This window comes from Bidens hawaiensis, unplaced genomic scaffold (genome assembly GCF_021521415.1).
Source record: "Bidens hawaiensis isolate Kalapana, Puna unplaced genomic scaffold, B.hawaiensis_p1.1 tig00046752_1, whole genome shotgun sequence".
Lineage (NCBI taxonomy): Eukaryota > Viridiplantae > Streptophyta > Magnoliopsida > Asterales > Asteraceae > Bidens > Bidens hawaiensis.
Window position 1 is genome coordinate 58977 of NW_027498344.1, and position 72089 is coordinate 131065.

At 38.1% G+C, this 72089-nt stretch overlaps 2 protein-coding genes and 1 pseudogene across 3 annotated transcripts; 2 read left to right on the top strand and 1 right to left on the bottom strand.

Annotated features, from left to right (window-relative positions):
* Positions 1 to 5004: 5004 nt before the first annotated feature.
* Positions 5005 to 13452, bottom strand: LOC143596602 (glucose-6-phosphate isomerase 1, chloroplastic-like; annotated as a pseudogene). The gene is made up of 14 exons (XR_013146739.1): positions 12746 to 13452; positions 9970 to 10092; positions 9700 to 9798; positions 9343 to 9426; positions 8817 to 8960; positions 8660 to 8725; positions 8496 to 8564; positions 8283 to 8390; positions 7066 to 7118; positions 6851 to 6991; positions 6617 to 6773; positions 5597 to 5675; positions 5449 to 5515; positions 5005 to 5371 (listed from the first exon to the last, which is right to left on the bottom strand). The product of XR_013146739.1 is annotated as a glucose-6-phosphate isomerase 1, chloroplastic-like (transcript).
* A 17012-nt stretch (positions 13453 to 30464) lies between these two features.
* LOC143596599 (uncharacterized) lies at positions 30465 to 34787 on the top strand. Its single transcript, XM_077075334.1, has 5 exons — positions 30465 to 30543; positions 30603 to 30680; positions 30833 to 30899; positions 34357 to 34430; positions 34511 to 34787. Exons 1-5 carry the CDS (start codon positions 30469 to 30471, stop codon positions 34580 to 34582), a joined length of 366 nt encoding a protein of 121 aa, XP_076931449.1. The 5' UTR covers positions 30465 to 30468; the 3' UTR covers positions 34583 to 34787.
* A 30097-nt stretch (positions 34788 to 64884) lies between these two features.
* On the top strand, positions 64885 to 67208 carry LOC143596600 (cyclin-D4-1-like). The gene is made up of 6 exons (XM_077075336.1): positions 64885 to 65358; positions 65435 to 65521; positions 65601 to 65696; positions 65777 to 65978; positions 66052 to 66155; positions 66997 to 67208. The coding sequence occupies exons 1-6, from the start codon at positions 65098 to 65100 to the stop codon at positions 67195 to 67197; spliced, it is 951 nt and encodes a 316-aa protein (XP_076931451.1). The 5' UTR covers positions 64885 to 65097; the 3' UTR covers positions 67198 to 67208.
* Positions 67209 to 72089: the final 4881 nt, after the last annotated feature.

Sequence of the window (72089 nt, forward strand, 5' to 3'; positions counted from 1 at the left end):
ATGAAATATTGTACATCACTTGTCGTCCCGTACTCAATATCAGCGTGATCCACCATTCTAAGACTTCGCCCTTGAACATTTGGGCAGAATACTAAATCTTTTCTTGTTTCAAACACTTGCTTATAATCACGATTGACACCATTTCCTCGAGCCATCTAACAGTTGCAATGGTGCCCTTCTCACCATAAAATTCTTTGGGTCTGAAATACTTGAAGTCTTTTAACGAGCAACTATCGATTTTCATTTTCTTAAATTTTTGGTTAACTTCAGCATCGGCATTTTACTCTTGAACACTTTCTTCTACGTGAGATGGTTTAGGACAAGATTTAACATATTTACGGGAAGATTCAACGGATTGAGACTTCCTAGATTGTGTTCTAGCCATAGATTCATTTCTTACAGCTTCTTTTATCATTTGCTGAATATGACTCATGTATTTGTCGGGAATTTTCTCTTCATGTTTTCTCTCTCGTGATCTTTCCCTTTTTATTTTCTTTTATCGGCTTCTTTTTGAGAAGCTTTAACATTGTTACTTTGTTGCGACATTTTTCTTTTCTTTTTCAACGTTTTCTTTTTAACTGAAGTTTAGCAAATTTCTTTTTCTTAAAACACGAATTTTATTTATTTCATAAATATATATATATATATCATAAAATGATATATATATATATATATATATTTACAACATCTATATATATATGCACCTATCCTTATTCATACATATTACACATAACACCAAAGTTACATTTAAACACAAACAACTCTTCAACACACCACACTCGCCTCCTGATGTGTTGTAAAACACACTTACTTTACTTATGATTTTTTCATGTTTTTATGCTTAATTGTTTATTTTATGAAAGTATTGGGGGTTAAGTGCAATAATTTACAAAGTTTAAATGGTAATTGTAGGTTTATGAAAGATGGTGAAAAAAGAGTTAAGTTGGAACACTCTAGGGGCCTTTTTGGTCAAGTTTTAAAACTACAACTCAAGGCCCGACCCAAGCCCACAAGTTAGAAGCCTTACATGATATTATATTAAGTTAATTAACTTAATTTTCTGCCACAATCCAGCCACAAAAACCGAAATCAAAGAACCCTAACTCCTAGTACCTAGTCCGATCGGCAGCAAGAGGAAAAAGAAAGAAAATTTTGTGGTGGCTAGGTGGCGGCTAGGGAAGGAGAAAAGAAGGCTTGGGTGACTTGGGACAGCAGCTATACTCGTTTTCATCATTTATATCAGCCATATACTCTAAGTAAAACTCTCATAAACTTTACTTTTTGTTCAAGAACCCTAACTAGTTGAATTGATCTTTTTCTTTGGATTGTTTTGCAAGTAATTGATTGTTTGACTTTGATTTAGTTATTCTTGGATTTTGAATGAGTTTGATTATGTTTATGTTGATGTTTATGATGATTTACTTGAATGTTAATGGTTGTCCAAACTTAATGAGTAGCTAATCCTGTTTGTTCTACCTAGGTTTGATGAATATTGTTAGGTTTTGACTAGTAATATGGATTGTTAATGATCATGGCTTAAATTGTTAATGTAAAGTTTGATTTACAAAACCAGCATTGGTCAGCCCCCGTCGCGTATCGCGACGTAGGCTTATGGGATGAGAGCTGATTATGGGATGAGAGAAATGAGATGCCCTTAGCCGCTATTTATAGACAAAACCAGCAGAGTCATCGCGATACGCGATAGCCATTGGTCAGCCCCCGTCGCGTATCGCGACGTAGGCTTGCGTCGTCACCAATAGACCTGCCATGTGGCGCCACGTGGCGGACGTGGCGACACATTATGCCACCGTGTGACACGTGGCCACACGTGTCACTCCTGTCAGACCACGTCATCGCATATGCGATGACGTTGGTTCATCAGTGATCGCGTGTCGCTATGTACCATTTTTCTTGGGTTCATAATCATGCCTATCGCGATACACAATGGGCTTGTCTTCTGCTTCGTCGTGTATCGCGACGGGAAAGGGAATTAGAATATTTCATTTTTGGTCCTTTAACTTTTGTAAGTTGGTATTTTAAATTCGAAATTTTCACGATGTTACATGCTGCCCCTAAACCCCGCTGCCAGGGGCGCTGCCCCCGGACCCCTGTAGCTATGGATTTCACTAACACAGAAGTATGATAAAGTTAGAGTTAGTTAATTAACACTTAAACTTATTACACAGTTAGTCGTACACAGCTAAGGAAGGGTGTTACCATTAACTCAGAGAAGAACAGGACCCAGGTGAGTTTCTAGCCCCATTTTCTTGTTATGTTTTCGGAGCTGTGTGCATACTCAACGTAAATAGTTAATACACTTAACTTAAGTGGTAAGTGTATGATATGTGAATGTGTATGAATGATATATGTATGAGGTTAAAAGTATGTATGAAAGTATATAATGAAATGTGTATGTAAAGAAACGTATGTATGGTTGTATGGAAAGAAGGGACCAGACCCTAATAATATCTGAGATAGAAATGACCATACCCTAATCATATCTGTGATAGAAGAGACCATACCCTAATAATTTCTGAGATAGAAAAGAATGAGACCAGGCCATACTAATATCTGAGATGGTAAAGATAGCATGCATGCAGTATGAAAGTATGAAAGTGTGATGGTATGAGAGAATGTAGGTATGACTGTATGTATGAATGCATGGATGAATGTATGAATGTACGAAAGAAAGGTAATAGGTAAGTATCTAATATGTGTCTTCGGATGCGTATATGAAAGTAAGGGTATAAATGTATGTTGCCTGACTAACTAGAACTCACTCAGCGTGGCTGACTTTTAGTATGCACGCAGGTGAATAGGTTGAGGCAGCTCGCTTGAATAAGGACACATGGCATTGGACTGAAGATACTGGCATCTTGAGAAGAATGTTATGGTGTCATATTGATTATGTTATATGTTAAAAGACAAATTTGAATGATGTTAAGACAATATTTAAAATGCTATGTAATATATCGTTGACTTATTATATTCCGTGAAAAGTTTTAAGTAACTCTGATATTTGGAACTGTGTTTATAAGTAAATCCAACACCAAAGTAGGGCGCTGGGACCGGGGCCTTACAAGTTGGTATCAAAGCATAAATTCGGGAGAAATAAGCATCCTACATGCTTAGACTCGAACAGAGAATGGGACTTAAGTAAGAAAAGAAAGAAGATGTCATTTCAAGAAAGCAATGTGTCACTCAAGCAAGTTGGGTAAAGGTAAAGTACATGATTAATTTCATGTGTAATGTAAGAATGCATAAGTAAGATAGCTTAATAGCTAGAGATAGGAGTATATGATTACATGAACGGTTTGATTGTCTAACTGTTTAAAAGTAGAACTAGCACAAGTGGATTCACGACGTGGCGGCGACAGAGGGCATGTGTTTTTAGGGGTTTGAAGATGATGTCCAGAAGTGGCGACGACGACGAAGGAGGCGCGGCATGGACGGCGGCGACGGAGGAGACGTGGAGGTGTTTCTTGATCGAGTGTAAAGATCTTTGGAAAAGTGTGTGTTTTTAGGGTTTGAAGAGTGTAAAGATCTTTGGAAAATGCAGTGGCGGATCCAGAAACTTTAGCCAGTGAGTGCAAAAAAGGTTCAACATAGAACTCGCCTATTCAAACTAAAACAAGTCAAACCAAAATTTTCGGTTTGTCGAGTAAAAAATTTACATTAAACAAACTACGTATAGAAATGTAAACAATAAATTTCATTAAAGATTGTCATGCTTGCAGTACACACATATAATGTACATATGTGTAAACCCTCGGGTGAGCAAATGTGAAATTTCATTATTTTTGACGTTATTTTACTAATCTCGTGAAAATGACGTTAAAAGTAGCGGAAAGTTAATCAGGCATCATGTGGTGGCGTTGGTAGCCGAAAGACAAGGGTACATACACCAATCGGCGGTGTCCCGATGGTTGAGTGTTATGTGCCTTATGTCCAAGGCTTGAAGCAAAACTACTATCGAGTCGGGGGTCTCACCGGAATCAGCCTCTCTATTCCTAAAGGGTAGAGATAAGGCTGTCTACATCTTACCCTCCTCTTACCCTACCATAGCTTTGCTATTGGTGGGATATACTGAGTGCGATAATGATGAAATATCATTAGTGATAAACAAAATACATATTACAATTGACCTCTACGTGATTTCATCTTTTGAAGACGACCAATTACAACTTCATTCGTAACACTTAAAAGTGTTTCTTTTTCAACACTACAAATTACAAAAGCATTCAAAAAACCTTTTGGATGGGTCACTAAATTGTTTTTGGATGGGTCACTAAACTTTTTTTGGATGGGTCATTTGAGTCTTTAGACCAATATATATTATAAATTTATAAAATAAGCTATGGACTTGAGTGGGTGCAAACGCTCCCCCTGACTGAACTCTGAATCCGCCCCTGGAAAAGTGTGTGTTTTAGGGGTTTGATGGTGATGTCTAGAGAGAAAAGAAAAGACAATGTGAAGATGTTGATATTAGCTCTCCTTTTAATATCCCTTTCCCAAAATAGGATATTGTAAATGCATATTTATAGGGGATTGATGAGAAAGAATAATCAGGCTATGAATTACGCTGTGTTCCCGAGTCTCATTTAATGAGGAGAGGGGAAGGAAAGGGAATTATGACAGGAAAGAAAGGTAGGAGAAGGAAAATATGTGATTTTATTTTGTGTTCCCGAGTGACATGTAATGGAGATTTGAAAAGTGAGGGTGGAATAATAGATAGTGATACTACCCGATAACGATATAATGAGTAGCAGAGGATGTTGACTTAAAACAATCCAAAACCGGGTTTCAGTTTCTAATTAAGTTCATATTTGCTCTAATCGTGAGCCAAGGTAAACGAACCTTTTTGGTAGTAGAGGAGGTTTGCCATGGTCTGGAGTCGATATGATGTGGGTCTACACCAACTCCAAATAGGTCGCTCTTATGTAAACTCACCTTGAAATCAGAAAGAAAGAAAGAAAACGAAAGCAACGAAGAATACGAGGCCGATAATAAAACTTTGAATTCACCCAATCTCGAAATCCAAACTGATTGAAAATCTGCTACAACAGGCAAGAAGCACATAACACAATCAAACACATGTCTAAATCATTCATTGATTGTGTTTAAAGGTATCCAAAACAAAACCATTCACAAATTTTATGTCCCAAAAACACCCGTCTTGAAATTATAAAAAAAAAAGAATCCAATATCACATTATAATTTTGAGCAAACAGCGCGCTTAATTGTACAGAGCATCAACATTACACTCCCCGAGGAAAACTTTGACACTTCTAGGCGAACCACAATCCCCTTCAGCAATGATAGCTCGATCATTAGCAGCCATGTGTGCAATTATCTTGTAGATCATTTCAATCTGCCAAACAATACGTTAACTTTGCCCAAACTATTATAGATAAATATATTTTCTGTTATAAAAAAGAAAATACATACATCTTCAGGGGCGTGACATCGATCAGCTACTTCCTCGATTGATAATGGTTCTACAGGGTCCTTACAACTGGCAAATAATAATAATAATAAAGGCAATGCCGTTAGTTGTTTGTGTCATTATTAAATTATTGAAGGGCATTTAACATACCTGGCCTCGTTGAGAACAGCAAGTACCCTCTTTTGTAGAGCCAAGACTTCTCCTGCAGCTTTCTTCCCGGCTTCAACTCCTGATGTAATTTATAAAAAGCATTTGTGACCCATTTGACTTGCATTTATTAAATTTACAAATATCATGGTTTTCTTTTCATACTTGACACAAGTTATTTTTAACTTATACTAGCGTTTGTTACCTAAAAGGTTGGTAGAGTGTGTAGGTTTGCAAACTGCAGCAAATTTAATTGATCATCCAATACTCAAACTATATTACCTAACTACCCTCATTTTATTAACATAAGTCAAAGCTTTTTATTCACATATCATAATACCTCTTTCAGATTTTCTATTAATTTCTAAAATAATTACAACTCACGAGCTCTTTTAGATCTAATTAGAAGTGCATGAAACAAAATTAACCAAACCGTAACCGGCTTGAATATAAAACTGACGCTTTAGTTTCATGTTTCTAAAACCAATTTCTCGGTTCGGTTTTGCTATCAATCAAAAACCAAAAAAAACAACAATTTGAAGTAATGTATAAGAAATTAATAAAATGGTGTAGCCCAAGATTTTAACATCCAACTAATTTAACATAAAAATTTTTAATTTCAGGCCCAAATTCATTAATTTTGGACATTCATTTCAGCCCAAAATTTTCAAGCCAAATGGTAAAACCAAAAAAAGCAAAATTTAAGTGAAAATCTACTAATCATTAATTAAAAAAAATATATAAGTTTCAGGCCCAAATTCATTATTTTTTAACATCTTTTCCGGCCCAAAATTTTCAAGCCTAAACATAAAACCAAACCCATTGTAAAAACCAAAAACAAAAGCCGAACGGGTTTCAAAAACCCAAAAACCGAATTTTCGGTTTTGAATCATTTGAGCCAGAAACCGACCCATGCACACCAATAATTCAATTTCACATAATCACTTTCTAAGTACGCACACAAACACTCTTATTAGTGAACTTTCTTCAAAATAGTAAGTAGAAAAAGGAAAGAATAGATACCCGGTTGATGGTAAGCGTTCACGTTAATAAGTGATGCATAAATACCAACTGCTCGTTCATATAGAGCAATTAGAGCCCCAACCGAACGAGGGTTAACTTCTTGAACCGTCACCGTAACAGATTCCCTCCCATTTGCATATAGAGCTGACCGTGTTCCCTGCAAACCAGTAGAGTCTATAAAGAACCTCAAAACTACAAAAAAAGATTCTTATATCAAACGAGTAAATCAGATACCTGTAACATTCCAAATAAAAGTAGTCACCACATGTGACCCCGGGTTCAAGCTCCCAATCGTGACCTGGGGGTCGGTCACGTAAAACTTCAATGAATGTAGCAAAGAAATTGGGTACACCCTCTCTTAGCTGTTGAATGTAACTGCAGCAAAAACAATTTTCACTTGGTCAAACATCAGCTGTGTTAATGGCGGGACCCACGTTCTTGAAACTTACGCGTGCTTATCCGTGCTCCCTTTGTTTCCATAGACGGTAAGCCCTTGATTTACCTATTTAAAATGTAAGATAAACACCCTATTTAAAATGTAAGATAAACGTCAAACTTTCTGCAAATTAGCTATTATTATTTCCGTTTTTTTGGTATCATTTTGATTAGAGTTCTTATGAGTATGAAAATTGTTTTGAGGTTACACTTAGGTATTCTTAGGGGTGTACACAAGCCAAGCTACTCAAGATCGGCTTGCTAAAAGTTCGAATCCAACCGAGTTTGCTCGAGCACGAGCCTAAAATAAAATTTGTTTGATAAATGAGCCCGAGATCATACTTCACTTATCGAGCTCGAGCCTAAAAAGAGACAATTATTTCTATAATATTTTTAATATATATAAAATGTAAAATTTAATAATACTTTATATTATACATATATTTATTGTAAAAATACCTAACTAATATGTATATTACGGTCTACACATAAATTATAATTTATATCAACATAAAAACAATAACCATCTCATCATCATCATCATCATCATCATCGTACTCAGTATATCCCACCAATAGCAAAGCTATGGTAGGGTCTGAGGAGGGTAAGATGTAGACAGCCTTACCACTACCCCATAGGGATAGAGAGGCTGCTTCCGGTGAGACCCCCGGCTCGATAGTAGTTTTGCATCAAGCCTTGGACATAAGACACATAACATCAACCATCGGGACAATGACCGATTAGTGCATGTACCCTTGTCTTTCGGCTATCAACCCCACCACATGATGCCTGATTAACCTTCCGCCACTTTTAATGTTATTTTCACAAGAATAGTAAAATAACGTCAAAATTAGTGCAACTTCACTTTTGCCCACCCGAGGGTTAACACATATATACATTATATGCGCGCACCGCAAGCAGGGCGTAAAAACAATAACCATCTATTTAAATTAATTAATAATAATGTAGATTATAATACTATATAAAAATTATAAATAGAATTTACATATAAATAGCTATCGATTGTATAAATTAATTAATAAATAATAAATGAGCTTGAGCTTAAAAAAGCCCGGGTTCAGTTCAGTTCAGTTCAGTTCGGTTTGTTTACACCCTTAGGCATGCTTCTCTAACATATTTAGACTCTGTAGATATATAATTGGACATGCACATACAATAGACGAACCCGGGGGCATAAGCTTAATCATATAGCATATAAGAAAACATATACCCGATTGCCATCAAGGTCAAATTCCTTCCCAAGGGACTCCATGACCAATTGCTGTAAATATCTACTAAATAACAGAAGGCTGTCCTTGTAAGGAAGTACCACCATATCCTATTAAATCAACTAAAAAATATTATTTTTTGGAAGAAAAATAACAAATTAAATCTCAAACGCAAATCTGGAAAAAAGATTTGCTTTTTTTGTAGCAGTAATTACCTTTGATCCTACACCGCCAGAAGCCCAGTACCAGCATAACGCTAGCAATGCTGCAGGATTGTTCTTGACCTAAAAACATAATATTATCTTGCACGATTAAACATATTTCTTGTCTGACATGCAAAAAACACAAGGGCAAATTATTAATATAACAATTATTGTACCACTGGAGTCCGGTTTGCCTCATCCATTAGTGATGCACCAGTAAGCATCTCTTTAATGTCAATTCCCTGAATAACAAATTATTAAAACTATCTGAATGTGTCTTTAAGCATAACTCTCTCTTTTTTTATTGGCAAAAATGAATAATAATTATGAAACCTGAAGTGCAGCAGCCAGTAAACCGACAGCAGACATTTCAGAAGTTCTTCCACCGACCCAATCAAACATGGGAAATCTAGCTAACCACCCCTCGATCCTCGCGGTGTTGTCCAATAATGAATTTTCTTGTGTAATTGCAACACCCTGCATGTGTATTAACATAAGTAATAATATTAAGAAAGCATTTTTTTTAAACCATGAAGCTATCATTGAAACCAAGTTAATAATATATAGTGTTAATTACACTAATGGCCCTTGTGGTTTACCCATACTGCATGCTAAGTCCCTGCTTATTTAAAAGTTATACTAGTAGTCCGGAGTCCCTACTGTTCACTCAAACGTAACATAAATGGTGAATGGATGAAAGTTAACTTTTCTGTTAAGTTTGAGTAAAAAGACTATTAGACCCTTTTACTAAACTGCCCAAAACCGATACAGCCTAATAACTTTCACAAAATAACCTTAGTTGACCATCTACCCTCTAAAAATAATATAAAAGCAGAAAAAAAAACCTGAGACAAAACACCTGTTTTGAAAAGTTGAGTCCCGCTTCACGAAACGCCTTTTGTACTTCCAACAAACCGTTCCTGGTTTCTGGAGTGCCTCCACTCTGAGTCAAGTTTCAGAATCAACAATACGTTCCAGGTTAAAATTAGCCATTTTAGAGGGTCACTGGGTCAAACAGTACAAATCAGGTTGACCCATAACAAACAATATTATTACATTAATAATATGTAACCAAAAAATGATTTAGGAGGATTTGGGCATTAGAAAAATAGACTTTGGACAACTTTCAACCCGTTTGACCCATTCTCTTTTTTAAGTTTACCCACTTTACCCATTCATACATAAATGAGTCAAAATCGGTGTTCTCTTAACAAACCTTTGAAACCACTATAACAAGTGTAGAAGCTAATTCCGGGCCAAGTTGAGCAATTTGATGATCAATTCCCGCAGGGTCTGTATTGTCAATGAATCGTATCTGGTAATCAATGAACATACAAAATATGTAACTACAACAAGACAGAGAGATTTGTGCAAAACATTAGCAAGCGTGAGTTGTGTTATCCTAAATGTAGAGGATGAAAATGAATAACGATCCAACAAAGTGCCCTAAAATTTAGAGGACCATCAAATTGGCATATTTGATTACCTTAAGAGGAGGATTATCGGGTGCTAACGCCTCTGCAACAAACTGTGGTCCAAGAGCCGAACCTCCAATTCCAACTGAGAGAATTTGTGTGAAACGGCCTTCTGGAAAAGAAGGCGGTTTTATCTGAAAACATCAAGTTTAAAACTTGTATGAAAATGTGAAAAAGGAATGCAAATGAGAAACTAAAAGATTGTATAGCACTAAAAGGCGTAACCTTTAACACTTGTACAAGATTCAGCTGTAAATTCAAGAATCTTTAAAGACATGTGGTGTTAGTTTGTCAAGCTTTGATAAAAAAAAGTAGGCATGTAAACAAACTGAACGTACATTGAACAGAGAGTTCGTTTATTTAATAAAGGAACAACAAATATTGTTAATTTAGTTAAACGAAGGAACATGAACACATGTCTCGTTCATTCATTTATTTATGTGAACATTCATTCATTTAAATTCATGTCCGTTCGTTTACGTTCATTTATGTTCATTGGTTTTCATTTGTCAAATTCATTTAAAATTTATTGGCCCATTACAACCTAGTCTAATTTTAATAACTTTTTAGGCCCAACATATTGTTCTTCACATTACTTTTCAATTAATTTTAGCTCACTTATGTTTGTTTATCTGTGTTCAGCTATTTTCGTTCGTTTACATTTGTGAACCATTCATTTATACTGTTAAGGAATAAGCATAAACAAACAGAAACATGTTCATTTTCTTGACGAACAAAAACAAACAAGAAAACCCCATATGTTTAATTTTTCGTGTTTGATCGCTTGTTCGGTTAATGTTACACGAATGAACACCAACATGTTCTGTTCATGTTCGTTTGTTCCATTTACAAACCTTAAAAAAAGCATAAGATATAATAAATTAATATTCTAATATGAGTAATTTAAAAACTTTAAATGGAGGCAAAATCTTTAATAATTTGACCCATTTTCCGAATGAACTATGGTTTCGATAATCGTTAAAACTCGGGTGCTCCGTTTATTCAGAAATTATAGAAAAGAATAAAAAAAGACCATGTTGACTATTCACATGAGTCATCTTTTGACCATAACAGTTATTAATAGAAAGTTACATTGCAGATCAGAACTATTTTACTCCTAATCCTATTTCCTACTCTCCAAAACCTCAACTAACTTTGACTTTCAATGTCAAACTTCTATTTCCCATATTAAAAGTAGTTTCTTTGATATCTAAAGTCAAAGTAGGACAACTTAAATAGAATAAAGGGGGTATGAAAATTAATATAGAGCCATTATTTGCTTGTAAATCTATAGAACTAAAAATGAAGCATTTCAAAAAGGGCATGCAAATGAGAAACTAAAAGATCATTGTATAACATAAAAAGGTGTGACCTCTAACACATGTGCAAGAATCAGTTGTAAAATCAAGCATCTTTAAAGACATGTGTAGTATTAGTTTGTCAAGCTTTTAACACAAAAGCATCATCATCATCATCATCATCATCGTACTCAATATATCCCACCAATAGCAATGCTATGGTAGGGTCTGAGGAGGGTAAGATGTAGACAGCCTTACCTCTATCCCATAGGGATAGAGAGGCTGCTTCCAATGAGACCCCCGGCTCGATAGTAGTTTTGCATCAAGCCTTGGACATAAGGCACATAGCACTCAATCATCAGGGACACCGGCTGATTGGTGCATGTGCCCTTGTCTTTCGGCTATCAACGCCACCACATGATGCCTGATTAACCTTCCGCCACTTTTAACGTTATTTTCACGAGATTAGTAAAATAACGTCAAAATTAGTGCACTTTTACTTTTGCCCACCCGAGGGTTCACACATATATACATTATATGCGCGCACCGCAAGCAGGGCGTATTAACACAAAAGCATAAGATTCAATTAATTAATATTCTAAAATGGTTAATTTGAAAACTTTAAAGAGAGACAAAATCATAAAATTTTGACCCATTTTTCGGATGAACTATGAATACAATACAATCTTCAAAACTCAGGTACTAGTTTATTCAAACTTTATAAATAAAAACAAAATAAATAAATCATTTGGATTATTCAAATAAGTCATTTTTTACCATAATAGTCATTAGTAGAAAGTTACACCACAGATCAGAACTATTTTATACCTAATCCTATTTCATATTCTCCAAAACCTCTATTACTTTGCCTTTAAATGCCAAACTTCTATTACCCATATTACTACTATGCATTGTTTAATACATTGAATGCAAACTTTGTCATGTAACATTGAACATATATGTACTTTTTAATATAGTTAAAACTTTTTCTTAATACTCAAATACATCCATGAGACAAAAGAAAATTAAAAATACTTTGTTTGATATCTAAAGTCAAAATAGAACAGCTTAAGTAAAATAAAGGAATTACAAAATTTAATATAGCACCATTATTTGCTTGTAAATCTATAGAACTAAGGCTACTTGTTGTGGGGCGGCAAAGCTAAGGTGGCCGGGCCTTAACACCAGCTACACCGCTCTGGGCCGTTAAGGGGCGCCAGGTAACAAGGCTTTTAACAAAGAACCAATCACATCTTTTCACTTTGATTTAATGTCTAGTTAAACCCTTAACGCGCGAGTTAACAGGTGGGTTAGTTAAAGTCCCAGTGCCTACTTGGCAGTGACTTGATGCTTTAACCACGGATGAAGCATTTCATCATTAAGGTCAAAAAGCATTCATCTTTATCTTAACTATTTACACTAAGTACCAAACACTAATCATCATAACGTAAAACAAAGACCAATAAAGGAAACAAATAAACTAACTAACCTTACCGCCTACGATTTCATCCGCAAACGCACAAATAGCTTCAAGTGTATTCTCAATCTGCAGCCTCAGAAACGAATTAGGCGCCAGCTTGGGGTTCCTAAGCCAGTAATGTCCCACCATCCTGCCTTCATCCGGGTTCGAAATGGCCCCCTTTTCAAGCTCCTCCATGGCCTTAAACGCCTTGGCAAACCTGGGCTCCATCTCCTTGACAAAGTCATCGGTAAAGCCGATCCGACTGACATCCAGATACAGCCCCAGTTCCTTATGCTGGTACAGCCACTCAGTGTACCTCTCCCACAGCGCTTTCGGGTCGGTTTCTAAGCCTTTACTGGGTGCGGGATTGCCCGGAAAGGCGTGGGTGGTTGATGGGGTTGAGGGGGCATCACGGGCCACGGAATGGGTTAAGAATTTGTGGGTTTTGGTGGTGAGTGGAGATGGGAAGTGGGTTTTGGTGGGTTCGTCGAATCGTGGAGTGAATTGGGGTTTTGAGATGAGATTGGATGATGCTGCTGCTGCTGCACATAAGCCGGAGATTGAGGCCATTGGAGTCGATGGAATCGAGGGTGAGTGAGTTTAGAGAGAGAAGAAAGGGTGTTGTGCCATGACAAGGAAATCAAAGGAAATGAGGTGGGTTTTATTTTATGAGGAGGGGAGCTTTTTGGAGGGTTGTATAGTAGTAATGGTGTCATTTGAGAGAGTCTTGTTTGTTTTGTTGCTTGCTAACAAAAAGATCTACTCGGGGGATATTCTCTTTTCAAGGTGGGTTTGTGGTGTCGTCCGGCTCAAGCAGACGAGACTAGTTTCGTTGTGAACAATGGCAGACACAATGGGTTTCGGAACCCACTGTGGTTCGAATTTATTTTAGGAATAACAATTAAACTCGAACTCATAAGATATTTCCTATTGAGTTGGGGACGGCTTTGGGATTACTTTTGAAATTTTTCACGAACAATTACAAGATTTGTAATATGTCTGATTACCTTACTCATTTACCTGATAGCAAAGTCTCATTACCCAATTATATACATAAGTAACCTGATATAAAGTACAATTTAAAAATGATTATTTGATTTTTGATAAAATTGTTTTTAATTCTTCTCATCAGGACAAAGTTTGATGATCTGGTTGGAGTTATTGTTCCATGGGTTTTCAATAGCCTCAAACTCAGTCAAGGTAACAAAATGTGACCCAAGTCCTTGACAACAAAAACATCTCGAGGCTCAGGAAAAAGGGGGGGTTGGTTGTTTTGAATTTGGTTGGGTGTTTTGGGTAGGTTAGGAGTGAAGGGTTCGGGGGTAGGTGTATAAGTGGTTAGCTTCAAACATCCCTTTTTGACTTTTGTTTTAGTTCTACTTTGTGGGCCAACAAAGTGAATTAAGTTAGAGAGGAATGCAGGTGAAGCTCAACCAATGTGCAATCATTAGTTCAAGAACCCCTATAAAGTGAACTAGGGTTTGTGAATCATCTTCATTTAATCCACATTGCATGAGGAGGTATTCAAACCCCATAGAGTGTTCTTCAATTGTTCTTGACCCTTGTTTAACAAAGTAAAGTTTAGAGAAACTTTTTTAAATTTCACTTAAAAGAGGTTCTTCATTTTATGCTAACTTCTAACCTTGTCTTTCCTTTGTTGTTCCGGCTTAACCACCCATATACTAGCCTATCACCTAAGAGAATACGAAGCATACTTCCGTAACTTTAGTGAAATAATCTTAGCATTTATGTCCTCAAGGGTTTGCTTGTAATCAAATACATGCTCCACGGTGCGAAGACACTACACAAACTCGTCAGGATCAAGCTGATCATCATATTCATGGATGTCGACCTTGTTTTCGTTGTGATGATTACGTACTAGAGTGATGACCACAGGTTTTATAGTCTTCCAAATTGAAATTGTCATCAATTTTTTCCTCTTTTAGATGGTAGCAACGACGAGAATGAATGCTCTTACGCCCTGTTCTTGAGTTTTTTTAAATGAGGGAAAGGAAAGGAAAACTAAGGATAGTTAAAAAATGGGTGTGCTTGAGTTTTGTTTAGGATGGAAAGGAAAGGGGTAGGAGAAGTTATGAGGGATTAAATTAATGTATTTTTCCAATAAGTTATCCTCCCACTTTTGGGCTGATTACTAAGGATAAAAATGTTATCATTTCCTTTCCTCTAATTTCCTTCCAACTCAAGAACACACCTAATTAAAAAAAAATTCATTCTCTTCCCTTCCCTTTATTATCCTTCCCTCTCCTTTTCTTTTCTTTCCTTGGTTAAAAACTCAAGAACAAGGCGTTAGTGCCATTGTTGTTCAACCATCTTGGATAGTTCTGGAACTTTTTCCCGCGACATCATGATTTATTGCTCCAAGTATCTTTGGTCGGTTGCCATGTTTTTTGTAGGGCTTTTCTTTTGTATGAAAAATTATCTTTAGCTATGATACCATATGTTATGAGCAACACTGGATCAGGAACTATGGTCACGAAAAGAAAAAGCAACAAATAGTGGAGTTACAATATCATCACTATATGGCCAGTTGGAGATTATTCACTGATGGAGCTTCAAACAATGAAGGGTCCGGCGCAGGCCTCAAGCTGGTGGATCCAGAAAGTCATGAGTATACTTACGCAATCAGGTTGGATTTCAAGAGCACCAACAATGAAGCTGAGTATGAAGCCCTGCTGGCTGGTCTGCGCATCGCGCACAAGTTCGGAGTTAAAAAGCTAGAGGCCCATGTTGATTCATACTTGGTAGCAGCACAGGTCAATGGCCTTTATGATGCCAAGGAGAACACCATGCCTCTGTATCTAGAGCAGGCGAAAAAGCTCATCGAGCAATTTGACTTCTTCAGAATCATACATATACCGCGCAGTGAAAACAAGTCTGCTGACGCGCTGAGTAAGATGGCATCAACCAGCTTCGATCACTTTGGCAAAGATGTCAGGGTAGAAGTAATGAGCAACCCGTCGGTGGGAGCGAAGTCTGTCCTTGTAATTCATACAACCCCTTCATCATGGATAACTCCAATAATGGAATTCTTGAAGGAGGGAAAGGTACCGGACGATCGCGCACAGGCGAGGAAGATAAGACACAAGTCGCAGAACTATGAACTGCTTGATGGTACGTTATATCGACGCTCTTATCTTGGACCGCTCATGAAATGCCTAGATGCTGAGGAAGCGAGCTATGTGATCAGAGAGATACACGAAGGAATCTGTGGAATACATGCTGGCCCGCGCATGGTGGTTGCCAAGGCAATGAGCGCAGGTTACTATTGGCCAGGCATGTACTTGGACGCGTTAAAAGAGATCCAAAAATGCAAAGCGTGTCAGAGTTATGCGCCAAACACCATGCGGCCAAAGAACAACTTGATTCCGGTGACCTCCGCATGGCCTTTCCACAAATGGGCAATCGATATTGTGGGTCCCCTACCGCAAGCGCAAGGGCGAGTAAAATTTTTGGTAGTAGCAGTAGACTATTTCACAAAATGGGTTGAAGCCAAGCCACTAGCAAAAATCACAGCCGAGGCGATGAAGCAATTTATTTGGAGCCACATCATATGCCGTTTTGGCCTGCCCATGGAAATTGTGAGCGACAATGGCAAGCAATTCACCGACAGGAAGATATCCAGCTGGCTCAAGGAATTGCGCATCAACCAAATCTTCACTTCAGTATACCACCCTCAGGGGAATGGCCAAGTGGAGCGCGCGAACCAAAGCTTGCTAAATGGGCTGAAGAAAAGGTTGGAGGGAGAATCACATTCATGGGTCGAGGAGCTACCTAATGTCCTGTGGGCGCACAGGACATTAAGCAAAACCAGCAATGGCGAATCCCCGTTCAGCCTAACCTATGGAACGGAGGCCATGATTCCAGCAGAAATTGGATGCCCATCCCATAGAGTGCTAATGATGAGTAAGATTGATAACGAGCGCGAAAGAAGGTTGGATCTCAACTTACTTGAAGGGCGCAGAGAAGCGGCTATCATCAGTGAAGCCAAATACAAGAAAAAACTAGAAAAATATTACAATCAGCGCGTGAAAGAATGCCACTTCAAGAAGAATGATTTTGTCCTTCGAAACAATGAAGCTAGCCGCGCGATACCCCCGGGAAAGATGTCCCCCAATTGGGAGGGACCTTATCAAGTCTCGAAAGAATTGGGAAAAGGCGCATACGCTTTAAAAGATTTGAATGGAAAGAAGATCCCGCGCGCATGGAACGCAGCACAGCTTAGAAAATGTTTCATGTAAAAATTGTCAAGTTTGTAATCAAGGCTTTTTAAGCCATTATGAATAATGATACGCGCTATCTTCTCTTAATGTGTGTTCTATTACCTTTTGCATACATGTTTCACACTTCCCTTTATTAATTTTGAGCAATATGACAACATTGTATTGACATCAAAACAAAAATAAAACGAAGTAAAACATACATGCGCGAGCTTCAAGCTCAAACGCGTTAACGAGTTTTAACTCTAAACGTCAGGGCCTTAGCCCAATAATATGAGCCTTAGCTCAGGGCCTTAGCCCAATAATACGAGCCTTAGCTCAAATCACTCACAAGATCCATCCTACATGCTGCGCAGCTAGACCATAAAAATACCTAAGCACAACTAAGGCAAAGCACATGCCAAAACATAGTTGTTAAGGTCTCAGGTCGAGGTCGCGCATGGAATTGTAATGGATATCAGAGTAACACATACTGACACGTAAAGGCTAAAAAACTCATAATTCCCTATAATAAATGCGCGATAACGTCGCGCAAAAGAGGAATAATGAAACGCCAAGGCACGTGTCAACATAGTCAGGATATTGCAAAATCACTTAAAATATGACAAGGATTAAGTAAAATAATTTCCTTACAACCTTGTTTTTATTTCAACGTGCAAGCATATCTTATATTCAACAAGCAAACATGCAATATAAAGAGATGAATGGGGAATGCGCAAGATGCGAATAAGGAAAAAACAAAATTTCATTCCAAAACATAGAAGGTTACAAATTTACAAAATGATGAGATACAAACTGCAAATAAAAAAAAACATGAAGGGCTTCTCAAGTCTCTATGTCGACGTCAGCCTCTTCATCGCCCTCATCATTACCTCCCTCAGCATCTGGCGCAGCCCGCTCCTCGTCATCTCCAAACTTGCCATAGTCAAGCTGTTCGTCTTGAATGGAGTCGTCTTCTATCACAATAGTGTCAGGAGCGGGTCCTTTGGCCACGCCAGAGCCGCTAGCAGAGGCAGCATTGCCCGCGCCATCATCGCCGCCACCAGCCCCTTCACACTCGTCAAGTAATTTCTTTAGAGCGCCGAGATCGGGCTGATCAGCAAGCAAGGCTATCTGCAAAGCATAAGGAAAAGTGTGAGTACAAAAAGACTAGGAAAATAAGTCAAGGTAAACTCATTAAGGTTAAAATACCTGCTCAAGGATGGGAATGGGAGTATTCAAATACTTCTCCCCCACCTCGGCCATGTCCGCGCAGACAACGTCGAGCTGATAAGGGTAGTCGGATGGGTTCTTCTTCAGCATGCTATATTCACAGCCATCCTTAAACCCTTCAGCTCGACCCACCAAGCGCGAGGCAGCGTTGCAATCCATCACAAGGGTCTGAAACTCGTCTGAGTATTTCATCGCATAAGCGCAACGAGTCATACCCTGTGAGACTAGCCATTGGCGATCCTGCGCGAGGGAAGAAACAGACGTCTCAAGAGCAGGAATCTGAGAGTTTAACAACTCAACAGTTTCCTTGATCTGTTTCAGCTCCTCTCTGTCGGACGCTGCTGCCGCCAAGGCCTCTTTCCTTTCCGCTCGCGCAGCATCGAGCGCTTCTTGGCTAGACGCTGTCGTCGCTAGGGCTTCATCCTTCTCTGCCCGCGCGGCCTCAAGCTCTTTCTTCAGGTGTGCAACCTCACTCTCTAATGAAGATTTGTCAGTGATAGACTGCACAAGCGCTTGGTCACGCGCCTCTGCATCCAGCTCCAAGTCGCGCGCTCGCCGCGCATACTTGGCCGCGTCCGCCTCTGCTGCCTGCAGCTTCTCCCGCGCAGCCTGCAGCTCATGCCCGCGCTTCACGAAGGCAGCGTTGGCACTTGCTCGGTTCTCGCTGAGTTCTGCTTGGAGTTTCTCAGCTCTCTCTCGAGCGTCAGAAAGATTCCAAGCAGATACCTTAGCCTCTTGCTTGGCCTCCGCAAGAGCATCACGCACCTTTACATAATCATAGCGAAGCTCTTGGAAGGCAGCAAAGAACGCTGACCCAGCGAAAAGATGGTCGTTGAGCAAGTCCACGCGGGCGCGCTCCTCCTGAAACCTCCTTTCAGCTGGAGGCACGGAGTGAGCCCAGAAGTCTTCACACACCCCCATGGACTGAAATGAGCTATCCTCAGTAATATTCCATCTCGGGCGGTATATGTGATCGGCTTCCTGCAAACACAAAGCAACGTTCTAGTCATCTAAACACTAATATGGAAGTCCGCGCAGCGGAGCAAAACGAACTTATACCTGCGGGGAGCAAGCAGAAAAGTCAGCGCCAGCCCCATGAGAAGACTGCGCCACGAAATCTCATGGCGCTACAGGTCTTGCGCGGCCGCCATCGGAGTCTTCAAAATGGACCTCCTCATCTTCCTCTGTAACAGGCCTTTTCTCCTGCGACTTGGAAAAATCAAAACCAGTCTCGCGAGGAGGGCTGCGCGCAGGAGGAGGTGAGGGAGGTCTCGACGCCGCGAGATCAGCACGTAAAACAGCCTCCTGCTCCTAAGTAATCCCAATGAGGGGAGATTCAGTGCTTGCAGGAGCAGGAGCAGAACCAACGGCGCTGGCGCCGGCGCCAGCAGTGCCGCCAGCAGCTTGTGTGCCAGCTATAATGCCTATGAAAAAACCAACAAAGAGAAATGATTCAAGACTTGATCTAAAAAGAAAAAAGTCAGAAAATAAAAGCGCAATATATACCTTGGCGCACCGCCGTTCGCGAGTTAAACATCGCCATGAAGTCCATTTTCCCCCTTTTTGAGGGCAAAACAGGGGACTTCAAAGCAACCTTCGGCGCAGCCTCGGTACCTTGTTGCGCCTGAGGTTGATCCACCAAGGTCGCCGGCTCTACAAACATTTGAGTGAGCAAAGATTCATTAATAACTCTATCGGAATCACGCTCATAAAACCATAAAGTATAAACAAAGTATACCTGCTGAAGAGGAAACAGCAGGCGCAGCTCCGCTTCCCTTTTCCGCCGCGCGAAGAGAGGAGGTGGCGGCACCATACCTCGTGTGGACAGGAGGACTGCCCACACCTTGAGGCAAAGAAGACAAGGAAACCTTGGAGGTAAACCCCTTGGTTTTCTTAAGTCCCTTCGCCTGAGTAGGAGGATCCTGAGCAACAGGGGCATCATTTTTCTTCTGTTTTTTACTGGCCCCTGCGCCAGTTTTCCCTTTAGCTTTATGCTTGAGTTGTGGCACCTCAGCTTCCTCCTCCACCTCTTCTTCCGCGAGCTCCAGCTCATAGTTCTCGAGCGCATCTACAATACGTGCAACAGAAATGTTAACCAAATTTGGTATTCTAAAGGCATAAGCATAAGTACAAAGGCCTACCAGGCGCATCGCTGTCAAAGCAAAATCCCAAATCAACAGGGATGAACATATCAGCGAAGCGATCGGGGAAGCCAACTTCCCCAGCGCCCAGCGCGACAGAGCCACCCTCCATATGCTCATCATAGGCGGCGTGGACGTACTCCTTGCTTACTGCATAAAACAAGACAAATGATATCAGCAAAACGAATTATATTCGCGCAGAAATAATGCAATGAGCTAATAACTCACATAATCCATCAACTTGGATAACAGGCTCAGTCGCGCTGTCGGCCCACCTCCTGCTCATGCCAACCCACACCAGCGCCTCCTCGCAAATATTCTTGGCGGGGGATGGTTCAGCAGTCAACTTATTAACCCATGCGCCAGTTGGGTTCTTAAGAACATTCACATCCGCGGGCGCAGAAGTGATCGCGCGCATGGTCATGCGGATGGGAATCACACCAGCCTTAATATAGAAAAATTTCTCAGACCAGTCATGAAGGCTCTTGAAGGAAACAGTGCAGCACTTGACCTTCTGACTGCGAGGAACGAATGAGAACCAAGAATCTTGGATTTTTGGCTTATAAAAAAATTGAAAGCGCCGAGGGGTTGGCTCCTCGCGCTGAGCTTTGCACATGAACTCAAAATGAGTCATGCGCACAAGTCCAAAAGGATGGACTTGGGATATGTGAATCCCATGAAATTTAAGCAGCGCACCCATAAACCTTGTCATCGGGAGACGAATGTTGCAGTGAGTGAAAAAATGGCAATATAAGGAGATATAGCCGGTGGGCGGATCTGCCGCCGTTTGCCCGGCCGCCGGAAGCATACAGCCATACTCAGGGAGAAAACCCTGAGAGGCGATGAGACTGACAAAATCAGACTGTCTCAATTTACAGGGAATCTCATCCCACCTCTTTACTGTCTTGCCCTTCCCCACCTCCTCCGACGAGGCCTCAGCAGCCCGTTTTCCCTTGCCGGTCTTCTTCAAAGTGGACATGACTAATGATTTTACACGGCGTTTGCTTGGGGAGATTGTGGTGTCTGGGTTATCAGACATACAACTATGAAATCAAACAGAGGTTACTTCAAGAACGGAAATCGGAATAAAAATGGAAGGAAAGGAAAGCTCTGAAATAACAATGAAGATGAAGAATAATAACTCAAAAGACTTGCTTTTATAGGCCCAGGAGAGAGAGAAACAGGTAATGATCAGAGTTCACGCGCCCCCACTCGCAGGTGCAGGCCAACGCGAGCGCGACACGTGTTCCTGACTGTGTGAGGGGACATGAAAGGGAACGAAACAGGTACTGATCAGAGTTCACGCGCCCCCACTCGCAGGTGCAGGCCAACACGAGCGCGACACGTGTTTCTGACACTGTGTGAGGGGACATGAAAGGCAACTGTAGCACCTCGAGCACACGAAAAGTCTGACACGTCTCCATCTCTGAAGCATGTCAGCACCAACCAACCGCGTACATGGACGATTCATTTCAACCACAAAGATAGAATTTCGCGCAACGATGAGAAATAAAAAAGGAAAAGACAAAACCCTATTAAAAGAGAACTATTAAGTCTAATATTTATCTTACCTCGCTCTCGCGAGACAAGACACACATTAGACCGGGGGGCTTGAAGAGGTATGTACCCGCCTTAACATCGAGCGGGGCGGGTCAACCCACAAGATATAGACAAGAGGCTTGAAATCAAGATATCATGAAGGCACAATGCCAAAACCTATGCGCACGGCGCATATCACATATGCTCACGCATCACATATGCTCACGCATATCATATATGCTCACGCATCACATATGCTCACGCGTATCACATGCTCGCGCACCATATATGCTCACGCATATCACATCTGCGCATGGCGCATCTGCGCGTGGCGCATATCGCATGCTCACGCATCATATATGCTCACGCATATCACATCTGCGCGTGGCGCATATTACATATGCTTGCGCATATCACATCTGCGCATGAAACATCTGCGCGTGAGAATAAAGAGAAGACTTCGCGCATCCTCAGGATAGGCGCATATCACACGTGCACATAATCAACCTCGTCCTTATCCAAATCAGGATAAGGACAACCTTGATTGTGCTCGTCAGACAACCTTCCAGAAGGTATCCTTTAGGGAATAAGAATATGCTGATGTTGACAGCTGCCAATGAAAGGTGGACAACTCAGCAAAACCCATGTGCTACCACGTGATTGCACATGGGTCAGGTAAAATGCCTGGGTTAGAGAATAATCAATGAAAAAGCACCAGGTGTCCTAAGGACACGTGGCGCAAAGCAATAGGAGGAGGCCAAAAAGGCCCTAATGGGATCTGAGCCCAATCATTGGAAACCCTAACACTATAAATACCACACCACCTCCACAAGGGGAGGTAAGCAAGAAAATACATTCCAATTCCTTACTCACTCTCAGATTATAATTATCTTCTCCTACAATCTCTTATTCTCACACCGGAGGGTTACCCGAAAGAGGACCCCTCTGTCCCTTTCTGAGGGGTAAGTTCACGGTGCTGCTCGTTTTGTAGGTGGAAGAACTCATACTCCGAAGAACCATCGGTGAAATAGCATACTCATACCCGAGGAAAGTTGATCGTCTACCAGTGAGCCGATCCACGTTTCTTCATGGGCCAACAAAGTGAATTAAGTTAGAGAGGAATGCAGGTGAAGCTCAACCAATGTGCAATCATTAGTTCGAGAACCCCTATAAAGTGAACTAGGGTTTGTGAATCATCTTCATTTAATCCACATTGCATGAGGAGGTATTCAAACCCCATAGAGTGTTCTTCAATTGTTCTTGACCCTTGTTTAACAAAGTAAAGTTTAGAGAAACTTTTTTAAATTTCACTTAAAAGAGGTTCTTCATTTTATGCTAACTTCTAACCTTGTCTTTCCTTTGTTGTTCCGGCTTAACCACCCATATACTAGCCTATCACCTAAGAGAATACGAATCATACTTCCGTAACTTTAGTGAAATAATCTTAGCATTTATGTCCTCAAGGGTTTGCTTGTAATCAAATACATGCTCCACGGTGCGAAGACACTACACAAACTCGTCAGGATCAAGCTGATCATCATATTCATGGATGTCGACCTTGTTTTCTTTGTGATGATTACGTACTAGAGTGATGACCACAGGTTTTATAGTCTTCCAAATTGAAATTGTCATCAATTTTTTCCTCTTTTAGATGGTAGCAACGACGAGAATGAATGCTCTTACGCCCTGTTCTTGAGTTTTTTTAAATGAGGGAAAGGAAAGGAAAACTAAGGATAGTTAAAAAATGGGTGTGCTTGAGTTTTGTTTAGGATGGAAAGGAAAGGGGTAGGAGAAGTTATGAGGGATTAAATTAATGTATTTTTCCAATAAATTATCCTCCCACTTTTGGGCTGATTACTAAGGATAAAAATGTTATCATTTCCTTTCCTCTAATTTCCTTCCAACTCAAGAACACACCTAATTAAAAAAAAATTCATTCTCTTCCTTTCCCTTTATTATCCTTCCCTCTCCTTTTCTTTTCTTTCCTTGGTTAAAAAACTCAAGAACAAGGCGTTAGTGCCATTGTTGTTCAACCATCTTGGATAGTTCTGGAACTTTTTCCCGCGACATCATGATTTATTGCTCCAAGTATCTTTGGTCGGTTGCCATGTTTTTTGTAGGGCTTTTCTTTTGTATGAAAAATTATCTTTAGCTATGATACCATATGTTATGAGCAACACTGGATCAGGAACTATGGTCACGAAAAGAAAAAGCAACAAATAGTGGAGTTACAATATCATCACTATATGGCCAGTTGGGAGTTGCACCTCTAGTGATCAAGAACGTTATCCTTTGACCACTACTCGAATTGCCAATTACAAGTTAACCCGAATTCAAATAATGATTTAGACTAAAACTATGAGATAAAGTAATTTCCAACCAAAAACTAACTTCCGTGTCATCCATCGTTTGCTTTAAAATATATAAAAGATTCAGACTTTACCACCTGTAGCCCCACTAATAGCAACCACGGCCTAAACCAACAACGAGTAAACGAGGATTTGCACAAAACAATTAACAACGTGAAATAATAATGAACAAAATAGTGCACTAAATTAAGCGTGGGGGTGGGTCTTATAACAAACCAAAAATTAAATAAAAGGAAGAAGTAAGGAAATGGAAGAAGGAAAATTCCATCCTACATTGGTGGAGGAAAGGAAAGGAGAGGCTTCCACCTTAGTATAAATAGGAGTGTAAATATCTTGTCTCACATCGCTAGATTATAAAACTGGTGAGCTCTTTATAAGAAAGAAAATTTCTATGTTAATGTTCTTATAAGACATATCACACCCAGTGGTCCTAGCGAAGGGTGCGAAGCACCCGAACGCGCACGCGCACGGGCACAGGCGAAGTGTGATGGGCGCAATGTGGCGCTTTGATTGTTTGGGAATTAAGAAAAATAAATAAATAAATAAATATCCTTCCATCGCGATACGCGACGGGTTCAGATTACCCATCGCGTACCGCGACGTGGAGGTTACGCAGAGGACACGTAGCCCGCCACAATTTTCTAAACACGAAGTTTTGCCAAGCTTTAAATCAACCATTAACCAAACTCCATCAAGTCTGCACGGTAGAGACGGCAGATGGAAATTCCATTCATATTCATGAAGTACTTCAAGAAGAAAATATAAACTTACTATGCCAACAGTTTAAAGCAAATTTACTCCCAATGAATCTGGTTGGATTCGATGTTATATTATGAATGGACTGGTTAGCAGCCAATCATGCTCGAATCCTCTGTAATATGAATTCTGTTGAAATTTGCTCGCTAACAAGAGAAATTATTACAATCCAAGGAGATAAGATGCTCAAGCCTAGAAAGTTCATATCAATAATGAAAGCGGCAAGCTATCTAAGGAAACAAGTCGTAGTATATATGATTTCTGTAATCATTAGCGCCAAAGGAAAAGAGCTAAAAGAAATTCCGGTAGTATCGGAATATCCTGATGTCTTTCCAGAAGATTTACCTGGACAACCGCCTGATCGAGAAGTTGAATTTAGAATCCATATAATACCAGGAGTAGCACCCGTTGCTAAAGCACTATACCAATTAGCGCCAACAGAGATGTTAGAATTAAAGAAGCAATTAGATGAATTGCTAGAAAAAGGTTTCATACGACCTAGCTTATCACCCTGTGGAGCACCAGTACTGTTTGTCAAAAAGAAAGATGGGTCAATGCGTATGTGTATTGATTATAGAGAATTGAATAAAGTCACAATTAAGAATCGGTATCCTTTACCGAGAATTGATGATATATTTGATCAACTCCAAGGAGCTCGATATTTTTCTAAAATCGATTTACGCTCAGGATACCATCAATTAAAAGTGCAAGAAGAAGATGTTCCTAAAACAGCTTTTAGGACAAGATATGGTCATTATGAGTTTACAGTCATGCCATTTGGTTTAACCAATGCACCAGCTGCATTCACGGATATGATGAACCGAATATGTAAACCATATTTGGATAAATTTGTAATCGTTTTTATAGACGATATACTTATTTATTCCAAAACCAGTGGTGATCATGTTAAACATCTTCATACACTTTTGACACTATTGAGAAAAGAGAAGCTTTACGCTAAATTCTCAAAATGTGAATTTTGGTTACAAGAAGTACAGTTTCTAGGACACTTGATTAACCATGAAGGTATTCACGTGGACCCTTCCAAAATAGAAGCTATTACTAATTGGGAAATTCCTAAAACTCCTACAGAAATTCGAAGTTTCTTAGGATTAGCAGGATATTATAGACACTTCATTCAAAATTTTTCCCAAATAGCAGTTCCGTTAACCAAGTTAACGTGTAAGAATGTCAAGTTTGAATGGGGACCTAAGCAAGAAGAATCTTTTATAACTTTGAAGCAAAAGTTAACAAATGCCCCAATACTTGCGCTACCAGAAGGAACTGAAGATTTCACAGTTTGTTGTGATGCTTCTAAATCAGGATTGGGATGTGTACTAATGCAACGTGAGAAAGTCATTGCTTACGCATCTAGACAATTAAAGAAGCATGAAGAAAATTACACAACACATGACTTAGAATTGGGAGCAATAATTTTTGCCCTAAAGATCTGTAGACACTATCTATATGGTAGTAAGTTTACTGTATTCACAGATCATAAAAGTTTAAAATATATCTTTGGGCAAAAGGAGCTTAACATGAGGCAAAGACGCTGGATGGAAATTCTTAGCGATTATGATTGTGAAATCTTATACCGTGAAGGTAAGACAAATATAGTAGCCGATACATTAAGCAGAAAAGAGCATGAGAAACCTAAAAGAGTGCGAGCTCTAAGGTTAGAACTTCAAATCAATTTAATTGATGAAGTAAAGAATGCTCAGAAACAAGCAATAGAAGAAAATAATATTGCTGATGAGAAAAGAAATGGTACCATTGATCTACTTGTCAAAGGAAATGATGAAATTCTCCAAATGGGGAACAGGATCTGGATACCAATCATAGGAGGATTACGAGAAAAGATTCTCGAAGAATCCCATAACTCCAAATACACAATGCATCCTGGAAGAGATAAAATGTATCAAGATTTGAAGAAAATATATTGGTGGATAGGAATGAAAAAGGACATAACTACTTATGTTTCAAAATTCTTAACTTGTTCACAAGTTAAAGCAGAACATCAGAAGCCATCCGGATTACTTCAACAATTAGAAATGCCAGAATGGAAATGGGTATTAATAACAATGGATTTTGTTACCAAATTACCTACCACAAGAAGAGGTAATGACACAATCTGGGTGATTGTGGATAGATTAAAAAAATCAGCTCATTTCATACCAATGAAGGAAACTTTCAAAATGGAACAATTAGCTAAGCTGTATGTATACAAAATTGTCTCATTACATGAAGTTCCATTATCCATTGTATCGGATCGGGATAGCCGTTTCACTTCTCATTTTTGGAAAAGTTTCCAAGTAGCTATGGGAACAAAATTAAACTTGAGCACAGCATACCATCCACAGACTGATGGTCAAAGTGAAAGGACCATACAGACATTGGAAGACATGCTAAGAGCATGTGTAATAGATTTTGGTGGAAATTGGGATGACCATTTACCACTAATAGAATTCTCCTTAATAACAGCTATCATACAAGAAAGTACTAATAAGATAAATCAGGTTAAGGAAAGATTAAAGACCGCACGAGATCGTCAGAAAAGTTATACGGATCATCGACGCAAACCATTGGAATTTCAAGTTGGAGACAAAGTGCTACTGAAAGTATCTCCATGGAAATGAGTAATCCGATTCGGTAAGAGAGGAAAGTTAAGTCCACGATTTGTTGGACCATTTCAATTTCTCAAACGAAGTGGACCAGTAGCCTATCAGCTAGAATTACCAGAGGAAATGTCAGGTATACATGATGTATTTCATGCAAGTAACTTAAGGAAATGTTTAGCTGACAAAACACTCGAAGTACCCCTTCAAGATATAAAGGTAAATGAAAAATTGAAATTCGTTGAGAAACCTTTGCAAATTGAAGATAGGAAGATCAAGAATCTCAAACATAAAAGAATAGTTCTGGTCAAAATGAAGTGGGATTCAAAATGTGGACCAGAATATACTTGGGAATTGGAATCTGAAATGAAACGGAAGTACCCACACTTATTCCAACCAAATCTCGAGGACGAGATTCAAAATAAGGAGGGGAGACTATAACAAACCAAAAATTAAATAAAAGGAATAAGTAAGGAAATGGAAGAAGGAAAATTCCATCCCACATTGGTGGAGGAAAGGAAATGAGAGGCTTCACCTTAGTATAAATAGGAGTGCAAGTATCTTGTCCCACATCGCTAGATTATAAAGCTAGTGAGCTCTTTATAAGAAATGAAATTTCTATGTTAATGTTCTTATAAGACATATCACACCCAGTGGTCCTAGCGGAGGGTGCGAAGCACCCGAACGCGCACGCGCACGCGCACGCGCACGGGCACGGGCACGGGCTCGGGCGAAATGTGATGGGCGCAATGTGGCGCTTTGATGGCGCACTTTGCACATCGCCGCGAGCCGCATTAAGGGCCGCCTTAGTATTTTTGTTGGGAATTAAGAAAAATAAAATAAATAAATAAATAAATATATCCTTCCATCGCGATACGCGACGGGTTCAGATTACCCATCGCGTACCGCGACGTGCCACGTAGCAGGCCTAGGGCTGACTCATCATAGCTACATGCTTCTTCGCGATACGCGATGACTTTCTATTTATGGCCATCGCGTACCGCGATGGGGTCCAAAACTTGCTATAAATAGAATGGCGACGCGCTCGCATCGCCGCGAGCCGCATTAAGGGCCGCCTTAGTATTTTTGTTGGGAATTAAGAAAAATAAAATAAATAAATGAACATCCTTCCATCACGATACGCGACGGGTTCAGATTACCCATCGCGTACCGCGACGTGCCACGTAGCAGGCCTAGAGCTGACTCATCATAGCTACATGCTTCTTTGCGATACGCGATGGCTTTCTATTTATGGCCATCGCGTACCGCGACGGGGTCCAAAACTTGCTATAAATAGAATGGCGACGGGACGTTCATTTCTTGCTCAAAATCTCACATTCTCTCTATTTTCACACACATATATTAATATATATTAAGAGTATAATACCCGAGTCGTAACGATACCCTATCCGATCGAAAGAAATATACACGAATCCAAAAGCTCTACCTGTTAAGGTATGACATTGTGCCATAGTGTAAAGTTTCTACTCTCGTGATTATCATTATGATTGTTGGTTTTATACTAATCTAGTTATACTACATGGTGCTTATCCTAGGTGCTTAATACCAGGAGGTGTTACTTAATTGTAAACTTGTAAGGTGAGACATTCGATTTTTTGTACCACTCACATTTACGTGAGACAACGATTTTTCCGACATTGTCATGATGATTTCAAAACTTATAAAACTCGTGGCAAATGGTCTAAATGTTTTCAAATATATTTTTAAAGTATTTTAAATACAATACAGTGATTAAGTCTCTGTAGACTTACGGGATGGTTACTACTGGTATTGTGGGGTTTTGTATACAAGGCTTGCCTACTGGGCTATTACATGTTACTTATTGGACAAGTGTTAGCCAATAAGTAATATGACCACAGTCATAGATACGGTCGAGTGACAAGTACCTTTCGGTTATTTGTAAGTAGTCAGATGTAAAAGCATCTTAATGCTGTAACTGTAAAAATGTGTCATTTACAAATGAATGTACTCACCAGTATTTCTTGCTGATCAAATATTTTAAACATGTTTCAGGTGACTTGTTAGAGACAAAGGAATGATGCCTGCGGGCTTCCAGCTTAAATGAGTGGCTTGTCACCAGAATAAAGAAACGTGTTTTGTAAATTAGGGTTTAACCCTATAAAACTTATGTTTGTATAAAAAGGGATTAAATCATAATAATAATCATGGTGTTTTTATAACTCTGATCATTTTTCCTAACTACGGTTCTGATGAAATTTTCCGCTGCAAAATAATTTAATAAACACCGATACCATCAATCAATGTTCACGGCTTCCCTCCCGGGGTATAGGGGTCGGGGGCTGTGACAGGTCTGGATGCAATTATGTGGGCTGCTCACTCGCTACACGCCCCGATGCAATCCAATTGAAAAGAAGGCACGAGGAGTCAAATGGATTAGTTCCAGGTTTGGATCGAACATGGTTGTGTTTGGTTGCAAAACTTTCTAAATTTTTTACGTCTCAAAGTAATAAAAGTAGAAGAAAGTTTACTAGGCCTCACATTTCCACAGACGACAACACATCACTTACATAAAGTTTAATGGGTCGTAAAAACCCTTACAACATATCAATGAGGATTCAAATCTCAAAAACGTCAAATAACACTAGGTGAAAGACAAAGCCACAAACCTTTGTATTATGTGGTCCGTCTTTGGAAGGGGAAGTGTGTGAGATCCCGCACGGACATAGTAGAATGCGGTAGACAATTTATTTATTTATTATCTTTTAACATCTCCATTAAAAAAAGAAAAACAAAAAATCACCAAGCAACAAAAATCTCGTCTCCAAAGTAACCCACCCAGAAATCTCTCTTAGTTAATCCTGTTATTATTTGACTCTTCATTCGCATACCATGGGGTTCATGTATCACAACGAACAAGAAGAAAACACCTCTTATCTTGATTTCGATACCCTTTCTCTCATTCCTAAGCCCAAGGTATTTCATTTATCATTATGTATGTATCTGTGTAACACTAACTAATTTTGTTTGTTTAGGATTATTATCGACTTCTTGAGGTGGATTATGAAGCTACCGAAGAACAAATCCGTTCCAATTACATCCGATTAGCCCTCGTCAGTATTATTATTATTTTAAGGCTTCAAATATTATATTAGATTAATAACACATAATTGCTTCGTTTATTTGTTTGCTTACATGTTTTGTTTTGTGGATTTGTGTTATTGATCTTAATATAATTTTAGGATCTATCATTTATCTTTGACAGAAATGGCATCCGGATAAGAAAAAAGGAGCAACCTCCAAGTTTCAAGAGATTAATGAGGCATACCAAGGTATGCATTCTTATTCCTCTTCAAATTGTTTCCCTGCTTTTTCGTTAGATGCAACCTGTGAGCTCCTCTGTGTGTCTTGTTGTTAGACTTGTAGTTCTAATAGACGGGGATTATTATTCAAGAAACTCCTTGAATAGGGAATAATAATTTCTTATATATGTTTATTTATATAACAAACAAAAAACAAATGTTTCTAGTAAAATCTCCCATTTAGTAAAAAAATAATGGTAGGGTATTTAACTCCATTTTAGAGGATACAGAATTACAGAGGCTGCTCCTAGTGAGACCCTTGATTCTTACTTATCATATAAGCTCTAATATGGATTATGATTTTTGATAAATGATGAACAATTGATATAGGAACAATACTTTGGTATATTCAGAAATATTAAAATGAGCATCACTGGGAGAGTGATTTACTATGTTGGTCTAGGGTGGCTCAACCATTTTGAGGGCACAAAGCAAATTCAAAATTTGGGGTCTTTTTCCTAATTTTATTGTTATAAACCCTTATTTTTTATCTTATCTAGACTTCGGACAGTTAGTCATAAACATGGGTCAGCTCTCTCCCATTCCAAAGCGGCTAAAGGTAAGAAACATTGAATATTGTGAACTCGGAACTATAAACATTGAGAGTTTTGCAACTTAATATGAAGATGGATGTGCTCTAAGCAATTCCAGAAATCTTGAATTTTTATAAACCAAACTGGCTAGGTTGAAAGAAGCTATCATTTAGCCATTTTGGTTTAATGAACTCAAGTCTAACTAAATGGCTAATGATAGCTTCTTTTAGGTTCATTTTTTTGGTTTATAAAAATCCAAGATTTTTAATATTACTATGGCATGGGCACATCCATGTTCAAGTCAAAATACTCAAGGATTATAATTCTGTTTACAGTTTCCAATGCTTCTTACTTTTACTTTAGGAATAGAAAAGACCCGACCTGTGTTTATTATTGCACGTCCCAAACCCGGATAAAGAATGAGGATTTAAAACAATGAAATTAGAAAAAATGGCCTCGAAGTTTGAATTTGCCTTGAGCTCCCAAAATGGTTGAGCTGCCCCTATCAGCATTTGTATGAAAGGGGCTTTAATGTAGTCCGGTTACAACTTGGAACTTACTCTTTTAAGTTAGAGGAAATCCATGTGTCTTTATTTTAAACAAGAAAAGATAGAGATGAAAGTTTGTGAACTCTTGATATTTAGAATTTTAGGAAGGTGAAATCCCAATATTCACATTTTTTATACATGTGTATGCATCTCTAATACCTACGTGTATGCATACAAACATACATATGTGTATATGAATAAAGGCTCTCTAATCTCTGTTTTGTATGCATCTCTAATACCTACGTGTATGCATACAAACATACGTATGTTTATTTGCATAAAGGCTCCCTAATCTCTTTTTTGTATGCATCTCTAATACCTACATGTATGCATACAAACATACACATGTATTTATGTATAAAGGCTCCCTGATCTCTTGATATTTAGGATTTGATAATGATCAAATCCCAATATTCACACATTTTGTATCCTTACAGTTCAACGTTTTAACAATCATACACTTCTAGCATTACTTCCAAATATATAGTTTACAAATAAGCATGCTGAATTTTGCTTAAGTATGTATCTGTTTCTACATGTAACGTATGAACAATAGAAATAACTTCACTGTATTTTTAAAATTGTAGATGTATATATATGTACACACACACACAGACACCATAGTTATTAAATGCGATAGGCGCACTCAAGGCGAACATGCCTCCCCCAGGCGCTACCGCGCTAGGTGCAAAATAAGCATGGGCCCGAGACAAAAAAAAGCGCACTTAAATACAAAAATTCACAAACAAAATTTATAATGGCAACCAACACTTTATACAAATACTAAAACAATTCAAAAGCATAATCCTCAACCATAGTTTCCCAAATAATATGAAAATCCAAAATAACCAAATTGTTCATACTCAAAAGCAAAAAAAATCATAAAGTAATAAATATGAAAACGAAAGCCAAAAGATGGACTAAATTAACTTGAAGCTCTTTAACAAGGTGGACTAAATTAACAAAACAGAATATTACTAACTTCATAATCGAAAATAAAACCGAATATTACTAACCTAATAATCGAAAACAAAAATTATATATATATATATATAGTGAAAAGATCCAATACATTAATCCTTAATGTACATTAACGTACGCGAATCCCGTTTTTCACGAATCGATCCATGAAATCACATCTCGGAATCAACAATACATATCCAATTAATCATTGGTTAACCGAAAAAAACAGTTTTGAATCGTTAATCGGTCAATTTTTTACTTTTTTCACGAAGACCGTTTTTTGAGCGTTTTCTGAGCGTTTTAGGGTTTTGGCTGAGCGTTTAAGTTTTTGTGAGCGTTTTCTGAGCGTTTTAGGTTTTTTCCTTTGTTTTTTGCCTTTGAGCGTCTCGCGTACCTCTCGTACGTTAAGGCATTAGCGTACAGTATCTCTACCCTATATATATATATATATATATATTGCTAACCTCTTTTTCTTCGGGTAGCGGCTGGTGTTCTTGATATGTGATAATAATAAGCAAAATGTCGTTCATTATAAAGAGAGAGAGAGTAAGAGTTAATTATGTCAATCCTATGAATTTTGGGAAAGTTGTTCAAGTAATTAATCAAATAAAATCAAGGTAAATAAAAAAAATCTAAAAAATATGCACATGCCACTTTTACTCCTATAATCTCAATTTTAGTCAACCTAGGCTGGAATACCAAGCCTCGCCCTAAAATGTTGCCTAAGCTCTCTGTTTTTGATAACTATGACACCCACAAGGACTGATAGAGAGAGATTTAAATGGGACTAAATAGTTAAGACCTAAAGGACTAGTGTAGATTTAGTCATTTAGGATTATGTTTAGAGGGTGAGTGAGTGTGATTTATCTTGTCTAAAATGTAATAAATAAAAAGATAGTAAGTAAAGGAACCAAAATTTGGTTCTCGGGTCATATTTTAAGGAACGATTGAGATCTTTTTCTTATATATCTCTTCCATTCTAATATTCTATGAATCATTTGTCTGTTTCATGATCAAAATCCAAAAAGTTGTTCATTTGGTTTCTAGTTATATAGTGATAATTTGAGCTGCCCTTGTCTATGCATGCATACCTAAACATGTATGTGTATATGTATAAAGGTTCCCTAATCTCTTGATATTCAGGATTTAAGGATGGTGAAATCTCAATATCCACATTTGTTGTACATGTGCATGCATCTCTAATACCTATACAATATGGATACCTACTATACATGTATATGCATCCAAAATTCGTATGTATTTATGTATAAAGGCTCCCTAATCTCTTGATATTTAGGATTTGATAATGGTCAAATCCCAGTATTCACACATATTGTATCCTTACAGCTCAACGTTTTAACGATCATAAACTTTTTTTTTCAGTTTTAAGTGATCCTGTTCGTAAAGAGGAGTACGACAAGAAAGGAATGTTATACCTCTACGATTACAACATCGTTGTAAGCATCACCATCGTCATCGTCTTTACACATTACTTTTAATAATTTTATGACCATTTACTGATCTTAAAACAATGCAGGATTACCTTAACCGTTACAAAGGCCTCATCTTAACATGCAACGGCCTCGGGATGAAGACTTCCATCTTGTGAGTAGTACATACCTTGTTGAGGAAGCAGCTGATCTTATGGTGGTCAATTGATGTATTTGTAGTCTTAGATTTATTATATTACCACTGCAACTCTGTATGTAAAGCTTTTTTAGGTATTTCTCCATGACTGAAATTTAAAAATCTAGAGTTGCTTGACCCACAAGTCATGGTAATATTGCTACTTTGGATTTATTAAACATTGTTATGGTGAATTTATGTTTGGCTATGCATTTTTCAAACTGTTAGCTTTTGTTTATATTCGGTTGTTTACATTCTGTATATGGATTGGTTTTTACGATTCCATATGCACACCCATAAAGTATGATGGTATAAGCATGTTTTTATGCTTGCGCTTCTCCTATAAGGGAACAAATACGTGTTATATAATCTATCAGTGTAAAAAAATTATTGTACTTTATTGATAAGCAAATTTTGGAATGGTTTATCGCATTAATATATACATTATTATAGGTGATATTTGACTATTTAATCTAGAGGTGAACATGGCTCTGTTTGGGTTTGGATAAACCAAAAGGTCAATAAATTTGAAATTTCTTTGTTTTGTGCTCATATTTTCCTGGTTGGACCCAACAAAGACAATTTCAAGATTGGGTCTAACAAACCACACCGCAATGAAATGAAATGATGTGATTTATATAATTAAACATATACGAAAGTATTACATAAATCGGGTAAAGTAAAAATACAAAAGACAATAAAAATGAGAATGGTGAGAAGAAATCCAGTCCATTGAATGACTAAATTTGAATGACTGAGATTAATTTAATAAATAAAATTAAAGGAATGAGCATGAACTCACATTTATTGACTCTCTCTCCACATGCAATGCACATGTCAATTCCCTCATCTTTTTAAAATGTCCATAACTTTTTCATACAACATTACTTTTTTAAAAAAAATTCACCATAATAATAAGCGTTTTTTATCTTTAATATGAGTATCATATTGTTATATAAAAATAAAAAAAATTAATAGTTTTTTTAATTGTGTTTTTTTTTGTTGGTCATTGTGTCTTTTAGTTGAGTTTTCATACGAATTGTATTATAGATTTTTATCATTATATTTTTCAATTGATACTCATATTAAATACAAAAATTAAAACAAAGATTACGTCATTGTGTCGTTTTGTTCGTCATTAAGTTTTAGTCATTGTGTAATACGTTCATTGTCTTTTATTCGGATTGACATATGGCAAATTCATTTAATTTCGAGAAAAATAGTATTGCGTTCATTGTATATTACGTTCAAGTCATTGTGTAATATGTTGTTTCCATTGTGTTTTACGTTTCAAGTCATTGTGTTATATATATTCACCATTGGGTCTTACGTTTTAGGTCATTGTGTTATACGTATTCACCATTGTGTCTTACGTTTTAGGTCATTGTGTTATATGAAAAAAGACACAATGATAAACGAAAAGACACAATGGTGTGCGAAAAGACACAATGACGAAAAAAGACACAATGATAAGCGAAAAAACACAATGGTGTGCGAAAAGACACAATGACGAAAAAAGACACACTGATAAGAGAAAAAATACAATGGTGTGCGAAAAGACACAATGGTGTGCGAAAAGACACAATGACAGAAAAAAACAATAATAAGCGAAAAGACACAATGGTGTGCGAAGAACGACACAATGATAAGCGAAAAGACACAATGACGAAAAAAGACACAATTGTGTGCGAAAAGACACAATGATAAGCGAAAAGACACAATGGTGAGCGAAAACACATAATGGTGTGCGAAAAGACACAATGACGTAATTTTTGTTTTAAATTTTATATAACAAAATCATACTCATATTAAAGATAAAAAAACGCTTGTTATTATGATGATTGTTTTTTAAATATCATACGAAAAAGTTATAGATGTTCTAAAATGATGGGGATATTAACATGTGTCTTGCATTTGAAGAGAGAAAATGTATACAATTACCTTTATACCCTTTTCCTTTTGTGTGACATTCGTCAATTTCGGATCACTTTTGTTATGTAAACCCGACCCGTTTGTAACCCGAACATTTCAAATATATAAAATATTGGATCTTGTCATTTAAAATATATAAAATATTGGTTTTTTTTATATTATGCATTGTTTGACCATTTAAACATACCCATTTTTATGCAAACCATAAAAGAATCTTTATACCCAACCCTTCACTCCTTCCCTATATATACACACCCATCTTCTTCATTTTACTCTTGCTACATCTCTAAAAACTCTCTCAAAACTCCATAGATTCAAGGTTGTTATTTCTTATGTATTATTGAAGTTTTGACTTTTCAAGTCAAACTAACTATAGTCTTTCATTCTAACTTGTTCATCTAATATTACTAACTCTTGAATATGGTGGTACAACATATATATAATACACACTCCTTGTTTCCTTTATTTGTTACTTCACCGACTTTGGTTGGTTAAGTTTCGAATGTCATAAGGCAAAGCTTCATGGAGGACTTCGTGTTCTTGATATATATTTACACACACCTAACTTATTATACATATCACTTATGACTAACTTCTAACCCTTTAGTTTGTTCATCTTATTTACAAGTTCCATGGTGTGGGTTTGTATAAGACTAACCTCGGTTTAACCGAAACTAGTCCAAACCGGAAACCGAACTTTTGTTTACTAGTTTTGTTAAAATAGTTGTTTAAACATGTTTGTTGCTAGATTTGAGTTTCAAAAATCATTTTTACAAGTTCTTTGATATTAAGCATATGGAATCCATCTATGAACTCGTTGGGAGATGGAAACCGAACTAAACCGAAACTTTGCTTAAAAGACTTGTAGTTAACTTTTTTTGTTGTAAAATTTAAGTTTTCTTCATTTATAAACCAATATACAAGTTCTATGATATTTGGGCATGTAGAAACCATCTATGAACTATTTGTGAGATGGAGACCGAACCAAACCGAACTATACCGACTTTTACTCGCTTAAGACACACAAGTGTGTTTTTAGCTATCAAGACTTGTATATTTCTTTAAAAAATAGTTTACAAACTGATTTTAATTATTTTCTTAAGTACTTGGAATAGTTGGATCCGACTTAATCTCATAACATAGTTTGGACCGACAAAACCGAACACTCGCTTAACGTGCGTTGTTAGTTCTAAACAATAGATCTACATACTTGGTTAAGTGTTAGTATGTTTTAATGAGTTATCTCATAACAATTAATATTTTGGAAAGTTGACTTTGGGTTTGACCATTTGTCAAGACCCGAACCGACAACCCGAACACTCCTTAAAAACCCGTTTTAGCATCTTTAGCCTAATGGAACTTGCATTTTAGCATTTTCCCCACCTTATTACTTAACATTGGTTAAGTAAATATTAAGGTTAGATACTTTAACCCGGTTTTGAGCACACTTACATTTTTTAAAAGGGTTATTATTATAAATTCCTAAATAGTTACATTTTAAACCTTGAACTTTAATTGATTAGTTTTTGCAACAATTATTTTATTTAAAGATCTTCAAGACAACCTTTCTAAATCCAAGACTTTCTTTTATTTAGGCTTCATACGTTAAACTCGTCGTTCCTGCAAATCTCCAAATAATCAATCTTTCAAGTTTATTACTTGAACGTGAGTAACTTCATACCCCGTTTTCTATCTTTTATTTTGGGGGTGACATTTCAACTTATCTAAACTAAATGTTTTATACTTGGGTCTTAAACCACAAACGTTGTTGTATACCTTACTTGAATAATTGCTCGATTTGGTGTTCTATGCTTATTTGACTATGTGTTTATCGCTTTTGGATGGTGGAACTATAAATCCTAGACCATTTGGCAACCCCTCATGGCAAGGTGTCGTTAACGTAATGCAATTAACGATAACTATAAAATCCTAAACTATTTGACAACCCCTTATAGTTGGGTGTCGCTAACTTGTTAGCGATAACTATTTATCCAAGTTTATAGCTATTATTTATGGTTTTGTATACTAGTTTTGTGGCTTTTCATAGTATATATCTATTGTTCAAACTTATGAATTGCTCACCAACCTTTGTGTTGATAAACTTTATTTTATGAAATGTTACAGGTTTGCATCTAGGTTGATTATGGAGTTCGGTGAAGAAAACGTCACAAATACCGTTAGGATATTAGCAAAAATGAACAATATTTGATTTGCTATATTTTGTTATATTTTGTTGTATTTGAGTTATGAATATTTGGTTATGTGACATTTTCGATGTTGTGAAATGAAATGAGTTTATTAAATATTGTCGCTTTAAATAGTGTCATGCGCTTATGAGCAATCGTTGCACCCCGGCATGTTCCGCCGCCTTTGGTCGGGGTGTGACATTTTGTTCCCCACTTGACACATGTCAATTATTTATGGCTTCTCACACTTCTTATTTTTGTTACCCTTGTAGAATAACTTGACCTTACATAAATCTTATAAAGGATGTATAAATGTTCATATGTTTTTACTCATTGTAGATAATCAAAACGTATAATAAAGATTGGAGATTGGATTGAACTGAGAAAGGGTTAAATATAGCATGTAAAGGTAAATAAATACATATAGTGTTTTTTTTTTGCTTAAATGGAATCACTCATCAAATAAACTATTTAGATCATATTCTTTTGAACTCGTATCACTACAGCTTTTAATTAGTACTTGTGATTTCTAACATAAGCGATGACTAGTTAATGTCGTATGTGGTATAAGTAACTAGTTAATTGGGGAAGTAGTTGATATAATTTTGTCAAAGTGTTGATATTGTTTGCTAACAAAAAAAAGGGCTTGTAAGGCCCAATGCTAAATAGGTGCAACGATTCTTGGTGAAATGTGTGTATTACATGTTCTTTGTAGTCATAGTGACCATGTTGTATAATAACGATACAATGATTAGCATGAAAGGATGTTGAGTACTATGGATATTCAATAAACATGAGCGGGTGCAACCATTACATGATAGCCGAGTAATTTTAAGAACATTATACATACCCCCAACAAATCCATCATCCAAATCAAAGTTCTTGAGCTATTAAATAAGTTTTGTTACACAAACATCAAATTTCAGATGTAGCATCCCTTAAGTGTGCGATTTTGATTATGTAGCATCCCTTAAGTGTCAAATATCGTAGCGTTGTTTTTTAGCACAAATCAAGTGTGCGACTTAGATTATGTAGTTCATAAGAGTTCACAGATGATTGCATGTAGGTTAATATTCTTGTAATTGTTCAATTTTGACACGTAAAGCATTTTTTTTCATTAATGAAAATGGCTTTCAAACCTTAAACCTAATCACTATTTAAGTATGTTTAAATATATATTTAAATGATTATGTGCTTAGCTACACTTTGGAACAATGGTGAATTTTGACATATTTTAAGTAAACTTCAGAGTTTGAGAAATTTGTTTTCTGATTAGTCGATCACTATTTTGGAACTATTAAAATAACAATATAAATCCTTTTCGGGTAAAATATTAATAAATGAGCTAGTGTGACAATTTATTGTTGATACAGTTATAACTTAGGAGGCCAAATGTGTTACTTTACTAAACCAATAAAATCCGTAAATTTTAATTAAACTTAACTACAGTATAATTTTTTTTTAAATTATTAACTTTTTCACTTGTCTCATTTACTCATTTTACATCTTATAAAAAAAAGGACGTCTCACATGATGATGAATTTAGAACACACAATAGATAAAGAATAGAAGAAACAATATTTCATGTTTATTTTTTCCTTCATGAAATGGGATGTGTAGCACTTCTTTTTACACCATTACACATTGGGATTTGTCAAAGGGTAATGTGAATTAAGCTTGGTCTATGCACATAGCCCACAAAAGCAATTCATATTGTAATAGTCTAATAGAGACCAAAAACATCGGGGTTTTCAATGTTGCAAAAACAAATGAACTATGCTATCAAGATTCAAGATTGTCAAGATGTGAGTTTGGTTTCACAAGACTTTTATGTGGTGTTTGAGATTAAACTAAGAACTTTACTTTCTTGGTAAAAACAAGCAATAAACCATGGTTATAATAATCTTTAGTTACATATTACAACAAGGTATTGCTTTTTAAAACAAAACGTTAAGAGTATTATATTCATAACACAACACTGAGAAGAGTACAATCATATTTGACATTTGTTATAAAAGTAGTCGTGTTATGTTTTCTTTTTGTAGGGTAAATGAAATTATGACACAATCTTAATAAGTTACAAATTCTAATTTATAACATAAAAGTTCATAAGATAAATTCATCTTCTCATTATATGTCTTTTTATGATGATGCAACAACCGAAAACGTTAGCATTAATAGAAATCACTTTAGTAACCATGAATCGATTTTATGAACGTCGTTTTACAATCGTAAATTTGAAATATGTTGTTTTTTCTTTCATCTAATTTGTTGATCAACTAAATATGGGTCGATTTCATAAATGAGTTAACTCACCTCTTAGTATTACGCATTTTCTTACGCTTATTATTATGTCAAAATTTTGATTTTATTTTGTTACGAGCTAACACCATTACATGCATTTTTTTTATTTTCATAATAACTCGCATATCATGGGTATAAATCATGTTTTGAGCTTGCATGTTCTAACTATTTGTCTTGTTATGTTGTCGTCAAAGAAAACACAACTCCTCAGAGATGTTTGAAGTTCTTGAGAAGCTCCCTATTGCTTGTCACGAGTATCTCGATCACAAAAATATTGGCCACAAAATCATGAGGACGAATTAGTCTCGACAAAGAACTACTTACCAGTTTTTTATCCAAAGAGCACTTATGGTTCATGATGGTTCTCAGTTATTCGATCCAAGGAAAATTTGCTACTGTATCATCATGGTTTTGTATACAAACATCGTCTTAAGACATGTCTATTATTACTAGGGAAACCATCTGTAAGAAAATACAAATCAATCTCCGCTCGAAACTATGTTCCTTTGCTTAACTTTACACTTATGTCAACTAACAAAACAAAATATCATTTTGAGATATGTTCATGTCTTCCTATGATATGTTCTTACATAAATAGGTTGATTGGGTCGCTTAAAGTCGTAACTATACACTAGCTTAAAACTATATAGTTTATACCGTGACTTGTTAAATTAGAATGGGTCCAAATGAGTAACACCACCACCAAGTCAACAACCAATGCATGTGGCCACCGACTACCAATTATCATTCGATATGAGCTAGTTTTGATGTATAATTCTTTTATTAAAATGGCTCTTTTTAATATGAGCAAGTTTTGGTCTAACGTAAACCTAATTTATACTTTTCTAAAATAACATGTTTTTACCTAACTTGTTTTGGTCCGTATTTTTATAGCGTCATAGTTTACTTGGTAATGCATATATCCGTACTTTTTACATAATTTAGTGTTATTGTTTTTTAAGTCACAAACTCTAGTTTAGTTTATATTTACATGTACATGTAATTCTTGTCAGTAAATAAAAAATACCTAGTTGTTACCCGTGGATGTAGGTCAGTTAGACCAAACCACGAAAAATCCCCGTGTTCATTTTATTGCTTTCACGTGCGTTTGTTTTCGTGTGTGTGCAAATCTTGACAAGGTGATGACAATGAAGGTCTTTATACTCTTTTCCTTTGTGTGTAAATATGAAGTGAGGTTTTTAACATATTTTTTATAAATAACAATTAGGGGTTTTGAAGGTTAAATTTAGACATTATTGGTGTTTTGATTTGATGATTAGTAATAGGAACTAGTTAAATGTTTTAATTTACGGACTTTTTAAGCTTGTATTTGTACTAAGTGCTCTTGAGTTTTATAAACTTATTTTTAAAATAAAGTTATGAAAATACTTTTTTTTTTACGGAAATGCCCTCAGAAGATGGTAAACTTTGTAACTTATATATACAAGTAGGTGTAGGTCATTGGCGTGGTAGTTTTGTATATAAAATAAAGAGTTGGATAGTGGGTGTTGAATGACACTCTGGAAGCTCAGATCTCGAATTGGGCAGTGGCACATACATATATATTTATACATACTACACCAACACTCGCTTTGACCATACTTTTTCTTTGTATTGAGATTGAGAATGAGAATATTTTCAAAACTGCCACGGTCCATGCTTGGAATAATCAAAACCTCACTACCAAATAAAACTCTAATTTATTCCAAGACAAATTTCAAGTGATAATGTTACTAATAATGTACATGTTAAAGTTAAAATAACAAATTGAATCAAGATTCAAATGACTTTTGTAGTTCATTCACAAAGAGTCCAATCAAGAATAAGTCTGAATCTCCGCTTTCTTCGTCAATGTTATTACCATCACCATCGTTGATATTGTCATTGCCACTACCGCCCTACCAACATAATATTATTTTTGGCAAGCCAAATATGATTATTGTGTCAACTAAAAAGAAACACTACCAATAACAATTCTTTTGGTAAATTTTAGTTCCTTGGTAAGCTTTAAGTTCTTTAAAAAAGATTATGTAAACTAAAAGCCTATAACAAGTTGGATTAGTAATCCATAATTATACGAAACAAATCTCTGTCTTTGCTACACATGTGATACGTAACATAGTATCGATCATATGAAAAAAAAGAACAAATATCATTAAAATATATTTAAGGATAGATAACTTTATGCATAGATGTGGTGGTTAAAAGGGTTTGAAATTTGTGCACTAAAGTCTCTTTTGGTAGTTATTTTAGATATTTTATAGATTGGATGTTAAAGAAGTTACGAGCATCCTAAGTAAATTTTCAACTTTTTCATCATTACCTCTTGTTGATTTACATTTGTGAGATTGGTAAAATAATGTGTTTTTGGCATATTATGTCCTTAAACGCATCATGAAAGAGAGATAGCTTGTTGCTATTTACTGAAAGAGTTTTTTTTTTGTTATAGATAAGTGATTCCAAAGTTAAAATGAGAGAGTTATTTAACTTCGTTTTTAAAAGGTTATTAATTGGGTCTATAAATTCACAAATTTATTTGTATTTTTTGTATAATAAATAACTTCATGCTAAAAGAGTAATTTATGTTTATAGCAGTTAAATTACGTTATATCCGCATTCAATGGACTTTGAACTCTTAACCTTAAGGGGGTGGGGGTGGTCCAATTTCCATCACTCACCACACCCAATGGTAGTGTGTCACCTCACCTCACCACATTTCATCACTAGTAATGGAATTTAGTGGGGGTGGTGGTAGTGTGATGAATATGTATATATGTATAGAAATAGGTTGAACTATCCGTCACGAAATCCCCATAACTCGTGATCACCATCACTTTGAAATCCCCATCACCCGTGATGAAAGGGGTGGTGGCGGTGTTCCACCCTCCATCACTCGTGATGGGAGCCCCATAACAGACCACCCCCACCCCCCTTAAGAAGAGAAACATCACACTAACACATAACCTCAATGACTTTGCCAATTGGACCAAAACTCCCACACTTATCTTAACAATATTTATAAGTTATATTTTTTTTACAATTTGATTAAATAAGTTATAAAAAATCAGTATATTATATTTTTATAATTATAATTTGTGATCGGTTGTTACGGTATTCTAATATTTAGTTTGTTGCTGATAGACTAGTATGATAATGTTTCAAGCAATCTGGTGGTATCACCTAGTAGTCTAGTACTATACACATTTCAAACTTGTGCAGTGTTATTTGGGCGATGCTCCGTTTAAAATATTATGTAGTGTTTTTTAGGCGATGCATATTTTGATTTCACTGGTTTACACTGTTCTAGTCAATCACTTTATAAATTAATTAAATAACAGTTGTATTTAAAAAAACAAAAATCATAACCAAAAGGTTAATATCATAAAAACAAAAGCAAGATATAGATTTTTTTTAAAATCCCTATTTTCACTATATTAAAGTCATAAAACTTGTTTAAAATGCACATGTAATTTTAAATTAAAATTATTTATTAATCCTGTAACATTATGGAAATTTCGAGCCAAAAATGTCAACTTTTCAAAGTCAAGGGACTGAAAATGCCAATATCCAAACCTTAGGGTTTAAAATGAAAAATCTGATTCCTTGTCATATCGCGATACGTGACGGACAAAAGATTAGCCCATCGCGTACCGCGATGGGGCTTCTGACACAGCGTGACACGTGTGCCACGTGGCACACGGTGGCATCACCTGCTGCCACGTGGCGCAACGGCTGCCACGTGTTGCCACGTGGCAGACCTACCCTGTGACTCATGTCACACCCGGCCCTGAGCGGCGGAAACAGCCGGGCGCGCACGAGTGGGGATTGATAATTAAGCACGGGCCATTGCAAAACATTCAAAGATTTTTATTGCGCATGAGAAGTTTATTACAAACACATTACATTGTTCAAAGATTACAAAAAGAAACATCCAAGTATAAAACTGAAGATTTCCTCGCCATATCCCCTTGCGCGGCGGGTAACCGTGCGCATCGAGGGGATAAAACCAAAATCTTCCAAAAAGCTTGTTTTAGATGTTCAGCGTGTGGTGCTCTAAGTGTGACTCCATGCGCTACCTAGTTATCTCCTGAAAGACACGTAAAAACATTTGAATCAGTATAAACTGAGTGAGTTCACAAGTTTTAGTAACTTGATAAAAATCATTCTGAAACATTTCTGGCAACATCATTAACATCTGCTTGGTAAAATCGTATTAACACATAATTCTGACAATATTCTGATAAAAATCGTTCCGCGGGTTACGCGTGAACAAATTCTGGATACGGTGCTCGTCTATGTAAGAGGCGCAGCCACTACGAGCTAAAATAACGTAAAACCGTCCCGCGAGTTACGCGCAGACGTTTCTGGAAAACTATGCTCGTCTATGCAAAGAGGCATTGCCCCTACGAGCTAAGGATACTGTCCCGCGGGTTACGCGAGAACAATTCTGAGAAACTGTGCTCGTCCATGCAAAGAGGCATTGCCCCTACGAGCTAAGGATACCGTCCCGCGGGTTACGCGCAGACGTTGTGCCGGAAAACAAGGCGCTCGTCCATGCAAAGAGGCGCGACCCCTACGAGCGGGCTCAACCCCATAGTACTGCCCCATGCCAGGCACTCGTCCATGCAAAGAGGTGCGACCCCTACGAGTGGGCGGATCAAACCAGCAGTCCCTACCCTTAGAGTTCCAATAGTAAAGTGATCACTTACTCGAGTTCTAGCGCACATACATTGAAAACCTTAGATAACCGTTTGCATTGCTCATCATGAAACATAACTTAAACACATAATCGCTTTCATAGCTTGTAAGTATACCATGATAAAACATTATTTAAGTACGTGTCCCTCGCCCCGAAAGCAGTTTAAAACAGTGAAAACAGTGAAAATAGGGGCTGTGAGACTCACCTGTGGTTCTTGTTAAGGGATTAATCGAGATTCGGGTTTTCTTGGTGTTGGCCTCGGAATCGAAGGTCTAGAATACGATTAAATAACAAGTATATATATTAAGATCAAGAAATAGGAGAATATAAGGGTTGGATAGTAGGTCTCAAGGTTATATTCTTGGCTTACCTAGTAACAGGATCGGAGTTGGAAACAACGGATGCTTGGGAAAGGATTAGTGCAAGTTTGTAGTTCCTTGAAGTGTGTTTTGGGTGATAATTTAGGCTACAAATTTATAGGCAAACTCAAGGGAACACAATCCCTTGCTTTAGGGGATTGAAATCTTTTCATATTTAAATGTAATGATGATAAAGTATAGAAGTTATTATTATTTACTTAAGAGTGGAGTGGTGGATAAAAGATTTTGATTTGATTTGGACAGAACATGCAGATCTGGGGTTGGTGAAAATAGGGTGGCTGACAGTTGACTTTTCATGTTACAGTGTGCTTTTTCAGGTACTTTTGTCAGTGTACAGTAAAAAGTGGAAAATCTCTGAAACACGCTACTGTTTCCTTTCGGGCGGGAGTAATCTCCTTAACTGGAGAATAGACCAAGTGTTCTGCGCGTATAACTTGGTGCGCATAGCTTTCTGCGTATAGGACATGTCTTTGCTGCGGGTAGGTGCGTAACCTTCTCGCAGTTAGGGACATTTGAGTTTCATTTGTAGATTCTCCAGGTGGTCTTGGTATTTCAACATAGTGATCAGTCATGTTGAAGTCAATTCCATCTTGGAGCTTCGGACAAACTAGCTCTCAACGTTCCCGCCATGCGGGTAGGTTAGTTCCCTTCCGCACGCGCATAAACGATGTAGGATGCACCCGCCTTAGCATCATGCGGGATGGTCAACCCATAGACAACATAATGTTTAAGTTACATAAAACATAAAGCCAAATCATTCACGCATGGCGCATATAACATATGCTCACGCTGGTTCTTAACATGGTGCGCTCGCGCAGGTTGCACATAACAACTGCACGCGCTGACTAACATGGCGCGCTCGCGCAGGGCGCACATAACAAATGCACGCGCTTAATATTTACAATCACCTAATTATTAGGTTGATTACTTAGCTTATGGGTTTGGGAAATTACCGGTTGTCACATTCTCCCCTCGTTAAACGAATTTCGTCCCGAAATTTAGGAGACGCTGGCAGAAGCCATGTTCTGAAAGAGGTGTGGGTATTTTGTGCGCATCTGGTCTTCTCTTTCCCAAGTGAATTCAGGCCCACGCCTCGAGTTCCATTGAACCTTTACTAACTTGATTTTGCTTCTGCGTAACTTTTGTTCTTTCCAATCGGTTACTGCTATGGGTTCTTCTACGAAGTGCAGCTGTTTGTCCATATGAATTTCTTCCAACGGTAAAATCAACGTTTCGTCAGATAAACACTTCTTGAGGTTGGATACGTGAAACGTATCATGAACTCCACTGAGTTCGGCGGGTAGACGGAGTTTATAAGCAACTGGACCGATCCTCTCCAGGATCTCAAATGGTCCAATGTAGCGCGGATTTAGCTTTCCTCGCTTACCGAAACGGGGGACTCCCTTCCATGGAGAGACTTTCAAAAGTACTTTATCCCCTACTTGAAACTCCAACGGTTTCCTTCTCATATTAGCATAACTTTTCTGTCTGTCGCGTGCTGCCTTAAGGCGATCCCTTATCTGAAAAATCTTGTCTGTTGTTTCTTGGATCACTTCTGGACCAGTCATTTGCTTGTCGCCCACTTCAGCCCAACACAGTGGGGATCTACACTTGCGCCCATATAACGCTTCAAACGGCGCTGCCTTGAGGCTTGTGTGATAACTGTTATTGTAAGAAAATTCAACCAACGGAAGGTGGGTATCCCAACTTCCTCCAAAATCGATCGCGCATGCGCGCAGCATATCTTCCAATGTCTGGATCGTTCGTTCGCTTTGTCCATCCGTTTGGGGGTGATAAGCCGTACTCATGTCCAGTCGAGTACCTAACCCCTCTTGTAATGATCTCCAAAACCTTGAGGTGAACCGACTATCTCTATCAGAAATGATGGACACTGGGACTCCATGTTTTGAAACTACTTCTCGAATATATAGTCGGGCTAACTTTTCCATTTTATCAGTTTCTTTAATCGGCAGGAAGTGCGCTGACTTAGTTAGCCGATCTACAATAACCCATATCGTGTCGTAACCCCCAGGTGTCCTTGGTAGTTTGGTGATGAAATCCATGGAGATTTGTTCCCACTTCCACATGGGAATTTCTGGCTGTTGAAGTAACCCCGACGGCTTCTGGTATTCAGCCTTTACCTTTGAACACGTCAGGCACTTACTGACATGTGTCGCGATGGCGCCTTTAAGATTGGGCCACCAATACAACATTTTAACATCTTGGTACATCTTGTCTGCGCCAGGATATACGGAATACCGCGTCTTGTGAGCTTCGTTTAATATCTGCTCGCGCAGTCCTCCCTTGAGAGGGACCCATATGCGGTTGGCAAAATATCGAGTGTTCCCTTTAAGTTCCAAATTCTTAATCATACCCCCAAGGGATTCAGTTTTAACAAACTCTGGTTTCAAGGCTTCTTGCTGAGCGTCTCGGATGCGCGTAGAGAGCTCTGCGTGAATTGTTAGCTTTAGGGCCTTGACCCGTAGTGTTTTTATTCGCTCCTTTCTGCTTAGCGCGTCTGCTACCACATTCGCTTTCCCCGGATGATACTTGATCTCGCAATCATAATCATTCAACAATTCAACCCATCTTCGTTGCCTCATGTTTAAATCCTTCTGATTGAATATATGTTGGAGGCTCTTATGATCCGTAAAGATTACACATTTCGTACCGTAGAGGTAATGGCGCCAAATCTTTAGCGCGAAGACAACCGCTCCAAGTTCTAAATCATGCGTTGTGTAATTCTTTTCATTGGTCTTGAGTTGGCGCGAGGCATACGCTATAACTTTGTCTCGCTGCATAAGGACACATCCGAGTCCCTGGTGTGAAGCGTCGCAGTAAACGACGATGTCATCCGTCCCCTCTGGTAAAGATAAAATTGGCGCACTACATAACTTCTGTTTCAACATTTGAAATGCCGCTTCCTGATTCTCGCCCCAAATAAACGCCTTGTCTTTCTGAGTTAGCGCGGTCAGAGGTAGAGCTAACTTGGAGAAGTTCTCAATGAAGCGTCGATAGTAGCCAGCTAGTCCAAGGAATTGCCTCACCTCAGTTGGGGTTTTTGGCGCTTCCCAGTTTTCGATGGCTTTAACCTTAGAAGGATCGACGTGTATTCCTTTCTCGTTTACAACGTGACCGAGAAAGTGAACCTCTCTAAGCCAAAACTCACATTTAGAAAACTTTGCATACAACCTTTCTTTCCTTAACAATTCCAAAATCAACCTCAAGTGTTGCTCATGCTCGGCCTTGGTTCGAGAGTAAATTAGAATATCATCTATAAACACAATCACAAACTTGTCCAAGTATGGTTTGCACACACGGTTCATCAGATCCATGAATATAGCCGGCGCATTGGTTAGCCCGAAAGGCATCACTAAGAACTCATAATGGCCATATCTGGTTCGGAAGGCTGTCTTTGGCGCGTCTTCCTCATGGACCCTAAGTTGGTGGTATCCTGACCGTAGATCTATCTTCGAATAATAACTGGATCCCTGCAACTGGTCAAATAAGTCGTCAATCCTCGGTAAGGGGTACCGATTTTTGACTGTCAGCTTATTCAGCTCCCTGTAGTCAATACACATCCGGAACGAACCATCCTTCTTCTTAACAAACAGTACTGGAGCTCCCCAAGGTGAAAAGCTTGGGCGTATGAAACCCTTATCCAAAAGTTCCTGTAACTGATTGGATAGCTCTTGCATCTCAGATGGAGCTAATCGATAAGGCGCTCGGGCTACTGGCGCAGCTCCTGGGACCAAATCAATTCGAAACTCGATTTGTCGCGGTGGCGGCAATCCGGGCAGATCTTTAGGAAAAACTTCTGGAAATTCGCGCACTACAGGTAAGTCTTCAATTCTTCGCTCATCTCCCTTCTCTATTACATGCGCCAGGAAGGCGTAGTACCCTTTCCTTAGGCACTTGCGCGCCTTTAGGCACGAAATCAGTTTCGTCGCAACTCCCTTTCTTTCCCCTTGAATCATCAAAGTTTCTCCGTTCAACAGTGGAATCCGAACCTGCTTCTCATGACAAACAATCTCCGCGAGATTCTCGACCAACCAATCCATACCTACCACAATATCGAAACTTCCCAAATCTATTGGCAACAAGTTTATATTGAACTCATGACCTCCCATGACTAATACACATTGCTCAGTCCTTTCATTCGCGCATAACTGCCTACCATTGGCTAGTTCTATAGTATAAGGTTTGTCTAGCCTACTGGTCGCTAAGCCCAGGGAGTTTTTAAACTCATGGGATATAAAACTTAGGTCAGCGCCAGTATCAAATAAGACAGATGCATAATGACCGTTAAGCAAAAACGTACCGGTTACCACATTCGGCTCTTCCTTTGCTTCACCCGCGCCGATCACAAAAGCTCTCCCGCGAGCTTGGTTTCCTTTCTGTGGGCAATCCCGACTGAAGTGTCCAGGCTTCCCGCATGCGTAGCAGCTGTCGCTCGATCCAGCTTCTCTGATGCGACAATTCATCGCCTTGTGTCCTGGTCTGCCACATTTGGCGCATTCGATTTTTGCGCATTCACCCTCGTGGTGATACTTGCATTTGCTGCACCATGGGCGAGGCCCGCTGTATCCTTTCCTTGATGGTTCCGCGGCTTGAATTGCGTAAACCCTTGTGCTTTCCTGCTTCTTGGGCGGTGGCTGCTTGAAGTCTGACCCTCGGTGGGAGTTCCATTTCCTCTTGGAGTCAGAGGTTCGCTGCTCGTTCAAGCGGGTGGTCAACATACCCGCACGAACCGTATCCCTTGTAAGGGTGATGGCTCGCGCAACCGCCTCGTCAAAGGTCGGAGGTGCGGCGGCGTTGAGCGGGACTCTAACGACAGGAGGTAACCCAAAGATGTACCTCTCGATTTTCTTTTCTTCTGTGTTTGCCATGTCTGGCACCAGCTGGCAAAGCTCGTTGAAACGATTGGTGTAGGCATCGATATCCGTTCCTACCATGGTGTGGTTCCAGAATTCTTGTTGCAAGCTCTGAATTTCTGCGCGAGAGCAGAACTTTCTCATCATCATTTCTTTCAATTCTTCCCAGGTCTTGTGAAGAGCAACTTCTCGCCCCAAAGTCTTTACTTGGAGCTTCCACCAAGACGAAGCTGCTTCTTGGAACATGCAGGTCGCGTAAAGGACCTTCTGGTTTTCACTACATCCGCTGATGGAGAGAACGGTCTCCATCTTGTCAATCCAATTGTAGAGCCCAATGGCTCCTTCGGTGCCTTTGAACGGCCAAGGCCTACAGGCCATGAATGTTTTATAGGAGCATCCTTTGTTCAAGGCTCCTGATTCGGGTTCTGGGGTCTCGTTCTCTTGGCGACCCTGACTAGATTCGGCCTTGCTGGCCTCATGCGTTGCAATCGCCTGCGCGATTATTTCTGCGAGCTCCTCGGGTGTCATGGTAATTCCCTTGGCTCTGGTTGGAGGCATTCTTTTCATAAAAAGAAAATATAACAAACTTAGCGCATGTACTCAGAGCACATAATGTTCTTATCTCTAGACACTGTGACCCGTGTTCCTAAGTGCGTGTGTGATTTTTCTTTTGAAAATATTCTTTTGAAATTATTCTTTGAAAAATATTTCATGCGATTCCCCAAAGGTTATAGTCTAGGTTAAAAACTTCTTTTCCTAGTTCGCTATAACCAGTGCTCTGATACCAATCTGTCACACCCGGCCCTGAGCGGCGGAAACAGCCGGGCGCGCACGAGTGGGGATTGATAATTAAGCACGGGCCATTGCAAAACATTCAAAGATTTTTATTGCGCATGAGAAGTTTATTACAAACACATTACATTGTTCAAAGATTACAAAAAGAAACATCCAAGTATAAAACTGAAGATTTCCTCGCCATATCCCCTTGCGCGGCGGGTAACCGTGCGCATCGAGGGGATAAAACCAAAATCTTCCAAAAAGCTTGTTTTAGATGTTCAGCGTGTGGTGCTCTAAGTGTGACTCCATGCGCTACCTAGTTATCTCCTGAAAGACACGTAAAAACATTTGAATCAGTATAAACTGAGTGAGTTCACAAGTTTTAGTAACTTGATAAAAATCATTCTGAAACATTTCTGGCAACATCATTAACATCTGCTTGGTAAAATCGTATTAACACATAATTCTGACAATATTCTGATAAAAATCGTTCCGCGGGTTACGCGTGAACAAATTCTGGATACGGTGCTCGTCTATGTAAGAGGCGCAGCCACTACGAGCTAAAATAACGTAAAACCATCCCGCGAGTTACGCGCAGACGTTTCTGGAAAACTATGCTCGTCTATGCAAAGAGGCATTGCCCCTACGAGCTAAGGATACTGTCCCGCGGGTTACGCGAGAACAATTCTGAGAAACTGTGCTCGTCCATGCAAAGAGGCATTGCCCCTACGAGCTAAGGATACCGTCCCGCGGGTTACGCGCAGACGTTGTGCCGGAAAACAAGGCGCTCGTCCATGCAAAGAGGCGCGACCCCTACGAGCGGGCTCAACCCCATAGTACTGCCCCATGCCAGGCACTCGTCCATGCAAAGAGGTGCGACCCCTACGAGTGGGCGGATCAAACCAGCAGTCCCTACCCTTAGAGTTCCAATAGTAAAGTGATCACTTACTCGAGTTCTAGCGCACATACATTGAAAACCTTAGATAACCGTTTGCATTGCTCATCATGAAACATAACTTAAACACATAATCGCTTTCATAGCTTGTAAGTATACCATGATAAAACATTATTTAAGTACGTGTCCCTCGCCCCGAAAGCAGTTTAAAACAGTGAAAACAGTGAAAATAGGGGCTGTGAGACTCACCTGTGGTTCTTGTTAAGGGATTAATCGAGATTCGGGTTTTCTTGGTGTTGGCCTCGGAATCGAAGGTCTAGAATACGATTAAATAACAAGTATATATATTAAGATCAAGAAATAGGAGAATATAAGGGTTGGATAGTAGGTCTCAAGGTTATATTCTTGGCTTACCTAGTAACAGGATCGGAGTTGGAAACAACGGATGCTTGGGAAAGGATTAGTGCAAGTTTGTAGTTCTTTGAAGTGTGTTTTGGGTGATAATTTAGGCTACAAATTTATAGGCAAACTCAAGGGAAAACAATCCCTTGCTTTAGGGGATTGAAATCTTTTCATATTTAAATGTAATGATGATAAAGTATAGAAGTTATTATTATTTACTTAAGAGTGGAGTGGTGGATAAAAGATTTTGATTTGATTTGGACAGAACATGCAGATCTGGGGTTGGTGAAAATAGGGTGGCTGACAGTTGACTTTTCATGTTACAGTGTGCTTTTTCAGGTACTTTTGTCAGTGTACAGTAAAAAGTGGAAAATCTCTGAAACACGCTACTGTTTCCTTTCGGGCGGGAGTAATCTCCTTAACTGGAGAATAGACCAAGTGTTCTGCGCGTATAACTTGGTGCGCATAGCTTTCTGCGTATAGGACATGTCTTTGCTGCGGGTAGGTGCGTAACCTTCTCGCAGTTAGGGACATTTGAGTTTCATTTGTAGATTCTCCAGGTGGTCTTGGTATTTCAACATAGTGATCAGTCATGTTGAAGTCAATTCCATCTTGGAGCTTCGGACAAACTAGCTCTCAACGTTCCCGCCATGCGGGTAGGTTAGTTCCCTTCCGCACGCGCATAAACGATGTAGGATGCACCCGCCTTAGCATCATGCGGGATGGTCAACCCATAGACAACATAATGTTTAAGTTACATAAAACATAAAGCCAAATCATTCACGCATGGCGCATATAACATATGCTCACGCTGGTTCTTAACATGGTGCGCTCGCGCAGGTTGCACATAACAACTGCACGCGCTGACTAACATGGCGCGCTCGCGCAGGGCGCACATAACAAATGCACGCGCTTAATATTTACAATCACCTAATTATTAGGTTGATTACTTAGCTTATGGGTTTGGGAAATTACCGGTTGTCACAACTCAACTGAGCTATATCGCGATACGCGATAGGTCAGCCCAGGGACCCATCGCGTACCGCGATGGGACCCAAATTTTTGTCTATAAATAGCAGGTTCGGGTCTCATTCTTGGTACACCAAAATCAGCTCTCAAGTCTCTCTCTAACATCTCTCTACATTCCCATAATCACATACTCGATCCACCTCGATAAGCGTGCCTGATTTCCTCGATTTCCGTGTCGACGTTTCCTCGAAGTACGTGCCACCCTCCACCCACATTCAACCACGGAAGGTATTGTTCTCGAAGAGCGTGCTATCAATTGTCGAAGATTGGTGTCGTCGTTGGCGTACCAAAGTTGATCGAGAAGTGAAGCGGCGTTGGAGTGCTGTTCGAGTTCCTAGGGTTTCCAATACGCCTAAAAGGTTAGGCGTAACAACAAATCAATATAATACAATATTATATTCAAGACTTAAGCCTTAAGTCGGGGTTATACTCGATACCTCGATAAAATAAAAGAAAACATAACAAAGAAATAAATGAAAGAATGAATATTGAATATTGTGAATACGTATATATGTGTGTAAGTATATATGTATATATTCTTTGTTATGAAATTATTATTTAAGTAATAATGAGTATTCTTAAATAATAAAAGAAAATGATTACGTTTCTTAGAGAAGAAGAAACGTCGGGTTTTAAATATAAACTAAAGATTTATAGTTACTTTTAAACTAAATGTTTTCAAGTAAAGGAGATATATGAACTAAAGGTTCATCGAGGTATAAAACAAGACTAAAGGTCTTAAGCCGGATTGTATATCCGACTAACAAATGGTTATACTCGTACTATAGGTGCGAGATAGCAAGGGAAAGACCCTCGGACGGTGGTGAAGCCTATCCCAAAGCGATAAGGTGAATACGCCCCCAAACTTTTATAAACTTGTCTTCAAACGAGTCAAACATGTTATGTGAAATTGTTTACAAGGAACTATGTGTTCCTAAAACCGTTATAAATAAGGGTATAAACCTAGCCCTCAGGCTGTGGTATACGTGTGTTTGGATCCTTACATAGGTGGTACTACGCGGTGGGCACACCGCACCACCCTTGGTCGTAGGACGCTCTCCTGCAGGGAGTACGACTGTTGTGTATATTTACGGGCACTTAACTAAGTCGAACTCTGCGGTGTTTGCTGAGGTGACCTAGAGTAGAAGCTCGAGTTTATAATGTGTTATTTGACTTTGTTATTCCTAAGCCACGTTGGGCCGAGGCAGGCGTAGTCTCGAGGGGTAATAAAGTAAAAGAAATTATTTTTGCGTCAGCGTGTTCACCAGCATTCGTTGCTGACGTATTTTATTTACATTTTTCAGGTGAACAACGCTTAGAATGACGAAGTGCTTTGAATATCCGATGGCTCGGATTTATTTTGTATAAACTTAACATATGAAAATGGTGGTTTGTAAATATAAACAAGTATTGTTTTGTTAACAACTCTAACGGGTGTTTTATAATCCCGTCTTTTGAATGTATATATATATATATTACATTTTGATCCTTAAAGTTTTATAAGACTTCCGCTTACAAACGTAAGTCTGATTTATTTACAATTGTAGTACCAACTATTGATCATACTCCTAGGCCTGAGATGGGGGTGTGACAAATCCTAAAACTGGTGATAGTATGATCAAGTGGCATTTCAACTTCGTAAAAATCTATACGTTTTTTAATCATATAAGATTGTCACACCCCCATTCTAGGCCTAGGAGTATGATCCATAGTTGGTACCATGTTTGTAAATAAATCAGAGTAACGGGTTTTAGCGGAAGACTTTATGAAAAACAAAGGATCGATAATATAAAATATTTACATTACAAAAGACGGGACAAAAGTCTTCGTTTAATATTTACTTGTTTATATGTTTTACAAACCATCATATTTTAATATTTACACAAAATTATCCGAGCCATCGGATTCTTGAGCTTCTTCGTCTTGCAAGCTCAAACCTTAGTTACCTGCAAAATGTTATTAAAATACGTCAGCAACGAATGCTGGTGAATATGCTGACGCTAAAATATTTTCTTTACTTAATTACCCCTCGAGACCACGTAAGTCTCGGCCCATCTTGGCTTAGGAATAATCAAGTTAAAACAATCATCATAAACTTGAGTCTCTGCACTAGGGCACCTCAGCGAAACACCGCAGCGTTTATGACATAACTTAGGTACCATAAATATACACATGGTCATTCCCCACTCGGACGTAACTTAGGTCCGGCCCATCGTGGCTGGAGGTCGTGACCAAGCGTGGTGCGATGTGCCCACCGCATTCCACATATGTAAGGATCCAGACAAACGTATACCATAGCCTGAGGGCTTGCTTATACTCTTATTTATAATGTTTTTAGAAACACGTAGCCTCATGTAAAGTTTTACACATAACACGTTTGTTTGTTTGAAAACAAGTTTGTAAAAGTGGGGCGTATTCACCTTTTCAATAGGATCGGCTTCCAATACCGTCCGTATGTCTTTCCTTCGCTATCTTGCACCTATAGTACGAGTATAACATTCATTAGTCGGATACACGATCCAGCTTAAGACATTTAGTCTTATCATCTCGATGAACCTTTAGTTCATTATTTATTTTACTTTAAAACCTTTAGTTCAAAAAATAATCTTTATAAACCTTTAGTTTATATTTAAAAACCCGACGTTTCTTCTTCTTTAAGAAACGTATTTCTTTTATTTATTATTTAAGCATATTCATAATACTTAAATAATATATTTTATAACAAAGAATAATTATACACACACACACATATATATATACTCATATATATATATATATATATATATATATCTTTATATTTTTTTTTCTTTTTTTTCTTTTCTTTGTTATTTATTTTCTCTTTTTATATTCATCGAGTATAATTCCGACTTGGGCAATAAGCCTTTATAATATTTTAATATTATTTTGGTCGGGCATTATGCCTACCTTGCTTGGCTTGGCAACACCCTAGTCACTTGGGCAGCACTTCGACGCCGTTCAATCGATACTCTTTTCTTTTCAACTCCTTCTCCTTACTTGGCACGCTTTTCGAGACACCAACACTTTTGGCACGCACTTCGAGGAAATAACCGGGTCGTCGGGCAGTACTTCCTTCTTGTTCGGGATGTCGGGGAGTGGCACAGAAATCGAGGTGTAGGGCACGGAAAACGAGGTAATGGGACACGTTTAATGAGGTGGATCAATGGCAAGTATTTCGAGGTTTAGAGAGAGAGTAGTGAGAGAGAGAGAGTAAACTGAATTTTGGTGTGAGTTTGGGAAAATTCCATGGCCGCTATTTATAGGGCTGATTTTGGGTCCCATCGCGGTACGCGATGGGTTCCTTGGCTGGCCCATCGCGTACCGCGACGTAGGCCTGGCCAGTCACCCACTAGGATTGCCACGTGGCGGGCGTGTTGCCACGTGGTGACACGTGGCGGCAGACGCTGCCACCGTGTGCCACGTGGCACACGTGTCACATGTGTCACGCGATGGGGTGCTCCTCTGATCCATCGCGTAGGGCGATGGGTCAGAAATTTCAGATTTTACAATTTAGTCCCTGGGGTTTGGATTTTGACAAATTTGAACCCTATACTTTAGAAACTTGACATTTTTAGTCCTAAATTTACGTGATGTTACAAAGATGACATAAATTTGCATATATTTGAAACAACGAATGTTTAATAAAACAGTGCCGTCGGTGAGCAAAAGATTTCATATGATTTAATATGAATTTGACGTGAAAAAAAAATGTCTAAAAAGTTCCTCCTGTTCTCTGTGAGCAAAAATTTCATGTGATTCAACATGAATTTGACGTGAACAAAAAAAGTCTAAAAAGTTCCTCCTATATAATGTTTGTACTAATAATCGAATTTTATTGTTAATGTATGGTGTAAAATCATAAAAACCAACATACTTTTAGAGGGATTATAAAAATAAATTGTTCTATCTTATTATCAAAGCCTTAAAACTTATTTTAAAATTAAAACACACAAAATTCTGCAAAACAAATTAATTTAATGACTTATTAACTTTTAATTTAATCAAAGTAAATATGTACAGGTATTTTAATATAACATTGTTGAATTTCACTTCATCTTCAATTTTTTCTTGTATTTTGATAAGTTTAAAAACTTTAATATGCCAAAATTAGTTCTACAAAACAGTTACATATATAGAGTTTGGTTAACGTACAATAATTTTTAACATACAAAAACGTACACGAATTACGCTCAAGCCAAAAACAAAACTTTCAAGGCAAAAAAAACAACGCTCAAAGCCAGAAGTACAAAAACGCTCAAAGCCAAAATACAAAAAACACTCAAGAAAATCATAATACGCTCAAAACGAGTTTCGTGAATAAAAATAAATAATTGATCGATTAACGATCCAAATATGTTTTTTTCGATGAAGCGATGATTAATGGGTATTGTATTGATGATTCCAAGATCATGTGATGCGATTTCAATGATCAATTTCGTGAATATAGGCAATATAGGCATTTTTATATGTTAAGATACGTTAAAGATTATTGTATTCTATATTTTATCTACATAATAATAATATCAGTTAATTTATGTTACTTATCCTTAATTTAGCATAAACAATTTATACAAAAATGAAAATAAATATTTATTCGTTAAAAATAAGAGTGATAATGTTTTGTTATTTTTTTAATCTAACCTAAAACATTAGCATATATGATGTTGCATGTATTCTGGTTGGTGTTCCAAAAGGTTCAGAGGATGAAAGATGTAGAGCCATTAGAGCATCTCTAATATTTAGAGAGTTTTGAAATACAAACCACATCAAATCACATACTTTTAGGTGCTGTTTGTTTTTCAGAGGTAAAATGTCAGAAGACTGCGAAACCACATCTGCCAACATCTGTAGCAGAAGAGGTGGACCAAAACTCTGCAGTCTGCAACAAGAAGACTGTCTGTTTTTTAATAACTGCAGACTACCAAAACTATTCTAAATCTAATCTAATCTAATCTTAGAAGACATATAACAAGTTAATGTTTGATATATTAGCTAGCATTCACAGTTCAAGTAACTTCAAAGCAATTATCTTTTCCACAAACTAACGCCTAACATAGCAACAATTATCAAGTAAAATCATGAAAATGTTTATAGCATAAAAATAACAATCAAAACACGTATTCATTACCACGAGACAAACAAACACACACTCTGGTTCAATAAGCCCTAACAATCACCAAAATCAATCAAAACATGTATTAACCACTACGAGATAGCATAATCTGGTTCAATAAACCCTAAAATCACCAAACTCAATAATAATAGAACCTACACACCAAACATCAATAGTAACAAAAGGTATGAAATTAAACCTGATATGGGGGAATAGAGGACGGCGGGGTTGCAGCGGTGGGGCGGCACTGGAGCAGTAGAGCGGCAGCGGCAGGTTGCGGCGGTGGGGCGGCGGCGCTGGAGCAGTGGAGAGATGGGGCTGCAGCGGTGGGAGAGTTGGGCGGCAGTGGAGCGACGGGTTGATGGTGGGTGAGTTGGGTGGCAGTGGAGTGGATGAGGGGATTAGGGTTTGGGAGTGTCTGATGGAATAAGAAAGATGGAAAGAAATTGGTTAGAAGAGGTGAGAAGTAACAATACCAACACTTCTGGGAGAAGAGGGCACGCAGACGTTTTTTAATGAAACGTCTTCGGAAAAACAAACACACTGCAGAGCCCAACGTCTGCGCGCCCTTTTCTCAGTGCAGACAAAAGAGGTGGAGAAGTGCTTTTGAGGAAAAACAAACAGCACCTTATTCTTTCTCCTCCCATTCTCTCTCATTCACATCTCACACACACTCTAACAAGTGTGTTAGAAATTTCAAACCCCTTTTACTCTCTCTTTCACCTGGAAGCCACCTAGGATTCAAAACTAACAAAAACCAATCAAAAACTTAGATGCCCTAAATCATAATTAACTCAACAATGCCACCTCATGTCTTCACCTGATGAAAAGAGGATCCACGTGCCATTTCCTTGAATGAAAAGACAAAATACACCCTTTGATTGGTGAGAGACACCTTGCCATGATTCAAAATTTCAAATTTCCAAATTTAGCATGAAAACCGAATGATTGTTTGGTTTTAACTAATTTTATCGTGGGTAATTAACATTCTTGGTATTATTAATGTTTCAGGTTTGAAATCTAATTGAAGTGAGTTTTTTTTTAAGTGGTGGGTTTCTTCCCTGAAAGTGTTTCGGGCGACTTATGTTTGGATCATTAAAATCAATATTGATGGTTGACATTTATAACATTCTTAAAACTTTGGACCAAATTTGACAAGTTTAAAAGTTGAAGAATCAAATTGCAATAACGTCAAAGTGAATGTCCATGGTCTAAGAATGCAAAAAATTTAGATTAGACAAACTGTCTGAAGAATTAAATAGTCTAGTCTAATGCGTGATTTGTTCATAAAGACCATATTGCCTGCCTACTTTTTGAGATGAGTTGGTCTCATGGCAAACTTAACCGCCAAGTATTGGTCATATGGATCGTTTAATCTTTAGACGGTCCGTATGACGGCTGAGTCAACAAATGATTTAACACACAATACTAGAAAATGTAAAACGTATATTGAGACATGATAAGAGCTTAGGATATATAAATGACTCTCATTAACGTAAATATTTACTTCAAACATCTTCCAATCACTCTCAATCCTTTCCATAGCTTTAATCAAGTTCTTGATGTTAAACATCTTGTTCAAAGACTTAAAGAAGGTGTTCCAATAGCAAGAAAGTTCTGATCATACACTACAGAGGTGTTAGAAGCCATTTCAAGTTGTGCTTAGCCTGTTAGATTGCTTAACTATAAGGTAATAAAGTTCTAGGCTTGTTAAACATTCATTTTTTACTTGCTTAACCCACAAATGCGTTTACGGGAAAACAAACCTTGTGAAAATAATGTTGTTAAAATGCTAACTTTAAAAGTCATATAGGAGGCTTAGAATCAATAAATGGACGTGGAAATGATGTACAAAATGATCTTTATACAAACAGGCCCCTTATAATTTTAGCGAATTATTAATTTAGCACCTTATCCATGAGTCGGGACCGGCAAAATATATTATCTTAGAGAGTTTATTAAATAATCAAGTATTAATTTATCAAATTTCTACTGTAATTAGCTTTTATTGAATTTTAAGCTGTAAATAAAGTTTATTGCAAAACCACTTAATTAATTGCAAAAAAGAATGAGGCTTTAATTGAAGTTTAAGCGTGATAGAATCAAATGAATTAATTAAACTTATATTATATTGCAATACTCTCCAATATTACGCTTTAGCAAAGAATTCGTGCAATATTTGGAACTATTAATTTTGAGCGTAATATTTTAGAGCAAAATTCTGTATTTCATATCATACTAACAGGAAAGTCGCGCGATGCAGTTGATGCAAAGGGTCATTGCTCAAGTAAAAATACACTTACTCTAAGAAAACCATCTATTATTGTGAGAGTAACACATCCCTCTTAATTCATAGGAAAACCGGGTTAATTCTTGCTCGCTAATAAAATCTTCTGACCCATTCTTGAAAAATACGGTTCGACACGTAACCCGTTAATAAATGGTTCGCTTAATTGTTCTTTATTCATGTTGTAAAAAAATGGATGAATTTATTTTGTATTTTTGGTTTTTAATTTAGTATTTACTAATAGTTGAAGGTCTTGTTTTGGTAATTTGAAAAAAAAAAGTCAAAAGTTACTTTAAAAGTTGCATTTTCAACCTTTAAAAGACTTGTACCCGATATAGCTATGATTTGTACATTATGGTATGCAACTTGATATTCAATAAAGTTAACATTGAAACGTTGACAAAAATAAGCACGTCGTAATGACATGTTCGATTTTTTTTAATACGTGTTATTAAAAGATATATGAGGAAAACAAAATAAAATAGAAATGGAGGAATATATGGATAAACATAAGGGGGTGGAAAAGTAAATATTGTTTAAATTTATATAAATTGAGTAAAGTTGAGGGGTAAAAAGTGTAAGTATAATAAAAACAATAAACTACATCGTGTGATGGTATTTGGCTAAATACCATATTACCCTCTTATCCAACTTAAGACATGCAATGAGGCTAGTACAATGAGCAACAATAATTGTACCTCTTAAAAATTAAGAGGTCCTTTAAATTCTCTTTATATATAGTATAGATATAGATAATTAGAGTGAAATATTGAAAGCGTAACATTAATCGATGATTTTACAACCTCTTATACATCAATTCGATTGATTAAATCAATTTTTGATCGATTTGATGATTCGTGAGTTTCAATGACGTTAGATTTTGATTTTGGTTTTGTTTTTTATTTGTCCATAGTCAACGATGCTTGATTCGTGTGATTTCGTATATGAGAATTAGGGATTAGAAGTTGAAGAGACGATTTTGTGAGAAAACCTCATATTAATTTTAGGTTATTTACGTTTATGCCACCACGTAGTTTAAAACTGAAATTTGAATTGGAATTGGAATCGATAGTATAGAGAGTCACATACATTTTGTATGATAACGTATCAGTGTATTGTAACATGCCTTTGCATATATAATTATACTAAGTTAGAACCCGTGTGTTACATGGGGTGGTAGGTAATAAAACAAAAACAACAAAATAATAATAATAACATTAGTAATATGATCTAAAGTCTAAATATATGTAGTAAACTATCATTATCCAAAAAAAAACCCAAAAAGACCAACTATAATTCATATATCTATAACTTCATCTCATAAATGAAATTACATATTACATTACATAGAATTATGAAAACTAAAAAGTTACGACGTTTATTCATAAATATCAAAGTTATAAATTTTTTTCTATTTTCTACACCTTACTTTAATAATTTTCATGCTTCATTTATAGAAAATACCCATTTCTATTGTCATCATATGCACGTGGTATTACTTGTCAATCCAAAGAAAAAAAAACAATAACAAATTTATTTATATTTCAAGATTATGAATGTAGAGAACAGTAATAAAAAGTCAAAAACCTAAATATGACATTCTAATTTTGTAACTTTCATCTTGGAATGTGTCACCCCATAATGATTTATAATATCTCCACCTTAAATCATAAACCCAGGGATGAAACATGTTTTGGCTTGTCAAATAATGAAAATAGAGAAGCTAAAAGAAAAAATAATAAATATAATTAAAATAATAATAAAAATAATAATAATAATAGAAAAGCATTTAAAACTATATGACCAAAAAATATGAAAGAAAGAAGAAATAGCAATATAACATAACACTATCACTTGCATACAATATTATTTGCAAAGTGCAAAAAAAATAATTCAGATTCTCGATTGCGTTGGAGAAAATAAAAAAAATGGAATGTCAAGTTGTCACTCACAAGTACTAAAATATAGAGCTATGAGTTAATAACTGATATATATTTATAATACTTACTAAATAGTGAAAACCATTTGCTATAAATCCAAAGTTATACAATAAAATTGATTAACAAATATATGTTCAATGTGGGGATGGTAAAGGTTGATGAACAATTCCATTTCGGTTCACAATTAATCGAATAACACTATTTAGGACAACTAACCAACAACGTTTCCTCAAGTATAAAACTATTGAATTATAAAAAATTAAATAAAGCTTCGATCAATTCAAATGGGCATAAATCAATGATCAGTTGAGGGCACAAATCAAAGATTGATTGGATAATAAAATTTTATTACCCGCAAATGGATCTTCAAAATCAATTTCAAAGGTGACTAAAGAGTACCCATACATTAATAGTGAATTCGACGAAGATGGTGGAACGGAACCTGAATAATATATTGGAATATGTAAATTGAATTTGTATGATCAGTATATAGAATTTGAAAATTAAGTATGTATAATCGTAAATAGAATTAGGGTATAAAATCATCATAGAATTAGGGTTGAGGATTACATTACATAAAGGTTCAATGTATAGTCCAATTGAATTTGTAAATTGAATATTTGAACATATGCATAAGTTTTGACATCAGATGAATCGGATTAGGATGCAATCGGATCACATATGAAACAGATTGTTTAACAATGACTTTAGATTAATAAGTAGTTGAAGAGTAATCAATTTGAAAGAAAATGCGATTTGTCACCAGAATCGGCATGCAGGTGATTGGATGTGTTGTTATGGTTATTAAGCATGAAAGATGAATAATGTTTGTACCTAGAAGCCACATGGTTTTTTTTAATAATGAAAAAGAAAGGAAAAATTACATTATTAGGAAAAAATGCCATGTGACAATTTGAAGACATTTGATAAAAAATAGGAGATTGTTGAAAATCCACTCTTTTATTATATAGGTAGAGGTAGATTATACTTGAAAACAAATGTAAGTTAAAAGTCCAGAGCATTCACATTCATTCCTTATATCCAAACATAAAAATACATTAAAAAATCAATACATTTTCTTTATCATTTTTAATTAGATAATATTATCATTATATTTTCTTTTTTTCTTCACTTATAACCACTTTTAAAAGAAATTTAAAAAATATAGTAGGTGAAGAATAACATTTCATATATATACATAAAAATCACTAAATTTTCTTATAAAAACACCTCTCATGAAAAGAATAATGTGGTATGGGATGTGAATGGCTGCTCTCATTGGTCATATTATATTGAATTGTTTTGCTTTAATCACTCATCAGTTTACCAAAAAGAAAATATAAAAATAAATAGTAGTACATAACTACATATTATTGTAAGGAAAAGAGAAAAAGTATAAAACAATCCTCTCAACACACATGCACTCTCACGCTGAACAACCCAACCCATCACCCCCCCCCCCCCTACCATTTTCTTCACTTCTACTTAAGCTTCATTCTTTCCATCCCTCACTCCTAATTCCATTTCCATTTCCATTTTTACACCTAACAATTATTTCCCTTTAAAAAACAAAACTATACAACAAACTCCCACAAATTTAGCACATTTTGAGTCCATGAATACCTAGTCAAGTCAAATATACTATTTTTAGGGGTTTTCAAAATGGCACCAAGTCTTGATTTCTTGTCATCAAGCTTACTTTGTGCGGAAGAACATGACAGCATCTTTTATGATGACAATGATGGTCATCAAAATCATGTTGAAACACAAGACCATGTTCTTGATGTTTCTGATGAAAGGTTGGATTTGTTGATTGAAAAAGAATGTCAACAGTTTGTTGGTTTTGTTGATTACTTGAATAATATCAAGAATGGCAAGTTGGATGTTGCTGCAAGACAAGAGGCTGTTGACTGGATTACAAAGGTAATTTTTTTTATTTTTTATTTTTTTGGGATTTATATTTAATTAAGAAATTAAAAAAGATTTTAAATTTACGCAGGTTCATGCTTATTTCAATTTTGGACCTCTGACTGCATATTTAGCAGTTAATTATTTGGACAGATTCCTTGCTGTTTATGAATTACCAGTGAGTTTATATTTTATCAAATTATATGATTAATTTGTTAAATATCATTTAATAAAGTTTGATTATTTTTTTATATAAGGCCAAATCATGGATGATGCAGTTGCTAGCTGTAGCCTGTTTATCATTGGCAGCAAAAATGGAAGAGACTGAAATACCCCTGATTCATGATTTGCAGGTAAGAACCAATTTGGAGTCCAGATGTTGACTTTCTCTGTTGGGTCAAACTAGAAGTTTGAATTTTGATTGAATTTGCAGGTGGGTGGATCAAGATTTGTGTTTGAGTCAAAATCCATCAAGAAAATGGAGCTGCTTGTGTTGACCACATTGAAATGGAGGGTACAATCAGTGACACCATTCTCATTCATTGATGATTTTCTTGGAAAAGTCAACGGTGGTCAACCCATCTCAAAATCTTGGATTTTGACATCAACCCAGCTCATATTAGGCTTGTTTAAAGGTAAAACGATGGCATTTTGATTATTATCTGAAAGAAGAAGTCGAAGGGTAAAATTGTAATTTAACCATGTCAGGGGTGGAGTTCTTGGAATTTAGACCTTCTGAGATAGCAGCAGCAGTGGCAAGTCATGTAGTGGGATCAACTCAGCTTTCTGCCCTTGCTCAACATGTTCCAAAGGTAGTGAAATGAACTACTAATGATCCATAAATGTTGTATATTATGCAACTTTTGTTGTACATTCAATATCTTTGTTACCAATCAAATTCATGTACAAGGTTTGTTGAATAAGGTACAAATCTTAAAAGGTTATAAGTTACAAAATCCGAGGAAAAAAACAAAAGAAGACAAACACTAAAGCAAGTGGTATGTAGATTGTAGACTTGTATGAGTGACAGATCTATTAGGTTATGCGTAGTGGAGGGCTACAAATTGGGGCGTTTTGCGCCGTGTGGCGTTCAGTCAGCAAGGGATGAGAATTTGTTTTTGGGGTGTAATTGTGTAGGGGCTAAAATAGTAATAGTAATAATATATATATATATATATATATATATGTTATATATATAACACAAATATTAATAAATTATTAATATTCTTCAAACATTTCAGGCGACAAATAGTCCCCGCCCCTGCCCCTTTTCGCCCCAATATCGCCCGGGGGGGGGGGGGGTGTTCCTCTTCTTTGTCGCCTCTTCACGCCCAAGTTGTAGCCCCACTACGCATTGCCTTAAGGAAAATTCAAGGGCATCTTGATTTTTTATTTTTTTGCATATCAAGAAATGGTTTTGTTATATGAAAATGACGGATTTTAAAGTTTTGGTGTCTACGATACATAAAATTGTACTTCGTCAAGAAAGTTTGGGGTATCTTCACCCCCACCCCCCCACCCCACATAGATCCGCCACTTACTTGTATAATATGCAATAAATTTTGTACATTAATGGACTTTTACATGAAAGAAAGACCTTTACTTCAATTATATTAAAGATTCTTGATTTCATTATGGTTTAATTATTTGCAGGTGATGGTTCTTAAATGCATGGAATTGTTGAAAGAACTGAATGGTGATTGTACAGTGAGCTTAATGAGTGGTACATTGACATCAATGCCAAGGAGTCCAACTGGTGTCTTGGAGGCTGCATGTTATTCAGTAGTTGGGTCATGTCCAAACTCTTTTAAAAGGAGAAGACTCAACAATACACCTTTTAATTTGGAGATTTAGTTGAGAAATAATTTTTAAAACTTTTTACTTTTTATTTTTTATTTTTGGCAGGGTTAGTATCTAATGTGGTTATTGTCAGTCAAAATTTTCCTAAAAAATAAATTAAAAATTGAGTGATGAGCTGTTAAATTTTAGACTTCTTAACAGCCTGGGAGAAGAGTAAGGCCAAAACTGGAAATTAAATTTGGAAATATTTACATCATATTATGTATTTTTAGGTAGTCATCGTTTCATGTACTCCTTACATTTTGATTGAAATAAAAGAAATGTTGAATTATTACTTTTTGTTAACCACTTCTTATATTTAGGTTACCGCACTTTAAATTTAAAGAGCCCTGATGCCTCACTCTAGCCATACTAGATGTTTTAGTGGTTTTGGGCTGACTTGCGAGCTGCTATCCAAGAGACATGCGGGCCCAACTTAGGTGTTTTAGTGGTTTTGGGCTAGACCTTGATAAACAGTTTAATTTTTGGGCCTGAACAATATAAGTGGATCCGTTCTAAAATAACTAGTGAAGAAACGTGGATCGGCTCACTGGTAGACGATCAACTTTCCTCGGGTACGAGTGTGCTATATCACCGATGGTTCTCCGGAGTATGAATTCTTCCACCTACAAAACGAGCAGCACCGTGAACTTACCCCTCAGAAATGGACAGAGGGGTCCTCTTTGGGGTAACCCTCCGGTGTGAGAATAAGAGTTTGTAGGAGAAGATAATAATAATCTGAAAGTGAGTAAGGATTTAGAGTGTATTTTCTTGCTTACCCCCCTTGTGGAGGTGGTGTGGTATTTATAGTGCTAGGGTTTCCAATGATTGGGCTCAGATCCCATTAGGGCCTTTTTGGCCTCCTCCTATTGCTTCGCGCCACGTGTCTTTAGGACACCTGGTGCTTTTTCATTGATTATTCTCTGACCAAGGTATTTCACCTGACCCATGTGCAATCACGTGGTAGCACATGGGTTTTGCTGAGTTGTCCACCTTTCATTGGCAGCTGTCAACATCAGCATATTCTTTATTCCTTAAAGGATACCTTCTGGAAGGTTGTCTGATGAGCACAATCATGGTTGTCCTTATCCTGATTTGGATAAGGATGTGATTGATTATGTGCATGTGTGATATGCGCCTATCCTGGGGATGCGCGAAGTTTTCTCTTTATTCTCACGCGCAGATGTTTCATGCGCAGATGTGATATGCGCAAGCATATGTAATATGCGTGAGCATGTGATATGCGCCACGCGCAGATGCGCCACGCGCAGATGTGATATGCGTGAGCATATATGATGCGTGAGCATGTGATATGCGCCACGCGCAGATGCGCCACGCTCAGATGTGATATGCGTGAGCATATATGGTGCGTGAGCATATGTGATACGCGTGAGCATATGTGATATGCGTGAGCATATGTGATATGCGCCATGCGCATAGGTTTTGGCTTTGTGCTTTCATGACATCCTGATTTAAAGCCTCTTGTCTATATTTTGTGGGTTGACCCGCCCCGCTCGGTGTTAAGGCGGGTGCATACCTCTTCAAGCCCCCCCAGTATAATGTGTGTCTTGTCTCGCGCGAGCGAGGTAAGATAGATATTAGACTCAATAGTTTGCTCTTTTAATAGGGTTTGTCTTTTCTTTTTTGTTTCTCATATGTGCGTTGCGCGAAATTCCATCCTTTTGGTTGAAATGAATCGTCCATGTACGTGGTTGGTTGGTGCTGACATGCGTCAGAGATGGAGACATGTGTCAGACTTTTCGTGTGCTCGAGGTGCTACAGTTGCCTTTCATGTCTCCTCACACAGTGTCAGGAACACGTGTCGCGCTCGTGTTGGCCTGCACCTGCGAGTGGGGGCGCGTGAACTCTGATCAGTACCTGTTTCTTTCTCTCTCCTGGGCCTATAAAAGCAAGCCTTTTGAGTTGTTATTCTTCATTTTCATTGTTATTTCAGAGCTCTTTCTTCTTCAATTTTCATTCCGATTAAGAGCCTTTGTCTTTTGCTTCCAGATTTCCGTTCTTGAAGTAACCGCTGTTTGATTCACAGTTGTATGTCTGATAACCCAGACACCACAATCTCCCCCAGCAAACGCCGTGTAAAATCATTAGTTATGTCCACTTTGAAGAAGACCGGCAAGGGAAAACGGGCTGCCGAGGCCTCGTCGGAGAAGGTGGGGAAGAGCAAAACAGTGAAGAGATGGGATGAGATTCCCTGCAAACTGAAACAGTCTGATTTCGACAATCTCATCGCCTCTTAGGGTTTTCTCCCTGAGTACGGCTGTCTGCTCCCGGCGGCTGGGCAAACGGCGGCAGATCCGCCCACCGGCTATATCTCCTTATACTGTCACTTTTTCACTCACTGTAACCTTCGTCTCCCGATGACAAGGTTTATGGGTGCGCTGCTTCAGTTTTATGGGATTCACATATCCCAAGTCCATCCCTGTGGACTAGTGCGCATGACTCATTTTGAGTTCATGTGCAAAGCTCAGCGCGAGGAGCCCACCCCTCGGCGCTTTCAATATTTTTACAAGCCAAAAATCCAAGATTCTTGGTTCTCATTCATACCTCGCAGTCAGAAGGTTAAGTGCTGCACTGTTTCCTTCAAAAGCCTTCATGACTGGTCTGAGAAATTTTTTTATATTAAGGCTGGTGTGATTCCCATCCGCATGACCATGCGCGCGATCACTTCTGCGCCCGCGGATGAGAATGTTCTTAAGAACCCCACGGGCACGTGGGTTAACAAGTTAATTGCTGAACCATCCCCGCCAAGAATATTTGCGAGGAGGCGCTGGTGGGGGTTGGTATGAGCAAGAGGTGGACCGACAGCGCGAGCGAGCTTGTCATTCAAGTTGATGGCTTAGGTGAGTTATTAGCTCATTGCATTATTTCTGTGCGAATATAATTCGTTTTACTGATATCATTTGTCTTGTATTATGCAGTAAGCAAGGAATACGTCCACGCCGCCTATGATGAGCATATGGAGGGTGGCTCTGTCGCGCTAGGCGCTGGGGAAGTTGCTTTCCCCGATCGCTTCGATGATATGTTCATCCCTGTTGATTTGGGATTTTGCTTTGACAGCGATGCGCCTGGTAAGCCTTTGTACTTATGCTTATGCCTTTAGAATACCAAATTTGGTTAACATTTCTGTTGCACGTATTGTAGATGCGCTCGAGAACTATGAGCTGGAGCTCGCGGAAGAAGAGGTGGAGGAAGAAGCTGAGGCGCCACAACTCAAGCGCAAAGCTAAAGGCAAAACTGGCGCAGGGGCCAGTAAAAAACAGAAGAAAAATGATGCCCCTGTTGCTCAGGATCCTCCTACTCAAGCGAAGAGACTTGAGAAAACGAAGGGGTTTACCTCCAAGTTTTCTTCGTCTTCTTTGCCTCGAGGTGTGGGCAATCCTCCTGTCCACACGAGGTATGGTGCCGCCACCTCATCTCTTCGCGCGGCGGACAAGGGAAGCGGCGCTGCGCCTGCTGTTTCATCTTCTCCAACAGGTATACTTTGTTTATATTTTGTGGTTTTATGAGCGTAATTCCGATAGAGTTATTAATGAATCTTTGCTCACTCAAATGTTTGTAGAGCCGGCGACCTTGGTGGATCAACCTCAGGCGCAGCAAGGTACCGAGGCTGCGCCGAAGGTTGCTTTGAAGTCCCCTGTTTTACCCTCGAAAAGGGGGAAAATGGACTTCATGGCGATGCTCAATTCGCGGACGGCGGTTCGCCAAGGTATTTATTGCGCTTTGATTTTCTGACTTTTTTTTTTAGATCAAGTCATGAGTCATTTCTCTTTGGTTTTTTCATAGGAATTATAGCTGACACACAAGCTGCTGGCGGCACTGCTGGCGCCGGCGCCGGCGCCGTTAGTTCTGCTCCTGCTCCAACAAGCACTGAATCTCCTCTCATTGGGATTACTAAGGAGCAGGAGACTATTTTACGCGCTGATCTAGCGGCGTCGAGACCTCCCTCACCTCCTCCTGCGCGCAGCCCTCCTTGCGAGACTGGTTTTGATTTTTCCAAGTCGCAGGAGAAAAGACCTGTTACAGAGGATGATGAGGAGGTCAATTTTGAAGATTCCGATGGCGGCCGCGCAAGCCCTGTAGCGCCACGAGATTTCGTGGCGCAGCCTTCTTGTGTGGCTGGCGCTGACTTTTTTGCTTGCTCTCCGCAGGTATAAGTTCGTTTTGCTCCGCTGTGCGGACTTCCATTTTAGTGTTTAGATGACTAAAACGTTGCTTTTGCGTTGCTTTGTGTTTGCAGGAAGCCGATCACATATACCGCCAGAGATGGAATATTACTGAGGATAGCTCATTTCAATCCATGGGCGTGTGTGAAGACTTCTGGGCTCACTCTGTGCCTCCGGCTGAAAGGAGGTTTCAGGAGGACCGCGCTCGCGTGGACTTGCTCAACGACCACCTTTTTGCTGGGTCTGCGTTCTTTGCTGCCTCCCAAGAGCTTCGTAATGATTATATAAAGGTGCGTGATGCCCTTGCGGAGGCCAAGCAAGAGGCTAAGGTTTCTGCTTGGAATCTTTCTGACGCTCGAGAGAGAGCTGAGAAACTCCAAGCAGAACTTAGCGAGAACCGAGCAAGTGCCAACGCTGCCTTTGTGAAGCGCGGGCATGAGCTGCAGGCTGCGCGGGAGAAGCTGCAAGCGGCAGAGGCGGATGCGGCCAGGTACGCGCGGCGAGCGCGTGATTTGGAGTTAGAGGCAGAGGCGTGTGATCAAACTCTTGTGCAGGCTATTACTGACAAATCTTTATTAGAGAGTGAGGTTGCGCGCCTGAAGAAAGAGCTCGAAGCTGCGCGGGCAGGAAAGGATGAAGCCCTGGCGGCAGCAGCGTCTAACAACGAAGAGCTCGATGCTGCGCGAGCGGAAAGGAATGAGGCCTTGGCGGTAGCAGCGTCCG

What these genes read in the sequence shown, in the direction of transcription:
- LOC143596599 (XM_077075334.1), top strand. Translation starts at nt 30,469, where the DNA reads ATGTATCACAACGAACAAGAAGAAAACACCTCTTATCTTGATTTCGAT. An exon ending in ATTACATCCGATTAGCCCTC is followed by an intron (nt 30,681 to 30,832) that starts GTCAGTATTATT and finishes TATCTTTGACAG; the next exon opens with AAATGGCATCCGGATAAGAA. An exon ending in GATTAATGAGGCATACCAAG is followed by an intron (nt 30,900 to 34,356) that starts GTATGCATTCTT and finishes TTTTTTTTTCAG; the next exon opens with TTTTAAGTGATCCTGTTCGT.
- LOC143596600 (XM_077075336.1), top strand. Translation starts at nt 65,098, where the DNA reads ATGGCACCAAGTCTTGATTTCTTGTCATCAAGCTTACTTTGTGCGGAA. An exon ending in TTGCTGTTTATGAATTACCA is followed by an intron (nt 65,522 to 65,600) that starts GTGAGTTTATAT and finishes TTTTTATATAAG; the next exon opens with GCCAAATCATGGATGATGCA. An exon ending in CCCTGATTCATGATTTGCAG is followed by an intron (nt 65,697 to 65,776) that starts GTAAGAACCAAT and finishes TTGAATTTGCAG; the next exon opens with GTGGGTGGATCAAGATTTGT.